We start from the raw sequence: 72089 nt of genomic DNA on the forward strand, positions 1-72089 counted from the left end.
CTGAGTGGGAGCGTAAAGAGATGGCAAAAATCCCCTATGCTTCGGTTGTGGGGAGCTTGATATATGCACAGATTTGCATGAGGCCAGACATCAGTTTTGCAGTTGGCATGCTTGGGCGTTACCAGAGTAACCCAGGGATGTCTCATTGGAAAGCAGCAAAGAGGGTATTGCGATATTTGCAAGGAACTAAGGATTACCAGCTTACCTTTAGGAGAACTGACAACTTAGAGGTAACTGGATACTCAGACTCTGATTTTGCCGGTTGTTCTGATAGTAGGAAATCTACTTCTGGATATGTTTTCCTACTAGCCGGTGGAGCGATCTCATGGAAAAGTATGAAGCAAACTATCACTGCTTCATCAACAATGGAGGCTGAGTTTGTGGCATGCTTTGAGGCCACAGTACATGGTTTATGGCTGAGGAACTTTATCTCAGGGCTTGGAGTTGTTGACTCTATAGAAAGGCCGCTGAGAATTTATTGTGATAATTCCTCTGCAGTATTTTTCTCAAAAAATGATAGGTATTCTAAAGGTGCTAAACACATGGAGCTCAAATACTTAAGTGTCAAGAAGGAAGTACAGAAACAGACAGTGTCCATAGAACATATTAGTACTACACTTATGATAGCAGACCCATTAACAAAGGGTCTAGTAGCAAAACAGTTTAAAGAACATGTTGACAGAATGGGTCTTATGATGTAAACATGTTATTGAGCTCGTAGATCTTTTATTTTATTTTGGACACTTAATGATATCTATTATGGTTGTTTTGTTTCTGTTTTCTTGTCTTTCCAATTCTTTGTACATTGAATGGTTTGGAAGAATAGTGACAAGATAATGTCTGCAACAGACATGAATTGGAACCCAAGGCATTACGGTATTAGCCTTAATTATCCCAATTAAAGATCATGTAAAATTGGTTGCTGGTGTTGTGGTACATGGAAGGGAATTTGTTGATTATATAACAAAGGACCGCCATGACTCGCATCAGTAGTTGATTTAACATTGATATTACAGAACTCATGTAACGTACTTTGAGCTATGAAAGTTTCAGGAAATGAATTTGCGCAGTATGGTTAATTTCCTGTAATAAACCCATGAACGGAAAATATTATTTTATGGGCGTATGGGCCAAGTGGGAGAATGTAAGAGTTTTATTTAAACTCTATGTCCCACACACCCATCTTAATAGAATTTGAAATAGCTCAAGTCTATCAGATTAAAGATGAGTGATAACGGGATAAGAGAAATGCTAAGAGATAAGATTAAAACTCTATCTCTAATTATAGTCAGATACAAACTCTTAGATTTCTTGATGGTCAGAAATCTATAAATAGCACTGAGGGATTAAAGGGTTCTCACCTATAACATTAGAGTGCCTTTTGCCATCATGAGACACTTGTGAGGCGAAGTTGCTAGGGTGATCCTTCTCTCATAGCCAGATTTAATTCTATATCAAACTGATGGAGACTCCATGTTATTTGACGAGGGGGGCTGAGAAGTTAGTTTTTGAAGTTCTTGAGTCGGGATCTTGGACTAACTTCGCATGCATGAGATATTTTTGGGTTGTAAATGCACGAAATTAAGATTTACAAAATATATTTAAAGAGAAATTTACAAAACTGAAAGTTAAAGTTTACATAAGTTGATCAAACTAACAATATATATCATAATAAAAAAAATTACCTGTAAAGACAGAATCAGCCTCACTATACACTATAAGCAAGCAAAAAGAAGATTGTGCTGAAATGAAACTCCAAGTCTCGATCCTTTTATAACCGCAAAAAGGAATGAAAAGAAGTCTCTTTCATTTCTTGACGTTGTAAAGATTTGAGTCACAGAGAGAATAGGACGAAAAGCTTTCAAACTTTTGTTTCCTTTAGAAATTAGGCACGTTTTGCAGTGAGAGAATTCAAAAGCTGTGGACAAAATTTCAAATTTCTTTTATAGCGTTCAACCGATGAAGAGATTTTTTTATTTATTTTTTTCCATTTTTAGGGGGTGTTTTTGTACGAATCAGTAAAAAATAGGCTGTAAATAAGCAATTAATGCTAAAGAAAATTTTTTAGAGTTTGGTTCGATTTTGACTCGATTTGTTTATTAAATAAGCTATTGGTAAATACAAAATTGTAATCGACTTTTAATTGACACAATTGGCAAAAGACACGGATCGATACACAATTTAGTGATATTTTATTTATATTTTATATTTATTATTATTTTAGTATTATCTATACACAATTTCTCTATTTATTTGTTTTATCTTTTTATGAATTTTTTATCAAATTTCTTTCCTATCTATTATGCTAATAGTTAAGAAAATAATTATTAATAAAATTATATATTTTTTTAATTTTTTTTTAATAAAATACACTACAACAAATATGGCTTTTAGTGACAGATTATAAATAGTGACGGTTTCCAAACTGTGACTTAAACGTATTTACTGTGACGGTTTGTGAGAACTGTCACTAAATGTTGGGCAAGAATTTCAAAACGTTCGGACGTTTAACATAATACGTTCGCACGTCAAAGTAACGTTCGAATGTTATGTATATTTACGTGCGAACGTAAAAAAATTAGCGCGAACGTTCGAACGTTTTACATAATTACGTGCGAACGTGAATATATTAGCGCCAATGTTCGAACGTTAATGTGATAAAGTTCGAACGTTATATGTTAAATTACATAAATTAACCATAATATATATTTTTTTAATAGTAAGGTTGAGTAACGTTATATTAAAAAAAAATTAAGAGTAGAAATTAAGCTACACAATACATACATTAAATATTTGTGTCCATTACATATGTCGAAAATAAAAAACGTTCGAATGATAAATTTTTACAAATCACTTTCAGAACTACTGGTTTACAAAAGATCGAAACTCCTCAGTCAATGTCTCAACCTTATTGTTTAGCACATCTACATGATGTGCAAGATGTGCGACAGCCTGATCTATATGTGCAATCTGTCTATCGATCTGTCGGTCTATATGCGCCTTCATATCTGTTATCATTGTATCAACCCAAGCAGGTCGCACATCCCCATCAGATGTAACTCCCGGCTGCTGACTAGTACTCGCCGACGGGCGAGCAACATCGGCCCCAGACTCAGTCGGGGGAACAAGATCTGGCGTAGGACCAGACTGACGCCGAGCTGAGCCTCTCCCCTGTCCAATGCTCCGACGGTGTGTGGTTATGTCGATAGGGCTCATCTGGTTTATCACCATCTCCTCCGCCTGGAGTGGCACTCCCCGGGCTAGTAATAAGCGGCTGATGATGACTCCGTACGGGAGATTATCCGTGGTAACGATGCTGGCCTCGTAACGGATCCGCTCAAATATAACAAGGGGCAAGTCAATGGGCTCACCACGTGCCAAGCCAATCAGGAACTATGCACGAGCCCGACTGAATGTGCTCTTATGTGCCATCGGGTCTACATTTGTTGCAACAAAAATGTGCAACATGCGAAAGAAAGGCAGCAGCTGATTCTGGCTGAAGGAGTTCGGCCTATCGAGCTTTGTGCGGTCCGTGCCAGTGAGGATGTAGAAATCCTGGTCCCGCTCATCGTCACCAACCTCAGCAGCAATAGGATCGCCCTCGGGTCGATCTTCTTCATGACTGGGCATAAACTCAACAGGGCCCGAAGATGAAGCAAAAGCGGCTGGATCTGCCTTGAATGTGCCTGGGGAAAATGCAGCTGCTATGTCATCAGCCTGAGTAGCTGTCGACTCAGGTAGTATACGCAGAATCTGGAGCAAGTCGGCGAGAACATCCGCCGAGAACTGAAACTGTACACCGCGTACACTGAGAGTATGGGATGATGCATCGTTAGGCATGGTGGCCATCCCAATGTAAAACTCTCGAACCATTGTGGGGTAAATCTTTCCCCTCAATGTGCATATGGGGCCCCAGCCTCTGGTGACGAAGACGTCTCTCAGCGTCTTTTGCTCCCAGCTGAGCTCATCAAACTCATTAATGAGGATTTCTCGTTCCCCCATAACAGTTCGTGCCCCAGTCGAGCGATGTCCGGATTGCCTCCATCCCTCCCTCGCTTCCTTGTCGTCATATACTGAGCCATATCCTGAAAATTAAAAAAAATATATAAGTTATAACATTTAAAAAAAATGATTATAATCACAGATACATACATATTATGACATATATGGATTATACTAAAAATTAAAATATCATCCTTATAAATTTATATAATTTTGCCAGTAAAACTTTTAAATAATTTCACTTTTTCAATATATAAAATAATAATACCTAAAAGAAACAATATAAAAAAATTGTAATAGGAAATGTTCGAACGTTAATACAATGTACGTTCGCACGTTAAAATAGGTGCGAATTTACAACGATGATACGTTCGGACGAAACGTTCGATAAAAACGTGCGAATGAGTTCATTACGTCCGAACGTATTATCTAAACGTTCGGACGTAATGAATTTGAACCGTCATACGTTCGGACGTTCTTACTAGCCGAAGAAGACCAACGGTTTACGTTCGAACATTTTATCCAACGTTACGTTAAAGCATTGGATAAAAACGTTCGCACGTAAAACTAATACGATCGCACGTTACAATATAACGTGCGAACATAAAGAATACAAAAGGTCACACGTTCGGACATTGTGTCATGACGTCCGAACGTTACGACACGGAATCGCTGAGTCGACTCAGCCATTACCGAAAGCTTCAAAACGCATGTTTCGAAGCCACAAACAACCAAAATATGCATTGCAAAAGATGGGAAATGTTTCTACGGTCCTATTCTATCATTTTACTGCGAATGGTGGCCGGAAATGCAAGTTTTATAACCGGGCTACGGTGGGTTTCGAATTTTTGAAACCCACCGATTAAAAGCAAGGAAATAGAAGAGGGAGAGGGCACATTACCTTTTAGTGACGGTTGTAGTGGCGGATGGCGACGGTTGCGGCGGCGTGCGTAGCGGAGAGGATGAGAGAGTTTGAGTTTCCGGACCGGTTTCGTACAAGTTATGGCCTGGAAACCGTCGTGCCAGGCCTTATATACAGTTAACGTTCGAACGTTAATTAATTAACGTTCGGACATTAACTGCACATGCGAACGTTATGTAGATTACGTTCGGACTTAAAGGCATACGTGCGAACGTATAACTTGTACGTTCGGACGTTGTGTTAACATGCGAACGTATAACGTATATGTTCGGACGTCAATCAAAACGTCCGAACGTTTTAGTTATAACATTCGAACGTTTTTACACTATATATTATATTATATATATTATATAATATATTATTATAATATATATCATATTACCTATATATTACTATATAATATGATATATAATATATAATATTATATATTATATAATGTATAATATTATATATTATATAATGTATAATATTATATATTATATAATGTATAATATTATATACGTATAATATACGTATATTATATAGTATATAGTGTTAATAGTGTATATAGCGTATACTATATACTGTTATATGTGTATATAGTGTATACTATATACTATATAGTGTTATACTATATAGTATATAGTATATTACACTATATACTATATAGTGTATACTATATAGTGTTATACAGTATGTAGTTTTAATACGTATATAGTGTTATATACGTATTATTGAAACCTATATTATATAGTATATAGTAATATAGTATACTATATTATATACGTATATTATATACGTATTATATACTATATATAGATATAATATATATTCGTATGTTATTATATATTATATTATATATACTAATATATTATATTATATCTAGAGTATACTTATATAATATTATTGTATATATTATTGTAATAATTTAATATATATATTTAATACTATTTAATATGTTAATATATATAGTATATATTATATAGTAGTATTATATAGTTATTTATATATCCAATACTATAGTTAATATACTATAGTATCTATATAATAACTATAGTATATTATATAGTAATTATATAGTATATAATATATATAGTATATACATATAAAGTATATGTATAGTATGATATATATATATATATATAAAGTATATGTATAGTATACTATATATTACACTATATTTGTAGTATATATACTATATTATATACAAGTAGTATATATAACATAGTACTAGTACTATATTATATCTATAATATATTTACTATATAATATATTATACGATATTATATAGTTATTATATATAGATAACATACTATATAATACTTATACTATATTATAGACTATAATATAGATAATATAGTATATAATACTTATACTATATTATAGACTATAATATAGATAATATATAATATAATATTTATACTACATTATCTAATAACTATATTACTTTAATATAGTTATTAGATATACTATATTAAAGTATACTATACTAGGATAATACACAATTTTTCCTATATAATATATTATAATATACTTGTTATAACTATAATATATAATATACTTATTATATATTATAGTTATAATATAATATATATTTTATATTATTAGTTAATATAAAGTTATAATATATATATAGTACGTTCTTATATAATACTTATGTTATATATATTATAATTGGTACAAATTATATATTAATTAATATTGTATAATTTATAATTTAATATATAAGTATATTATGAGGAATATACTAAATATATATTATGTAAATAATAATATTAACGTTCGAACCTTAATGAGAAACGTTCGGACGTTATAATTTTCACAGTACGTTCTAACGTACTATATAAACGTTCGAACGTTACTGACGAATACGTAGAATGGACAATAATACGTGCGAACGTACTGCATAATTATTGGGCGGGATAATTTTACGTTCGAACTTTAATGCTTAAACGTTCGAATGTAAAATGAAACGTTCGAACGTTCATTAATGAACGTCCGAACGTTAATCGCATAACAAGCAGAAAATAAAACTTTCACGCACGGGAAAGCAGATTCATTTCTGCTTTCCTCCGTGCGTGTTAGAGTGAGAGACAGAGAGAGTTTTAGAGAGACGGAGCTGGGAAGTGGAAAGCAGTGGGGAGAGACAGAGAGTTTTAGAGAGAGGAAGAGAAGAAGTGGAGGGTTATAGTGAGAGGGAGTTTGCAAAGGTATTTTTTTAAGCATTAAGGTAAATAATATTTCTCATTTTGTTTTTGTAATATACATGATAATTATCAATGTTTTATTTCATATATATTTAACTAACTAGTATTGTGTATTTTTTGAAGGATCATTTGTTGTGAATTGTTGAGAAGTTGTGATTTTTGAAGAAGAATTTATTTAAAGCACAAGGTATATATACTAAACTCTATTGTTACATTTTATTGTGGATATAATTTGTGATTAAGTTTGTGTTGTTTGGATGAATTAAAAAGAAAAATTATTGTTATTGAATATGTTTATTCTTAATGTGATAATGTTTTAGTATAGTGTATGTTTTTGAATAATAATTATTTGTTAGTTTATGTGTCTATTTTAGTAATTTGTTGTTATAAAAGAATATATATAACAATTTATTTAATAAATAAATAGTGTGATTATTTGTGTAAGAATAAAAATTTTGGTATATAATTTATTGGATGATCATAATTATAAATTATAATATTACAATTAAAACTATTATATATATAATTAGTTAAATAACTAATATAATAAATTATCATATATTACTAAGTGTCAATTATAAGACATAACTATATAGTATATATAAAAAATCGTATTACTACAATGATAATATAAATAAGTATTATAAGATAATAATACTTATTTATCTAATAGCTCAATAATCCTAAATATTTTATCTAATAATATATAGTATAGAGTATATTAGTATTAATCCATAATAATAATTATCATGTAATGTATAGTATTAAAAAAATGATTAATAAGAAATAGATAAGTAATTATAATAATAATTACTTATTTAATAATAAAAATTATTATAATAATTATAATAATTTTGGCAATAATAGTAATAATTATATAATAACTGATAACAATGAAGTGTTATCAATATATAGTATAACTAGTAATTATAATCTAATTTACTATATATTATATTAAATACGAAATAAATAAGTAAAAATTGTTATTTTATGCTATATAATAACAAATAAAATATAAGTATTATCAGTAACTTATAATAGTAATTATAAGATATTTTATAGTAGTGTTATATATTATATAGCTGATAAATGACATATAATATAATAAATTAGGAATTATATAAGTCTACAAATAATTTCTAAGTGTTATCAATCATTAATAATATAAATATTATTAGTACATCGGGATAATTCAAACAATGTGCGCTAATTTATTTGTAGACTTTTTTGTTAGATATTGTATAACATTGCATAAATAACCTTAGACCCGTTTGGAAATTCGTGTACATTTAGGTGTACATTAATTCCTGAATTGTCCAGTGTGGACAGTTTGAGATTATATTATCTGTATTGCACATAAACGTTATTCCTACTTTGAACGTTTAATATGAAGTTTCGGTGTTTTCCTCATTTGTTCTTCGGGTATACTGTTCTTAGGGTCATAATCCCTATATGTGAACATGTATACTTGGAGAACTATGGGGAAGTGCTGCCGAAATTTTTACTAACGTTCAAAGTAGTAGAGTGACGGGACTTGTGCAATATGGAGAATATAATCTCGAATGGGATAGGACCAACTACCTTGAGAAAGAGTACTTTGAACATGATGTATCATGACATGCATGTGTATTTAACTTTACCTTAATTACTAAAAAATTAGATGTTTTTAGAAATGGATAAAAGTTGGATGCGTCTACGCGATAGACTTGGAAAAGATTACATACCCTATGCGCGTGGAGTAAGGGCCTTCATTGATTTTGCAAAGGCCTATGCTGATAGTCGTGGTTACATTAAGTGTCCATGTCGAGGTTGTAAAAATTTGTGTGCGATAGGATTGGATGAAGCTGAAAGTCATATATTTGTGAATGGTATGGATTTGGGCTATACTCGATGGGTACTGCATGGTGAGCCGTATGCTGAATCAGCGAATGACTTATTCAGTCAGCGAGAAAATTTGCACAACGTGGATGATGATTATGAGCGAGATGAGATGGAGGAGATGTTGAGTGACATTGGAGCTGGGATGTTTATGGATGAGGTTGACGACAATGGCTCAAGTGGGCGACGGAATGATTCAGATAATTTTCCAGAAATGTGGGAAGATGCAAAGCGTGAGCTTTATCCAGGTTGTACAAAACATTCTAAAATGTCGTTTATTGTGCGGTTGCTTCACATAAAATCATTGTGTGGAATGTCAACCAAAGCAATTAACATGGTATTAGACTTATTTAACGAAGTGCTTCCCGAAGGATCTGCATTGCCGAAGAACTTTTATGAAGCGAAACAGTTGAGAAAGGGATTAGGATTTGAGTATAAGTCCATACATGCGTGCAAGAATGATTGTGTTTTATTTTGGAATGAGAATGAGGAGAAACAAGCATGTCCTGTATGCGGAGAGTCGAGGTAGAAGGATAAGAAAAGCGTTCCGGTTAAAGTATTGCGATATTTCCCATTGAAACCCCGGTTGCAAAGATTATACATGTGTAAGAAAATAGCTCACGATATGAAGTGGCACAGTCGACACCTACCGGTAAGGAATGTTTACGTTAATACTATATATCCTTGAAGATGTCTGTTTCAATAAATAATATATATAACCTTCAAAATTATACTATCATCTATTAGTTGATGAACAATTGGCTCGTCGCGGTCGTGGCTATACACGCGGCATCTCACTTGAGAAAAATCGAAGGCATGGTAAATTGAAAATCACAATTCCTAATAATTCCACTGGAGGAGTGAATGATAGTGCAGCAGCACTTTCCTCCTATATTGGCATAGTAATTCGAGCTTACGCTCCATTTTATGTGCGCTCCTGGAGAGATGTGCCGAATGAGATTAAGGAACACATTCGGAGTCGTGTGCTGGTGAGTTTACTTATTATATCATTTTTTTCACCTACATTAGTTTATTATATTTTTAACTTAATTAATTTATAATTAGGATGAATTTGACCTCGACTTTGGTCGTAGCGAGGATTTGAGAACTGTGAATGAGTTAATGGCTACACTATTCCGACGTCACAAGGGACGATGTCACGACCATTTCAAGAAATTTGAGACGTTTGAAGAGGCTGCACAGTCCCCTTTCCAGCAGATGAAATTAGACGATTGGATAAAGTGTTGTGATCTTTTTGCCTCTCCAGAATATCAGGTATTCTAGATTTATTTTCTATAATTATTTACATTTATATTTGTTGTTTATATTATATGTATGTACATATATTACAATTAACGATGAGAATTATTTTTGTAGCACTTAAGTTCTACAAATGCAAATAATAGATCTGCTCTGACTATTCACCATCGTGCTGGTTCAAGATCATTCCATCGTCTTGCTGAAAAAATGGTAATTAAAAAACGCAATAATTCATATTTTTTCTTATTATTCTTTTATATAAGTACTAATACTATCTTTTTCAAATTGCTAATGTCGTTTTCTTAGAAACGTGATGATCCTGAAAACTTTTCCCTCATTCATGTCTATGCTGCTGCTCACACTAATGAGCATAGTGAGTGGATGGATCCTGCAGCTGCAATTAATTATGTAAGCGGTGTTCCTTTTGTTGAATAAATTATGTAACATGTGATTAAATTATTTTTTATTTGTATTTCTTGTAATATGTTACTTATTGTGTGTTTTGATCTTTCAAACTGCAGGGAAAAATGATAGAGATGCAGTCAGCTTCTGGGGATTCCTCTCCTAGTGACTTGGACATTTTTTCACAGGTGCTTGGGCCCAACTCTAGTATGGCAAGAGGTTTGGGACGATCTTTCAAGCATTCCGGTTCATCTTCCTTAACCTCATCGACATCACAAATTAATAATCTTACCAAAGATTTAGAAGCTGCACGACGCGAGAATGAGTATATGAGGTCTAGACAGCAAGAGTTGGAGTCCCTCTTAGAGCGACAGTCTCATTTAGAGACGCGTTTGCAGGACCAACAAAGAGAACATGAGGAAAGAATCCGTAGTGAGGTCCAAGAGCAAGTGCAGCGGGAGATGATGCTGCAAATGGAGCGTGTTATGTCAATGCAACAGAATCGTGCTGGGCGAGGAAAGAAAAAGAAATGAATTTTATTTCTGTATTACGTTTTTAACATCTAATTTGAAAATAGTTTCAAACAATATTGGTTGTGAAATATGTACTGTAATGTGAAACAATTGGTTTGTTTATTAAGTGGATGAGTTTAGCATTTCTGATATGTACGTTCGAATGTAAAAAAAATACGTTTCAACAGTATTAAATGTTCGAAAATACGTTCGAACGTAACCATACAAAATAGTAACAAAACGTTCGAACGTTTAAACCCAATTTAAAAAAACGTTCGAATGTCAAAAAAGTTTAACGTTCCAAACATCCAAACGTACACTTTACGTTCGAACTCTACTCTCTTAACATTCGAATTAACGTCCGAACGTCATGATACAAACGTTCGGACATTATTTCATTTTCGTTGGATTCGAGATTCGAACGTAACGTTCGCACGTATAAACGTTCGAACGTTTACATTATACGTCCGAACTATAATCAACAAACGTTACCTTTTCTCGTTCGGATGTCAGCTCGTCTTTTTTACGTTCAAACGTATAATTTTACGTTCGAACGTTATATTCTGTGACAAATTCTAACCGTCACAGAAAATAATACGTTCGAACGTTATTTCAAACGGCACATCTCCAACCGTCACTAAAAATATTTTTAGTGACGCTTGTACAGTAAACTGTCACCAAATGTAATCTGTGACGCACATTACATGACAGTTGTGGTGACGGTCAGAAACCGTCACCAAATATATTTCGTGATGTTTTTTGCATTTCTTGTGACAGTTTCATCTGTCACTAAAACCTATTTTTGTTGTAGTGATAGCAGATCGAGATATAGGAACAGGATACTAAATTAATCATTATTCTTTGTTTTAACACGAATGCTTGAGTATTTGTGGTCTTTTCAAGTTAGTGTCCCAAGACAATGGCCATAGTTATTATGACTACCCACGTGATCAGTTGCAACTATTAATGTCTAATTATAGTACTATCGTCCTTGAAATGCCACTTATTGATATCTACCGGCCATAAATTGCTTGGGTCCATGAAAACGAATTCTTGTGAATTTTCTGGTTAGGGTGGTTGGGGTTGCGGAAGACATTTAATATAAAATTTATAAGGGTGGGCAGTGGGCACAAGTACAACATGTGATTAAAGGCCATGCAAGTTAAGGGTGGCAATATGTGACACGACCCGTTAACCCAACACGAACACGACACGATAAAAGCGGGTTAGGGTTTAGCCTTAACGGGTTCGGGTCAAAACGGGTTGACCCGTTAAGACACGATTGCTTAACGGGTCACTAACGGGTCAACCCGTTATGACCCGTTAAGGAAATGAAATTTACTTTTATACCCTCAAGACCTAAAAGGCTAAAATTGAAAATAAAAAAGTAAAAAGTTAACCCTAAATCTAATAACCCATCCGCCGCCCCCCCCTCTTTCTCTCTCTCTTCCAGACTGAATATTGATTTCAATTTTTCCTTCCACGTCATCGACGCCCCCCCTCCAGGCCCCCCCTCCTTATACCCTCAAATTTTCCTTCCCCAAGTCATCGATGTCATATGGTTATCTAGTGGCTGAAATGGTGAACAGAGGGTCTTCCCACAACAGGACTTTAGCTATCAGATTTCTCCCATGAAAACCATCGCCTTATGTTCTCACACTTCACATTATATCTCTTTTTGCTTTCTCCATCTTCGTCTTTCTGTTCTATACGAGGAGTATCTTGGAGGAAGACGAGCGAAAACCGCTTTTATTTGGAGAATTGCAATCAGAGCAGGTATGACGTTGTTTCAACCTTTCTGTTTTGGTGGTTTTGAGCTTTGTGTTTTGCTTCTGGTGATGTAACTTTTTATGGGTAGTTGGGGTTTTTGCAGTTTTGACGATTTTTTGATTTGATCTTTGCATTTCCATTCTGGGTTTCCTTTTTTCGTTGCTATAATCGTATGGATATTTTCTTTTTTGTTTTTGTTTTGTTTTGCTTCTTCTTCTTCTTCTAATTCTTTTTTTAATTATGTTTACATGTGTTTGATTATTGGTTACGGCGAAGTCTATGGATACTTGGATTTGCTTCTGAGATAGATCCGAAATTGGAGATTTTGAGCATGGATATCGATACTCACTCGGTTGAAATGGCAGCTATTCTTAAAAGAGATTATAAAAGTAATGAACTAATTGAAATATTTACGAGAAGAGAACTGGAGCTTGGCTTTTGCTGTTTGATAGGGTAAATTGAAGAATAAATAAAACGTGTGATAAGCATATTAGACTATTAGTGTGATTCCTACAGTTACAGTTTTCAAGGTTCTTCAACTTGTACCTTGACATGTATACTAAAAGCTCGGAAAGTGATTTACAAGTATTCAGGTAATATTCAGCTCGGAAAACAAATAATATTTTTTGTTTAATAATTTATATTATATTGTTGTTTTATATCACATATCATTGAGAAGTATTTTTATTTATTTTTTGTGTACAGGAATTTGATTCATTTAGAACTTACAAGAAGTTAAATTGGACGAGTTAACTGAAGATGTAATGGAGTTGGAGATCAACAAGGGCAAAGAGGATGCTTCAAATTGTTGATTTGTTTAGATCCGTGTTTTCATCATGTTTGAGAAATGATACCTTTAATATGTTTATAATGTGTGTTTTGTTTATTATATTTGGGATGTAATTTTAATATTATTACAATGTGTGTGGAATGTGGAATGTGGTAATTGATAATTTGGTACTGGATAATTATTAGCAATATATTGTTGGTATTTTTATTATTTAGATTGTAATTTTAAACTTATTGTTAGTTTATTAATCACCTCATTAATTTAAACGGGTTGAAAAGGATCGTGTCGTGTCGTGTCGTGTCGTGTTAATTTAATTTAATTTTTGTTAACGAGTCGGGTCGTATCGTGTCAATTTAATTTATATTCGCTAACGGGTCATATCGTGTCGTGTCGTGTTGACCCGTTATCTTAACTTGTCGTGTTCGTGTTGACCCATTAACTGTAATGTGCATGCCTCGACACGACACGAATACGACCCGTTGACACGATTTGCCACCCCTGATGCAAGTCACCCTCCGCAAAAATTGACAAAATTAGGAGTTTGTTTTCACAAATTACTAAGATCCTTAAAACCTTGTTTTGATTTCTACTCACCAAAACCCATCAGCCACAGTACTATTTTTCAAAATTGAAACGAAGAAATGAATTTTTTTTTCAGAAGATTGTGAAAGTTTCATAACGTTGCATTGCCCAATAAATCCCGGTCCTTCCATTACTTATCCTATTATAATATTCTTCTTAAAAAATGTGCTGGGACTCTTCTATTAAGATTTGTTAAGTGTTTTGCTACAGTTCAGTCACTTTACCATCCCACACCCCACATATGATGTTGCGTTTTTTATTTCCGTTTGCTAAGACGCTCGTTTTGGAGGAGAAGCAAGAGGCCATTTCGCAGAGCTATCAAATACATGTTTTCTTGTGGTTAAAAGCCCCACCATTTCGCAGAGCTATCAAACCATCGTCATCTCCACCTAGATCACGATTTGTGCCAAACAAAGCAGTTCAGCACCATATGAATTACATTGAATTACAAAAGTAGAAGCTGATGGAGAAAACGAAATCTACCCGCAGTAGTGACAGAGATCGGTGAATCCTCCGGATCACAGAGGCCAGACTGTCTTCCATTTATGCGTGGAGGTTGCTCTGCATGAAGCATTCATGCAAATCTTTGGCCCCATTAACCCAAAATCGAAATCTTCGAGCAGAGCAAGAAGCAAATCCAAATCAAACCCTAACAGCACTTCACAAAAAAAATTAAAACTTTGATGAAATAAATGATCATTAGCGACAGCACGTACACGTACACAACTCTCTCCCTCACATACATCTACTCGTAGCCGTTCTGAAATCACTACAAGGATTTAGGCCTTTTGCAGCGATTGTTATAGTGTTGCAAAAAAATTCGCTGCAATATGTTATTTTTTGCAACGAATTTTTTGTCCTTGCAAAAGTTTGTTGTAATAGGTGAGTCACACAATTAAAATTTTTTTTGCAGTGTTTTTTTGATTTAAAGAGGCGAAAGTATGCGTTGCAATAGGTATAATGTTTATTACAACGGGCTACCATCGTTGCTAATAGATCGAGGCGCCAAACACATAAAGTTTTAGATTTTCCCCCCGAAATCAGACCCACTCTGTAACTCCTCCTCCACTTCGACTTGCTCGCTCATTTCATACAACCTTCAATGCCCCGGTAACCACCGTGATACACACGCCGTGAAATCTACCTCCATCGTCGACTACATCCCGAACCCTAGTTTCTCCTCCACTTCCTTTTCCGTCCGCACCAGCAACGGCCATCGTTTCCTCCCCATACGAGCTCTGGTCCTCCTTCGTTACCATCAGAGTATTTAAATTACCGATATGCTTTTTGTATCGGAAGCCAAACGGGAGGACGAGACTCTTGGGTATTTACATACCCAACTTCACCACAGGTATCTCTACAACCATTTTGTCTCTCTCTCCCCCTTCATCCGCCCTGGTTGCTTTTAAAAAATGGCAGCTTTTTGTAGGTTTACGGTTGATAGTTATTTGAATCTGAAAGCATCTCATTTCTTGCACAAATTTTTTGTATTATAACTGCTTTTTGTCTACGGGTTGATGTGGGTATTTGAGGTGCAGTATTTTTGGAGTCTAGTTTTATCCTGTTTGTCCTCTGATGTGTTTAATTTTTGCTTGAAATCGAAATCCCGTATTTAAGTTACTAATTATCCAATATCAAGTTAGGTTTTGAGAAGCCCAGAAAAACAGTTTCAAGAAAGTGGAAATTTTTGTGTTTCTTGGCTTCATGCTCATCATGTGGTGGTGGCTATTCCTTGGAAGTTTGGCTTTATCTTTTTTCTTGTTTTGCCTCATGTGCTTTGAGTCATGAGTTCATTTCAAGGGCTACAATTTGCAAATAAATGTGGAATATTAATCACAGAGACATAGTTATCTTGTGATTGATCTGTTATGCATAATAATGCATAGTGTTGTTCTACTTCTCTTCTCTTGGTGTGATTTTGGAGGATTTGCCTTCTGGTTTAATTGTGTTATTGGCATCAGTGCTACATGCATGAATATTGATGACCATGAAGTTGGGTATTGAGATCAATCCTCATCAAATATATATCTATATATATATATATATATGATCTGTGATGCAAAACGAGTACGAAAGCTTGTTATCTTTTGGTAGATTGGATATACTCTTCTTCATAAATAGCTTGTAAGGTCTAAGCTAACTACTACATTGATTGATTAACTAATGATGATGAATATATGGGAATTAATGAAAATAAATAAAAGATAATTGGCTGCACCAAAACCATTTTCATTATTGATCATAAAGGGTAGTAGTGAAACTAATTAATGGGATCGATCTATTAAAACAGGTCATTCTCCAATTTACTTTAATTATATACTCTTCTTATTGCATGCACTCAATACGAGATTTTATAAACATAATCTCATATATTGTTTCTTGCATAATCAATGTATTTTTTGATTCTAGAGAGAAGAAAGACAATATGGTTTTGTTGCGAATAGCTGCTTGCATGGGTTGAAAATTGCAGAAACTTTGTATGAACTGAAACTTCATCAGCCAATTACATGAAGATTAATCTACTTACAACAAATTGCCATAGGGGTTATGGTGTTTTTTCTAACAATATTTATATATCTAAATGCCCTTTATTTAGCATTGTTTTGACTATCCAATGCTAAATAAGGACATGAATTACAAAACCTGCATATCAGATTCATGCAATGTCATTGGACTTGTCATCGTTCTTCCAAACTACATGTTGGAAATAAATGTGTTTCAGCTCCTTTATAGCTACTTTTCGAGTAGAATCTGGATCTCCCACAGTCAAGGATGAGATCATGACTAGAACATTTTTCATGATCCAACTTCCACTAACGGCAGTGACCTTTAATTATATATTTAACCTGGTTGAGCTTCCTCTAGCCTTAATATTGTCACGTGACATGCAGAAGGAAATGTCAAGTCAACTTGGGCATTAACCATAGCATAAGTACTACTGAAGTACTTATACTATGTTGGTCTTATATTATTAATGATCACGGGTTTGCATAGTTGTACTTAATGTTTTTTTTCTTTCATGTGGCCTCTATCATGGATTGGTGATAATAAGTTGTTGGGGCTTGACTATATTAAATGAAACCCTATGCACTGAAGCCTCTCTCTTTCCCTCTCTCTGGTGTTATCTTCTTTTCCTTCTGCTACATTTTCCCTGCTAACCACAATTTGTGGGTGGCATGGAAGGAAGCATGGAAACTCAGAATAGGTCACTGTATAGAATGTCCACTTTCTGCCGTAATGTTGGCCAAACAGAAGGCAAAGTGTGAGAGGTTTGGCCTTGTTAGGTGGCTGTGATCTCTCAGTTAAAGGCAATATATAGTGATGAGCTTGAAGTGGGTATTATTTGATTTGCAATAATGCTAGAGCTCTATATATAGGATCTCAATCTGCAATAATGTACACTGCAATAATGTATTCTGAGAGATTTTGCTGCAGTCAGAATTTTCGTATGATGATCTTCCACTTCCATTTTTTTTTTTCATATATTACTTGTTTAGTTGAGTGTATAACCAAGTGGAGGGAGTGTATAAACAAGGGAAATTTGCACAACCTATTGTGAGAAGAGGTTGTGCAATTTTTCTACTCCATTTTGCCCCAAACATTTAAATTTTTGCTGTGATTTTAGTCCTCTCTTTTTAGTCCATGTCAGAACTTCATTTTTGTGTGTCGAACTCTTAAAAATCAGTTTGTAATTGTGAGCTATGTCCAGGAGCAAATAAGAAAAGTGAACAGCCAAGGATTTCTCCCAAACTTGTAAGTCTCTCTTTCATAATTTTCTGATTTTGCCACTAGTCCATCTCATTCTCTCTTTCATAATTTTCTGATTTTGCCACTAGTCCATCTCATTCTCTCTTTCATAATTTTCTAGTTTTGCCACTAGTCAATCTCATTCTTTCTAACCATATTTGTACAACTTAGAACTATCTTTTCCTTAATTATTGATCATAGGTAGTAGCATAAATTAGCATAATTGGTGCTGCATTTCATTCATTTCCACCATTGAGACTATGTTAGGCACATAGAACACAACCACCCTGAGATACAATATAGGTAGTTGCAGCTAAAAACAAGTGAACTTCAAGGAGTATGGTTACCAACAAACAAAGAGCAGCACGAATCACGTCAAATTAAGGCAGTGATACAATTGACAGCAATAGTAAAAATACCTTGTGTGTTCTTACCCCAGTTTTGAGCAACTATCTTTGACTTTGCCACAAGCAAATAACCTAAGCCATTTCTGTGTAATTCTTTGGCAACACTATCAAGTCTAAGATATGCCCTTGCAAAATCAGCTCCAATCCCCTGTTCAAGTGAATTAGGAAGCCTCAATTATCTTAAAATGCTTTTCAAGAATGAGAACTGCTAGCAAACCGAAACAGTCATTGAATATTCTCTCTCATGTATATAAAGCATATGATACTACTATATCTTTTTCCCTTGCTATATCTTTTTCCCTTGTGGCTATCCTGGATTTAAGCAGGGTAACATAAATTATACTAATGGTAGTTTTTCCTTGTTAAGTTCAAATAGGATCATAGAAGGTACTTGGCCGAGTGTGAGTTTGAAGCACTAAAAGAACGTGTAGCTTGGAAGAGAGAGGGTTTCAGAAGAGTTTCTTGCATAAATGCTACTCTTCCAATATCACGAATATCAACCCACTCAGATGACCTATGTGCTGCATGTAAGGTTTGTTTGCCTTGTCCTTTGTTTGTTCTGGCAAGAACTTTCTTTCTTTCGACTGTTCTTTTAGTTTTTTGGTGGTTTTGTAAGCTCTTTGTATGCCTTATATTGAGTGAAGTAGTATGCCCTGAGTTGAATCTCTCTACAAAGGATGCTTATATCTTTTTGAGTCTAATACAATGCTTATCAGTTTAGTGGATTGAGTTGGACTAGATTTTGGTTTGGCTGGCCGTTTTATGTCTTTGTCTATGCTCCAAGGTAGATAATATGTCATTTTTTTCTAGAGACAACCAAAGAATTCAAATACTTGTATTTCTTTATGTATATATGATTTAAAATAATTTGGTAATTCTAAATGAAAATGGCCGGAAAATGTGCAAACTGCAAATACTAAAGATTTAAGTAACAATGCTGCCTTGGTTGTAGCTTCCAAGTTCTCCATATGTGTTGTGTGTGTGTGGTCTTTGAATCTCTGAAGGCTCAAGCAAGTCTTTAGATCTAAATGCAGTTGTTTTTCCACTCGAAATTAGATTTGGACATTTTGCTGTCCTTGTTCCATGGTGATTTAATAAATCACTTATTTTCTAACTAGTTTTAGACTAATTACTCATGATTGCTGATTAGTGGTTGAAGCTTCTTTCATCACTGCCTTCTTTGACTGACTTAGGTTGGATTTTAGGTTAAACAATCAATCTGTTTGATTGTAGCATAGTGTCTTTGCCTTTCAAGAAACACAAGTTTGCACATTGCTTGCTGTGAGCATGAAGCTTTTTTATTTACCCTAGCTATTCAGAGTGCATTAAGTATGCTTGTAGTTAGATTCTTTACTTCTTAAGGCCATTATGCTATTTATTCAAGTCATTGTTTTCTAAGATCAGTACTGCTTTCTGATTTTTTGTTTCCAATCTTGTTCTCTAAGAAGGTACTTTCTTGTTCTCTCCCATTTCTAAGTAAATTCCTTGATTTTCTACATTCTTAACCCATGATCTTTATATATCTTTCATGTAGAAAACTGAATGGCCTTTATTGGACAGCAAGCATGTTATAGTTGGAGGTGGCTTTGCTGGAACATCTTATTCATTTTTGCAAAGAATAGGTGCAATAAGGGTTGTCCAATTAGAGAAATTTTAGCAGTACTTTAAAATGTATCAAGCTACCCCTCCGTCTATATAAATTATAATGTAAATGAATTTATAATTTGACTTGGGTAAGGATCCTTGAGTACTTTGTTGTTATTTTCTATGTAGTTATTGTATTATTAAGTAAAGGGAATTAAATCCTAGCTGATCTACTAACTTTGCTTCTAATATAGTGAAAAAAATTACTGAAACTGTATGTTTATTAATGATAATTTTTTTATTTATTTTGTAATTAAGTATTTGCAGCGATTTTTTGTCGATGCAAATAGGCCAAAATTCGTTGCAAATTATCAGTTTCAGCGATTTTAGTCCTTGAAAATGTAGCAAAATGCAACAAAGGAAGCAAGCATTGCTTTTGGGCTTTTGCAGCGATTTTAGTCCTTGCAAAAAATGTTAAATGCACTGATATGGCACATTTGCAGCGTTTTTATGGAAATTTGCAGCGATAAATAGACGCTGCAAAAAATATCAAAAGCAGCGCTAGAATGGTATGTTGCTTTTGACGTACACAAATTGCAACGCTTATAAATCAATTGCATCGATTTTAAGTGTTGCAAAAAATGGCAAAAGCAACGACCCAAATGTAGCGCTGCTGTTGTTGGGAGGCTATTGCAGCGAAATTTAATGATATAGCAAGGATAAATTTCACTACAATTGATCAAATGCAGCGCCATGGCAGTCACATGGGGTGGCCTTTTGCAGCGTGAAATTAGTGAGTTTGCAGCAGTTCAAAAACGCTGCAAATGAAGTCTTTTGCAGCGTTTTTTCAATAACGTTGCTATTGATCAAAAATATCACTTTTATACCGTCGAACATGCAAGGTGGGTAATAACGCTGCAATTGATCAATTACAGCGTTTTTTGAATGTATTTGCAACGATTTTAAGCTCTGCAAAATGGCTAATTTCTTGTAGTGAATCGACAGTGCTTAAAGAAATCGGCTGGTTTGGATAGTCTATTTCATCTCATCTCATATAATTATTATAATTTTTACAAATTTTCATATAAAATATAATAAATAATTAAACTTTTTCAAATTTTAAAATAAAATTAATATTAAAAAGTTATATTATAATAATATTTTATTAACTTTTAATAAAATATATCATCTCATCTCATTTCATCTGAAGTATACAACCAAACGAGTACTAAAAATCACCCAAAAAAAAAACACCAACACCAATCTCGTCCCATAATAGGAAATGCTTTAAATATATGAAGATATTAAAAGAATTATATTTATAATATTAAATATGTTATTTGAATCCTTATAAATATAATTATATTTTATATATGTATGTAAAAACTATATAAAGATATTATCAAAATGTCTAGTTTTGTTTATTAAAATTTGTAGATAAAATTATGAAAGAAATATAAATTATCTATTTTATTTAAACTAAGCAGCTTGAGAATAGCACACCTGATTTTTTTTTTTTTTTTTTTCATCGAAGAGCCAGTAGCCACCCACCTAGTAGCCATGTCCCAAGTTTATTAAAAAAACCCTCACTTACGGTGGAGGAATACCAAAAAAACAAACTCAAAGAACCAAAAGAACCAAAAAATTACATCTCTCTAATAGAAACCATCCCCAACCGATCCATGCGGATCAAGCCTCTAAGACGACTATTCTCGAAATCCAAACCCAAAAAATCACACACCACACCCTGTACACCCTCTTTTGCCAAAACATCCGCTATCATATTCGCTTCCCGGAAAATATGTCGAAACCTCGCACTTATCTCCCTAGAAATCCCCTGAATCTCACCCCAATACTCCCATAAAAACCATAGTCTACAAACTCCAGATGTAACCCAATCCATAACAACCAAAGAATCAGATTCTACTAACACATTCTGAAGCTTTAATTGTTTGCAAAGTTGAAAACCATCAAGTAATGCTCGACATTCAACAACCGTATTCGAAGCAATACCATAATTATGAGCAAAACCAGCAATGCATCTACCCTTAGAATCCCGAATAATACCTCCTCCACCAACCTCTCCCGGATTATTTCGAGCACCCCCATCTACATTCAGCTTCACAGTTTCGACCTCTGGCATCTCCCATTTGATATACTTTAGTTGCTTGTTACGTGTTGGAATGATTGGTAAAACCTTTGCATAATTTCATAATCAGGGGTTTTTATTTTATGAAAGCTTTGTACCGAGCAACAGGCTTCTTGTAGGAACCATTTCACTTGCCGAATGATAACGTCAATGCTGAACGGAACTCCTTCTATACGCAATAAACATCTAGACTTCCATAAAGCCCATGAGATCATAATAGGAATGACTCCCCGCAGCCAGCCCACTTGTGTGTTTTTCTTTGCTTTCTGCCACCAATACAACATCATACCCTTCCAGTTTCTGATATGAGGCAGCCGAACATTGCAGATTTCTGCAAAGTATCTCCATACCTTTTGAACTTCCGGCCCTGCACATAAAACATGATTCAAAGATTCTACATTTGGAATAACACAACACTGACATTTAGACACTAAAGGAATATTCAGCCGTTGCACTCTTTCATCCGTCGGCACAGCCCCTCTTTTAGCCCTCCAGCAGAAAAAAGACATTTTTTTCTGAACATTAGGCTGCCAAAACCACTTCTTCCATTCATAGATTTGTCCCTTTTCTTTAGATAACTCCCAGGCTGATTTCGTTGTAAATTTCCCCTCCACCGTATGCTTCCATATCAACACATCCGAATTATTTGTCTTCAACTTTATTCCAGCTTCTTTAATTAATTGCATCACTTCATCCGGAACCAGATCACCAATAACCTCAAGTTTTGGACCCCGGTTATCAAAGACCTCTGCAACCTTAAGGCCAATATTCCCTATTACTGGACAAAAATCATGAAGAGGCCCACAACCAACCCAATTATCCATCCAAAAATTCACATTCCCATTACCCACCAACCATTTCGAATTTTTAATAACTCTCGGCATTAATTCTGCTACTCCTTTCCAAAACCTTGTCCCCTTTTGCACTTGAATAGCCTTATATACATGATCTTGGCCAATATATTTCTTCTTAAAAAATTCGGCCCAAAGAGAATCTCCCTTCAACAATTTCCAACCAAATTTCATAAATAAATATTCCTGCACCTCCATCAAGTCTCTAACACCAAGCCCCCCTTCTTCCACAGGCTTACAAATCACATTCCACGACACCCATTTTCTTTTTCTAATCTCCGAAGAGGAACCCCAAAGAAAATCAGAGAAAATGCTTCTTATCCCGTCATAAATTCCTTTTGGAATTTTTAAAACCGAAAGCATATGAATTGGAATGCTATTCAGTACATGTTTTAGTAGAATAATCTTTCCCCCAAATGATAAAAAGCTTTCTTTTCCACCCTGCCAATTTTTTCTGAATCTTCGACAAGAAACCATCAAATAAATTAATTTTGAGCCGACCCACATACAAAGGAATACCAAGATAACCACAAGGCCAACTCCCCTCTACAAAACCCAATAACCTCTTTATATCCCTTTTACGATCCAAACCAATAGAATTAGAAAAATAAATCGTTGATTTAGTAGGACTCATCAATTGCCCCGACATCTCTTCATACCAATGTAAAATTTCCATAATCCTTCTAATAGCAACCTTACCTCCATTGGCAAAAACCAAAACATCATCCGCATACAAAAGATGCGAAATAAGTGTTCCGCCACCTGAATGATAACACTTGATTCGACCCATCCTGAATTGTTGATTCACCATGCGCGAAAGAATTTCCTGAGACAAAATAAACAAATATGGTGATAGTGGATCACCTTGCCTTATTCCCCGTGATGCCTGAAAGAAACCTTTAGAGCCACCATTCAACATAATCGAGTAACAAGGAGAAGAAATAGCATTATGTACTAAATTCCTCCAATTCTCAGAAAAACCCAAACGATGTAAAACTTCCATAAGGAATTTCCAGTTAACACGATCATACGCCTTTGCCATATCAATCTTCAACATCACGTTCCCACCTCGAACCTTTCGATTTATTCCTTGTACCAACTCCTGTGCCAAAGCCATATTGTCAAGAGTACTTCTTCCTGGAATAAACGCCGCTTGCTCCTTCGAAATAATTTTACCAAGTACCGGAGCCAAACGATATACCATAATCTTTGTCATGATCTTATACACCACAGAACAAAGACTAATTGGCCTAAATTGCCCAAAACCAACAGGCTCCTCCACCTTAGGTAGTAAAACCAATTGTGTTGCTCTGAAAAATTTTGAAAAAAGTTGCCCTGCAAAAAATTCCTTTGCCATCTCCACAAGGTCCTCTTTCACAATATCCCAAGCCAGTGAAAAGAAAGAAGCCGAGTAACCATCCGGACCCGGACTGCTGTCTACAAGAATAAACTTTAGAGCCTTCTGCACTTCTTCAACAGATGGTTGTTTACACAGTTATGTATTTTCTGCTGCTGTTACAACCGGATGCAATAATTCCATTTCCGGACCCTCTGTATTAACACTGGAACATGTAAACATCTGCTGAAAATAGTTTACTGCTTCCATATGAATCTGATCACTATCGTCCAGCACTCTACCATCTTCCAACAACATTTTTCCAACTTTATTCTTTGAATTTTTAACTCGTAAAGCAGCATGAAAAAACTTTGAGTTGGAATCCCCTTCTAAAAGCCATTTTATCCGTGACTTTTGACATGCCAACATTTCTTCCCGGTTTATCCACTGCAAATGTGACTGTTTAGCTTCCAAAAGCTCCATTTCTGTCTGCTCCAAACCAGTCCATACCAGCTCTTCTTCCAGCAAGTGAACCCGGTCACCTAGTTTCTGAATCTCCACATCAACACGACCAAACACTTCTTTATTCCATTTCATTAACTCGCCTTTTAAATATTTCAATTTTTTCCTAATCCGCTACATAGCATTCCCCTCAAAAACCTTATCCCAACAACTTTTCACCAAAGGAAGAAATCCCTCATGTGTACCCCAAATACGGAGAAATCGAAAAGGCTTCATATATTGTTCTCGTTGACTGAAAAAATTAAGCACCATAGGCGAATGATCAGAAGATGTCCGAGGCAGATAACACAAACCAGCTCCCTCAAACTTATTTAGAAATTGCACGTTCACCAGAATACGGTCTAATCTCGCCCAAATCCTCCTACCACCAAGCCTTCCATTACACCATGACAATCGGTTTCCTTTCGAATGAACATCCAATAATGCACAATCATTAATGCAACTATTAAAATCCATCTTTGCCCGAGGTGCCTGAAACACCCCTCCTACTTTTTCACTATCGCTACAAATAATATTAAAATCTCCCCCAACCAACCATGGTAACCCTTGAGGATTTTGAAGCCTGAGATATTCCCATAATTCAACCCTTTTATCCCGGAAGTAACTAGCATATACAAAAGACGCAAACAAACGTCTCGACCCAAATGAAAACCATCTTAAAATAGCTTGATCCGAACATGAAGACAGCTCAAAATCCACCTCCTCTGCCCAAAAAAGCCAAACTTTCCCACCCACTTCTGAATTATTAACAAAAAATGGCAATCTCAACCATCTCGCCCATCTACGACATTTATTCGCACTAATAAAAGGTTCTAAAATAGCCACCACCAACGGACGACTTTTATTCAAAATACGCCGAAGTCTAAATTTCGACGAACTAATGCCCCTAATATTCCAAATAAGATTAGACATAAAAAATTAATTTTTTTTTAGCGAGTACGACGCTCCAGAGCAATTATAGACTTCTCTTTCCTCACCCCCTTCACTTTCTTTAAAGGTATATGCAATTCTGGATCAGAATCAAAATTCTTTTCCGCCAACTCATTTAATTCTCCCTCTTGTTCTCCATCAGAAACTGTTCGAAAAGGGCCAGTCGCATTCCCCAGGTCAGCTTCTATAAATTCATCTTCTCTAGCCAGACTTCCCATCTCAAATTCCAAGGCCTCATCCACCAAACGCAAACCACTTCTAGGACCCGATTTACTCATACTCTGTTCCATCTCTGATTCAGAGCTATCTTCACCATCCACATCACTCCATTTAGTCGGGCTCACAGCTTGATTATATACCGGCAGTATTACCTCTAGCAACCCTGCATGATCTTTATCTTGTCTACATCCCTCCTGGTTTCGTTGTACATCATTCAGCATAGGTATTTCTAACTCTTTCTCTATTTCCCCATCCTCACACTTCTCATAAGCCACACCCAAATTTGAAATAAATAAAACTGCTCCCTCTTTTCCAACCTCTTCCTTTTTACGTGAATGAATTCTATTCAAAATCTCCATCCGCCGAGATTTTGATGATTCTCCTCTTTCCACCTGCGTTGTCTTCAACCCATCCTTCTTTGCTACATTTTTTACTTCTTTCCATATCACTTTCCCTATTTTTTTTATTTCCCCCATCTAAATCAATAGATTTTTTCTGCTTCAAACCAGTTCCCCTTGTGCAGTTAGCATCATTATGCCCCTGTTTTCAACATGAACAACAATACTTTGGCAAAGCTTCATAAAAAACCTCTTGATAATGACTTAGCCGACCATGAGGAGGTCCCAACCAAAACGACTTCCTCAGCGGAACAGAAATATCTATCTCCACACAAATTCGTGCCATTTTAGGCCATGTAACACATGCCGTCGCATTATCCCTTTTCAAGAATTTTCCGAATCCATCTCCAATACTCCTTAATATTGATTCTTGAAAATAATTTGGAGGAAGGCCTGGTAAATTCAGCCAAACTGGAACTAGAGGAGAGTCTTCCTCTTCTATAAAATCTGGAGACCAATGGAATACCCTGAAAGGTACCCCAAGCACCTCTAAATTTCCTCTTGCCATAACCGAAATAAAGTCTTCTTCTTGACTCATCCTCACCAGAATATTTCTTGGATTTTGCAGTTGCCCAATAACTGATATTTTTCTCAAACCCCAACGAGCTTGAATAAAACCCCTGATGTGGTCAAGAGATGGCCTTCTCCGTAAAAATTTCAAAACCACCGAAAATCTGAATGGTTCAGCCGATAGTTGCACCTTTGTTTTTGAAAACACAAAAAAGATCTCCCCCTCGTGGAACTTTGGATCCCTATGCGGAATCACAACTGAAGGAAGCATCTGTGGATTCGAACCCACAACATCTGCAAACCGACGAATATGCGCCTCCCCTTGATCTATGGAACTATCCACTCTGCCTTCTCCAATCTCCGGTTGAAAAATCCCTCCTTTCCCACAACCCCCCACTGGCGGCTGAGGGCCAGGGCCCAAAGCCATGAAAGAGCACCCAAAATTGCCTCAACGTTTGAGAGAAAAAAAGACCTAGTGCCACCGAATAGCACACCTGATTATTAAATAAGTTGTTTGTGAAAATAAATGCAATAAAATGTATGAATTCAACTCACGCTCGAATGAAAATTAAACGAATATGGCTTGACTTGTTCACGCCCCTAATAAGAAGACTTATAGATTTTATAATTTTGAGTCAACTGTACATTTCATATAATATGTAAGATTTAATTCATAGAAAAAGTAAATACTTTATAAGATCATGGTGCATATGCCCTTCATGCATGTATATTTTGGATCCGTGGATACTACTCCGCATACTCCTTGAGTTATCTGTCCCCGGCCTCCCAAGTTTTCACTTACGATTTCATGCTAGCCCGCCTAAACTTTGTTAAAAAAGTTGGCGCGTGAAGTGTACATTAACATATGATCTTGATACTTATATAATTCGTAGTAAGATAAGTGCAAGTCTGTCATATTAAATATGAAAAGCAATCCCTGTCCACGACTAAGCAAGGTTGGTTAAGACGCACTACAACAAAAATAGGTTTTAGTGACAGATGAAACTGTCACAAGAAATGGAAAAAATGTCACGAAATATATTTGGTGACGGTTTCTGACCGTCACCACCACTGTCACGTAATGTGCGTCACGGATTACATTTGGTGACAGTTTACTGTACAAGCGTCACAAAAAATATTTTTAGTGACGGTTGGAAGTCTTCCGTTTGATGTCACGTTCGAACGTGGGATTTTTTGTGACAGTTGAAATCTGTCACAAAATGTAACGTTCGAACGTCCAACAGAACGTTCGAACGTTAACCCGACTGATTGACATTCGAATGAGAAAATTTGATGTTCGTTGGTTATAGTTCGAACGTATCATATTTACGTTGGAACGTCAAACAAAACGTTCGAACGTAAATCATTTAAACATTCGAACGTTGTATTCATTTTGAAGGTGAACATGTTCGAACGTTGGGTCGTACATTCGAACGTTATTTCGTAATTTTGTGTAATTACATTCGAACATTAGTTCTAATGTAAACCAACATTCGAACGTTTGTTATATACATTCGAACGTATAGATCAAAAATACTATTTTCATAAAATTAAAAAATATACAAATTGTATCATCATATTATACCATCAAATTAGCAACTAACAATGTTTTATATAGTTGCAAAATTAGATATTAAAAGTTCTATACAATGAGAAAACTGAATTGATTTAATTTCTTCTTCTTTCCTCGCCCACCATGATTCTACTACAGTGACATAACACGCCCTATCTGGACTCTCATCTCCCTCTGCACTTGTTCTTAAACTTTACTGCACATTCTTTCCTCCTGGTCTCTATGTTGCTCCTGCAAACGCATTTCTAAATCAGACTGTTCCAAGAGAGACTCCAACTCTTATTGTCTTGATCTCATATACTCATTTGATAAAAAACAATGCTGCAAAATAAGTAACATTTTAAAAGAAATACAAATAAAAATTAAATTAATGACATGTTGCATAATTTAATAAATTATTCCCAACATATTCAATAAAAGTTCACAAATTTTTTCAAAATGATATCATATATTTCCAAAATATATAAACATATTCACAACTAAATTTACAATATTTTATATATTCCCAACAATTTTAATAGATACTGTAATATACAAATTCACAATATATAAACATATTCCCTATAGAATAAACTAATTCACAAATCACATATACATATGCACAATAATAACTAATTCACAAATACCAAAACATAGTCACAAAAAAATAACCATAACATATGCTTCAAATTCCCATACACAATTGTAAAACATATTCATTTTAATCTATAAATATACACAAATATTTATATTTTCATTTTAAGAATAAGCATACACACAACACAAATTTTCATTTTAATTCATCATATTACATAATCCATATCACAAAGATTTTCTTCTAATTCATTAACATAAACAATTCAATTCCTTCTAATTCATCAATAATATTCAATTCAAAACATATTCACAATATATACAATCAAAATTCACTACTCAATTCACAATATTATACCCATATCTAATCCTTCAAAATCCACAATCAACTCACATTATACACATCAAAATATTCATCATTATCCACAACAAAAGCACAACAAAATATATAAACATATTAATAAAGTTTAGAAATATACCTATCACTCACAATATCCTCTTACAAATCACAAGTTTTGAACAAGTCACAACAACCAATCCTTCAAAAAGATCACAACTCTAGTTAGTTAAAGACATATATATAAAAAGACACAAAATAAATATCATAAAATTGCAAAACATTTAAAGGAAAAAAGAGTTTTTCCTTACCAAAATCAATGGAGAGAGCAAAAATATTAATCATCTCTCACTCTACTCTCTCTCTCTCTAACCCTCTCTCACTCTAACACACACTCTCTCTCTAACTCACAACCCTCTCTCACCCTCACTCTCTCTTTCATGCACGGGAGAAGCAGAAGAAATGATTCTGCTTCCTCCCGTGCGTTTATTCATTAAAACTACTCTGATTTGATATGACGTTCGAACGTTTAAAAAGTAACGTTCGAACGTTATTTAACTAACGTTCGAATGTTAAATTTTAACGTTCGAACGTTATTTTAAAAATGTGTGGGAAATTTCCCGCATTTTTTCACGTTCGAACGTATATGCATATACGTTCGAACGTTTAAAAAGTAACGTTCGAATGTTAAATGTTAACGTTTGAACGTTAGTTAAAACTGTGTGGGAAAATTCCTGCATTTTTTCACGTTCGAACGTATATGCATATACGTTCGAACGTTTAAAAAGTAACGTTCGAATGTTAAATTTTAACGTTCGAACGTTATTTAAAAATGAGTGGGAAATTTGACGCATTTTTTCACGTTCGAACGTATATGCATATACGTTCGAACGTTTAAAAAGTAACATTCGAATGTTAAATTTTAACGTTCGAACGTATATGCATATACGTTCGAACGTTTAGAAAGTAACGTATATAGCACTAGACTATATATATAATATATATTATATACTTAACTAGTATATAATATAGTGTATTATATATTATATATATATAGTATATAATATACTGCAGTTAGCTTATCCAATTTTAATATTAAATCATTGCGCTTCAAATTTCAATTTCTTTAAATTTGTAATAATTGTTCACAAAGGATGCATTATTTTATTTAAAAATTACATAAAATTTAAATTATAGTCATATTTACCAAATACTCTATCTAACGTTAGAACTACACCCACTAACGTTCGAACGTATGTGAAAGAAATATACTCTATTATTATAAATAATATATAATAATATATATATATAGTATATTAACTATATATAAAATTAACTATATACTATAATATATACTATATATATTAAGTATATAATATATTATATATTATAGATTATATGTAATGACTATATATATAATATATCATGAGTATATATATGCTATATATATTATATAATATATACTAGACTATAATGAGTATAGTATATAGCACTAGACTATATATATAATATATATTATATACTTAACTAGTATTTAATATAGTGTATTATATATTATATATATATAGTATATAATATACTGCAGTTAGCTTATCCAATTTTAATATTAAATCATTGCGCTTCAAATTTCAATCTCTTTAAATTTGTAATAATTGTTCACAAATGATGCATTATTTTATTTAAAAATTACATAAAATTTAAATTATAGTCATATTTACCAAATACTCTATCTAACGTTAGAACTACACCCACTAACGTTCGAACGTATGTGAAAGAAATATACTCTATTATTATAAATAATATATAATAATATATATATAGTATATTAACTATATATAATATTAACTATATACTATAATATATACTATATATATTAAGTATATAATATATTATATATTATAGATTATATGTAATGACTATATATATAATATATAATGAGTATATATATACTATATATATTATATAATATATACTAGACTATATATAGTATATTATATAGCACTAAACTATATATATAATATATATTATATACTTAACTAGTATTTAATATAGTGTATTATATATTATATATATAGTATATAATATACTACAGTTAGCTTATCTAATTTTAATATTAAATCATTGCGCTTCAAATTTCAATCTCTTTAAATTTGTAATAATTGTTCACAAAGGATGCATTATTTTATTTAAAAATTACATAAAATTTAAATTATAGTCATATTTACCAAATACTCTATCTAACATTAGAACTACACCCACTAACGTTCGAACGTATGTGAAATAAATATACTCTATTATTATAAATAATATATAATAATATATATATAGTATATTAACTATATATAATATTAACTATATACTATAATATATACTATATATATTAACTATATAATATATTATATATTATAGATTATATGTAATGACTATATATATAATATATAATGAGTATATATATACTATATATATTATATAATATATACTAGACTAATATAGTATAGTATATAGCACTAGACTATATATATAATATATATTATATACTTAACTAGTATTTAATATAGTGTATTATATATTATATATATAGTATATAATATACTACAGTTAGCTTATCTAATTTTAATATTAAATCATTGCGCTTCAAATTTCAATCTTTAAATTTGTAATTTCACAAATGATGCATTATTTTATTTAAAAATTACATAAAATTTAAATTATAGTCATATTTATCAAATACTCTATCTAACATTCGAACTTCACCCACTAACATTCGAACGTCACGGATTAACGTTCGAACGTTGGCGCCAAAAAATATTACGTTTGCACATAAAAATCTTTAACGTTCGAACGTTCATGTAACGTTCGAACGTAAATTTGCTTACGTTCGAACGTCATACAAATTCTCATCTAGATTTAGTGACGGTTTGTATAAACCGTCACAAAAACTGATTTTTTGTGACAGTTTGGGGACTGTCATCAATTCTAAAGCGTCACTAAATCTCAATTTTGTTGTAGTGACGTGATCATGACTTTCCTCGCATCACTACAGCTTTTTCATGGGAAAAAATCTGTGAAATTCTTATATTTGAATATTATTTTTTAGCACAATGAAGGATTTCTTGGGTAGCTTAACAAATTTTGTGGCCTTATAAGGTAATAACTATATAAGGCGAGGCCTTAAATCTAAAAATAATAAATTATATTATTCGAACGTAAAATGATACGGAGATTTGATGCCAAGAAATTTTGAATTTGGAGCTAGCTAGCCACCATCAACTAAAATTAATTAATTACTTGGTTAATAACAAATTATTGTAAAACTACTTCAAAGAAAAGGAGAAAAATATCTTATTTTTTGGGTTACTATTTATGCCATGATCTTTCCCTATGTAAACCATGAATTATTTTGGGCTGCTTGTATAGTTTCAAGTTAATTTCATATTACGCAGGATGTACTTATCATATCAATTTTTGCCGGAAAACTTCTAGTAAAAACTCTCCCTCTTGCAAAAAGCCTCTAAATCTTATTTTCGCTAGAGAATGAGAAGACCTCAACTTCCTCCTCCTTCTCCCTCTCCTTCTCTCCCTTTTCCATCTACTTACTTTGTCTATCAAGGTTAATATATATTCCATTTTCTTAGTTTATTTTATTTCCTTCAAAATCGAAAAAAATAGATCTACAGTTTCCCGTCAACTCTCAAGAGATGCGCGCATCACAAGAAAACTCATAGGCCACAAATCATTCAAAGAATAGTGGTAGTTTTGCAAAAATCACCGCACATGCTCCTTACACGCTGCTCACAACTACGCGTGATCCTCACACGATACAAGCTACTCACACTCCTAAAATATATAACAGTGGGCACAACATGTGATATGAGGCCATGCAAGTCACACTCCTAAAATATTGTCGGAATTAGGAGCTAGCAGCTTTATATGTGGAGATAAATTGAAACACTCATATATTTTCAACCACAAATTATTAAGATCCATAAAATCTTGTTGGAATTTCTACTCACTAAAATTCATCAGCCCCAGTACTATTTTTCAAAATTTAATCCCTGAAATGAAGAAATAAATTCTTTTAGAAGATTGTAAAAGTTTCATAATGTTGCATTGCTCAATAAATTCCGGTCCTAGTTTCAACGTCTAGTTCTCCATTTATAAGAGTCCTCTTAAAAAAATGTGCTAGCTCTTCTATCAAAGGTTGTGTTAATTGATGGGGTCGCCCACATGGGCAGACCCATCTTTTTCCTTCACCTAACGCATGGCTTTAAGCCATGCGTTAAAGGCAATGCATGTGTTACATGCATAGGCGGCCAGCCATGTAGGGGGCTATAAAAAGCCCCCCCCTCTGGTGATAAGTGCATACGGTGAACGCAGAAAACTTCACAAAAACTCTCTCTCTCTTTTATTCTCTCTTAAGTAGTATTTAGGCTGTGGAGTGTTAAAACGTTACTCTGGTTTTATACTATGTAGTACGCTTTACCACCAAGTCAAAACTCTTGTCAATCTGAAGAAACTTGTGGAGCAACTTTACAAGCTGGGCTTGAGGTACTTTCCGCTGTGCTTTCTAACAATTGGTATCAGAACCATTTAATTATTGCTTCCAGTTTCTTTCATGTAAACTGTGACTGTGTTTTTTTTTATTTGCGCATATATGGTGCTGCAGTATTTTTTTTAATAAAAAAAAAAAAAAAAAAAAAAATTTTTTGGCCGAAGCCGCTGCTGTGGTGCAGCGCTCACCACCCACACACGGTGGTGCAGCGCGCACCAACCCCACTCACGGTGGTGCAGCGCGCACCACCTGAGCATGGTGGTGCAGCGCGCACCGTAGGGTGCTGCGCGGCACCCCTGCAATGGTGCTGCGCGCACCACGGTGCCGCAAGCACCCAAGGAGCCCACGGTGCATGGTGCACCGTGGAGGCACCCAGTGGTGCTGCAGCACCGCCTCGGTGTTGCGCGCACCAGAGGAGTGCTGCGAGCACCATGCGCGCACCACGGTGCCACGCGCACCAGCAGGTGCCCACGGTGCTCCGTGCACCGTGGGGGCACCATGCAGCACCACCTCGGTGCTGGGCGCACCAGCGGGGTGCTGCCAGCACCGGCTCGATGCTGCGCGCACCGTGAGGTGCTGCGCCAGAGCAGCACCAGCTCGGTGCTGCGCGCACCGTGAGGTGCTGCCAGCACCACCTGGGTGCTGCGGCAGCACCCAGCTTCCTCTGGAAGCGATTTCCGGCGATCGGGGGCGCCGGTGATGTCCAGAAGCAGCAGCTGGAATTTTTTTTTTTGGAGTTACTGTTCATGTGAACAGTAACTCGCGGGAGGAAGAAGATGACTTGAGTCATCTATCCTCTGATGGGCCGGGCTGGGCTTGGGCCCTTTGGGCCATTTTGTTTTGGGTTTAAGCAGAACAAAAAAAAAAAAAAAAAAAAAAAAAGGGGCTTTTTTCTTTTTTTAAGCCCAATTTTGTTTTTTTTTAAACCCGAAAATAAATAAAAATAAATAAATAAATAAATAAAAATAATAAAAATAATAAAAAATAATAAAAAATAAAAAAATTTTGGCATGATTCAATATATGCTTAGATATATTGATATATTACATGTAATCTTTTATTTAATGTTTTAGATTAAATATGATAACATGTGAATATTTGGTTATATTCATGCTATTTTTTTTTTCATAATGTTATATTACATGTGATCTTTTATTTAATTTTGAGATTAAATGTGATAACATGTATGTGTGTATTGAACATGTGGAAATATGATTATTTTATCATCTATGAAAGTTAGACTTGAATGTTTAGACATTAGTCTTTGTTTCTTTCAGTGATAAAATAGAAAATCCCATTAAGTAGTCTTAGTTAGAATTGTCAGTGTGAATGATAGACTGAAAGAATTGCAGTGACCCCAGTAAGAACTGTAAATGCACTGAATAGCCAAAAGACCATGGTGACCCCAGTAAGAACTGTAAATGCACTGATGGAACAAGAAAAATGGATTGTAATGGTCTCATATGAACCATCTTTGTAGACTGGCCCAACAGGTTGCCAAGGTCTGGGTAGCTGTCCTTGTAGACTGGCCCAAAAGGTTACTGCGGATTTTAGTAGGTTATGTCTTTACATGTGACTAGGTCTAGATGACTACTTAAGATAGTGGGAGTATGGTTGAGATTTATGATGATAAATTCTCCCATATTCGGTTTTTTAAAATTTGCGCGGGAATTGAGCTAGAAATCTAATAATTGGATATTGTGGCGCAAGAGATGATTCTGAAGCCTAGCGATTTTTCGATCTTGCGACATGTCTAAATTATTCTTTTTCTAACTTGAAAGGACGCGGCAGATTTCTTAGGTGTGTGAATAATATCCCGTCTTTGCGTATTGTAGTGAAATGGCATCCAAGAGTATTGTTGCCGACTTAAACAAAGGGGAGAAATTAGATGGGGAAAACTATGACATATGGCATCGCAAGATCCAGTATGTCTTAGATGAGCAAGAGGTCTTGGAGGCCTTATCTCACACTCTTACTAAGCCCGGGGAAGGGAACTCGGAACAACACAAGATAGATCAACAAGCCTATACCCAATGGGCTAAGAAAAATCGGTGCGCGCGCATAATTATGTTAAGCAGCATGCACAATGATCTAATGTGTGAGTTCGAGGTCTATGACACTGCCCAAAGCATGTGGGATGCTTTGAAATTGAAGTTTGGTGGAACTTCAGCCACTAGGTTGCGTGGATTAACCATGAGATTTGACTCCTATAAGATGCGCTCTAACCACACGATGAAGCAGCATCTTAGGGCTATGTCAACTATGATCCGCGAACTTAGGTCGGCGGGAAACAACCTGACAGATGAACAGCTAGTACAAGCAGTGATAAGATCACTACCGAATTCTTGGGAGAATATGAGCCAGAACTTGACGCATAACGAGAATATCAAAGACTTTGATGATGTCTCGCGTCACTTGGAATTGGAGGCTGAGCGCCTAGAGGCTGCTAAGCCCAATCATACGGCCTATGTGGCTAATGCTGGTTCGCGCAAGGCATCAAGGCCTAAGCGCAAGAAGTCCAAGAATGGAGTAGCTGCTGGACATATTAAAAAAGTGTCAGGAACTTCTCAGCGCATCAAGAGGGGCAAGCGCGGGAAAAACAAGTCAAAATTAGAGTGTTTCAACTGCGGAAAGATTGGCCACTTCGCTCGTGACTGCACTGAGCCGAAGAAGGTACACTCTGACTTTTCTCGCATTGTTTTTGTAACTAGCCATGTGATGGTTGCTGAATCCTATCATTTGTGGACTGTTGATTCAGGAGCGACCGAGCACATAGCGCGAGATAGAGTCGGATTTGTGGAGTATCGCCGGATTCCAACTGGGAGCCGTGATATCAAAGTGGGGAATGGAGCTAGCGTGGAGGTACTGGGACTTGGTACCTACAAGCTGGACTTGCGGGGTGGCCGCACTCTTTTCCTCCACAATGTGCTATATGCTCCCAAGATCCGACGAAACTTACTTTCAGTTGTTACTCTATTGAAACTTGGTTTTCGGATTGTTTTTGAAAACAATAATGTTTCCTTACATTTGGGCCATGTGTTTTATGGCAAAGCTTTTCTTCAAGACGGTTTTATGATATTGGATTTGGTTTATTCTAATATAAATGAATCCATTGCTTTTCTTTCTTCATCAATTGATAATTTGGATTCATACACATGGCATGCTAGGCTTGGCCATATAGGGCAAGAAAGAATGACTCGATTAGCTAGAGAAGGCCTGATAGGCAATCTCGCTAAAGTCATCTTGCCCACGTGTGAACATTGTCTAATGGGAAAAGCTAAGAGAAAACCATTTGGAAAAGCGACTAGGGCATCTTTTCTACTGCAATTAGTCCACTCAGACATCTGTGGTCCAATGAGTGTGAGGGCAAGACACGGAGGTGTCTACTTCATCACCTTTATAGATGATTTCTCACGTTACGGTCATGTCTACTTAATCTCCCATAAGTCTGAAGCATTGGAATGTTTTAGGCGATATTTAAGAATGGTTGAGAATCAGTTAGATAAGAGTTTAAAAACTCTAAGAACTGACCGAGGACGAGAATATCTCTCTGAGCAATTTAAAAGGCTCTGTGATGAAAAAGGAATCAAAAGACAGTTAACGATGCCAAGTACGCCACAACAAAATGGCGTGGCGGAAAGGAGAAATCGAACACTGCTTGAGATGGTTAGGTCAATGATGGCGCAAGCAAACCTACCAATTTCTTTTTGGGGGGATGCACTTTTGACTGCTGCCTACATTCTTAACCGAGTGCCCTCCAAATTAGTAACTTCCACCCCATATGAACTATGGACCGGCGAGAAACCCAATTTGAGTAACTTGCGGCCATGGGGTTCAACGGGTTTTGTTCATGATCTTTCTCATAAGTATGGGAAATTAGGCCCTAGAGGGAAGAAGTGTATCTTTATAAGGTACTCAGAACACTCTAAAGGGTATGTGTTAATAGGTGAACAAACTGATGGAAGTGTAACTGAGATTGAATCACGAGATGTGGACTTCATTGAAAATGAATTTCCAAGTAGAGGTGAGGTTGATAGGAGTTTAGAACTTCATGAGATTGTGGAACAAGAGGAAAGTGCTCCAAGGAATTTAGTTGAGAATGAGGAAGAAATTCTTCAAGCTCCTACAAATGATAAAAGAAACTTAAATCCGAGTGGGAGCACACCGCTTGTCAATCAATCACAACAACCTCAGCCGCGTAGAAGCACACGTGAAAGTATTCCTCGTCGTCGTTTTGAGATTGAAGGGGAAGCTTTTATGGTAGCTCCGCATGATGATGATGAGCCTAGGACAATTCATGAGGCTCTCTCATCTTCTACTAAAGATGAGTGGATGAAAGCTCTTAATGATGAAATTGAGTCTATGAAGACAAACCAGGTCTGGGATCTGGTTGATCTACCGACAGGGCGTAAGACTATTGGGAACAAATGGGTTCTAAAAGTCAAACGCAAGTCAGATGGATCAATAGATAAGTACAAAGCTCGCTTAGTGGCGAAAGGATATACCCAGCAAAAGGGTATAGACTATGAGGAAACTTTTTCACCAGTGGTGAGGTTTGCTTCAATTCGCCTGATTCTAGCTATAGTAGCAAACATGGATTTGGAACTCTACCAAATGGATGTTAAGACAACATTTCTCAATGGAGAACTAGATGAGGAGATCTATATGGATCAACCAATGGGTTTTGTGGTCAAAGATCAAGAGCGCAAAGTGTGCAAGCTCAAACGATCAATATATGGCCTAAAACAATCATCTAGGCAATGGTACCTCAGATTCCATCGAGCCGTTCTTTCGAATGGGTTTACGATGATCACAGAAGACCATTGTGTCTATGTCAAAAGGTCCAAGAAGAGTTTCATTATGTTGTCATTATATGTTGACGACATACTACTAGCTGGAAATGATAAAGGGTTGATAGTCGCCACAAAAGAGTGGTTATCCTTCAATTTTGAGATGAAGGATATGGGTAAAGCAGAATACATTCTGGGAGTTAAGATCTACAGAGATCGCTCAAAGAGACTTTTGTGTTTGTCCCAACAGACTTACATAAAGAAAGTCCTCGAGCGTTTCCTAATGAATGAATGTAAACCCATTGACACCCCTGTTGCAAAAAGCGAGAACTTATCTAAAGAGTTATGTCCTAAGACTCAAATAGAAAAGGAAAAGATGGCCCGTGTCCCTTATGCTAATGCTGTGGGTAGTCTGATGTACGCAATGATGTGTACTCGACCTGACATATGCTATGCAGTTGGCTTAGTGAGTAGATTCCAATCTAACCCCGGACTGGCTCACTGGAAAGCAGTCAAAAGGATTATGCGATATCTCAAGGGAACTGCAAACTATGTGCTGTGCTATCAAGGTTTAGATTTGCAGCTAAAAGGTTACAGCGATGCCGACTGGGGCAGTGACCTAGATGAGCGTAAATCAACCACTGGGTATGTCTTTCTGCTCAATAATGGCGCCATTACATGGAGCAGCAAGAAACAACCTTGTATAGCTTTATCCACTATGGAGGAAGAATACATAGCTTGTTCTGCAGCAGTTCAAGAAGCTGTTTGGTTACGAAGATTCCTCAAGCATTTAGACATTGGCACGGATTATTCGGATCCGGTGACAATATTCTGTGATAGCACGGCTGCTCTCGCATATGCTAAGGACTCTAAGTACCATGGAAGAACCAAACACATAGATATCAGATATCACTACATCAGAGACATGGTAGCGCAAAAGGAAGTGGTTCTGAAACATCTCTCTACGAGTCGCATGGTTGCTGATCCCTTAACGAAGCCCATAGCAAGAGATGTCTTTGAGGCTCATGTTAGGGATCTAGGACTGCGTAGATTGTAAATGTTTTTTGTATGACATTGAGATGTAACCTTTCCTTTGGGATATTAATACAATATGATTCAGTAATTGTCTTTATCGTATTGTCCTTCTAATTCACACACAAGATATGTCAACAGGCTTAGATCGGCTCACTCACACGAGCGATCGCCTCTAGCGCTTGAGAAGCGAGTAGAGATGAGACATTGTGTTCTAAGATACTTGTCCAAATGGATAAGTTAGTTGACACAAAGATATGTCGTTTTAGTGGGAGCTAAAATAAGGTCCAATGAGTGGACTATGCATGGGTTACCCCACAACCTATGTAGCCTGTGGTTAGCCAGATGTGAGATCCTCTTTGACGCCTTGGAGGCGGGCAAATGGAGGAACTCAGGTTAGACGCTTGAGAAGCGACTAGACTAAGATCTGTACGGTGTTGATATAGACATATGCTCTTTGAGAAAGAGAAATCCACCGTAGCATGTGCTTCATACTACATGTGCTTATGCGACCAAATGAGTAAGTGAGTAAATGGTTCCCCTCTTTCTCACTGTGTGAGTCTCATTTTTTTTGTGTGTCCTTTACTTTTGACTATATCACAAGATGGAGGTTATGATGTCTGCTACTTTGGCATGTTGTCTATGGCCATGATCAATACGGTCTAAAGAGGCATTGCTGGGAAAGCGGTTTGACCAAAGTTGAATGATATGAGTGCAAAGGGAAGATTCTTTGATATCGCATCTTCAATAGTGTTTGCTGACGTCAACTATGACGCTACATATTGGTAGCGACTAAGGTTGTGAACATATTGAAATGATTTAGAAATAGTCGAGCATTGTTCTGAGTTTTTTCTAAAACTCAAGAGGGTTTCGAAAATGCTTGAACTGATGCGATCAAATGAGTCTAGGACATAACCAAACATTTTGGGGATGTTACTATGCTAGTCTTCTCTGGGAGAGATTTAGTGTATGTACTCTTACATTTCTATAGATATGCTTGGTGGTCGCACGGCCTATTTACTTGTATGAATAAGATTGAAAACATTAGAGAGATGCTGACCTGGGGTCACGCCCACTGTGTGCGAGTGGGAGATGTTAATTGATGGGGCCGCCCACATGGGCAGACCCATCTTTTTCCTTCACCTAACGCATGGCTTTAAGCCATGCGTTAAAGGCAATGCATGTGTTACATGCATAGGTGGCCAGCCATGTAGGGGGCTATAAAAAGCCCCCCCCCCCCCCCTCTGGTGATAAGTGCATACGGTGAACGCAGAAAACTTCACAAAAACTCTCTCTCTCTTTTATTCTCTCTTAAGTAGTATTTAGGCTGTGGAGTGTTAAAACGTTACTCTGGTTTTATACTACGTAGTACGCTTTACCACCAAGTCAAAACTCTTGTCAATCTGAAGAAACTTATGGAACAACTTTACAAGCTGGGCTTGAGGTACTTTCCGCTGTGCTTTCTAACAGGTTGGTTAAGTCAATGTGCTCGCATCAATTCAATTTCATGGAAAACAATCTGTTAAATTAATGTGACCTGTGAAATATTATCATGAATTGAATTTTGTGTATTATGGAATCAGATGCAGCGACTCTCATTGTGGCCAAATCAATGCCGAGTACGTCAAAATTGCACAACGAACTACGAGTTCTTGATTTCTGACATTATGGTCCTTGATATGTCACTGATTCATGACATAACTCATAATTAAATTGCATAGGTCCCATGAAAACGAAACTGATCTCTTGAATTTTGTAGGGTCATCCTATTATTTATCTAGCATTGCGTAAAGTCCATGGGAATTAAAACATGTTTTTTAACGAACGTTGCAGTACTTTAATTAGAGTAGCTAGGGCATCCATCTTTTGATACAGTATATTGTATTGTCAAAGAAATGAACTCCCTAGCTGTTTCTAGCTTTGATTATAATAAAAGTGTAGCTTGTGATTCGTGCCAGCTGGGATCAAATAAAAAGGCTTCAGTTTTCAGCTTCATCTCGCATTTCCGGCACTACGTACTGATCTTCAATTAGTTCATACTAATATTAGCTAGGACTTCATCTATAATCTGATCTATAAGTGGCTTTAACTACTTAATTTGTTGTATTCATTGATGATTAATATCGGTTTGTGTGGTTCTTTTCATCCTATCTAATTACTCAACCATTTCTTTAAAATTATAAATTTCTTAGAAGTTATATACTAAACGATTCAAACCAGCAGCTAGCAGAAAATCAAAAATTATCGGAGAAACCATAAATATACGAGAGCGGATTTTAATACGAAAAGATTTTCACCATCCTGTGGTCGCTGAACTGCCACCTGTAAAGTATATTATAAATTAATTGGATAGGCCAAGTCGACGGCGATTGATGAAGACAGTGATTAAATAAAAATACTATAAAATCAAAATGTTGTCAGAATATGATTAATATAATTTTTATTTAAAAATTTAAAAATATTGAATTATTTTTTATATTTTATTTGAAAGTTTGAAAATTTTATAATAATTAAATAATGATTAGATGAAAAAATTAAAAATTAAAAAATAATTATATTAGTAATATTAAAATGTTAAAACAAGATTAAATAAGATGAAATCACATCTTACAATCCAAATGGAGAGATATTTTCAATTTAACTTGGAGAAATGCTTGAGATCTCGATAATCGGTCATGAGTATTTTTCCTGCTTCTTTTTTATTTTTTTATTTAGTGATTAAGTAAATATTTTTTATTAATGTTATGAATTTTTTTGTTTTTTAAAAAATATTTAAGAGTATTTAAAAAATGCATGAAAAAAAGTTTTTAAAAAAAAAATTACACTTGTCGGACACAAATTTGAGCCCCGATTCAGAGGCTATAGAGCCGCTCTTTAACTTATCAGATTTCTATGCTATTTGATTGAACAATTCGATAACGTTATGGTAGAGGAGTTGGTTAAAAATCATTACTGCAAACAGTACGAGCCGTATGAACAAGCTCTAAAGAGCATTGATGCGCTTTGCCCAGTGCCCAAGCCGTATTCAACAAGCTCTACCACCAAGGCACCAACAGATCGCCGTCCCACAATATATTTTTAATATATTTATAAAAAAGTTTATATTTTTAATTATAATTTTAGTATAATATATAAAAAAAAAATTATATTTTTTACTATTATATTTGTATTATTAATGCCAAACGTAAGGAGTGGATGCTAATTGAAAAATATATATACAAAAGTTAATTTTAGGAAACAAATTAATAATAATAATAAATATATACAGATCGCCGTTTACCACAATGACGCCTGATGATCACGACTTGCACATAAATATCTCACCTGCCTACATAAATGTCTCACCTGCCTCCGTCCATCCAGTTTCAAGGATAAGGTCTTCAATACCTCAAAAAAAAATAAAAAAAGGTCTTCAATACCTCAAAATAAAGATTGATGAGTCCTTCTTTCACTGAGTGAATGGTAAGGTTTTCTCTCTAAGTTTCTCTGTAAACTTAGAGTTTTCTTCTCCTAGACTTGGTCTGTGGAGGTTCGAGAGATGGAGGGTGAGTTGTCGTCCTTGTGTGAAGATTTGAATCTAATGGAGGAGGAACAAAAGGAGGTGGTGGTCAGTGAGGAGGAGGTACTGTCCTCTGTTGACAAGAGTAGACATTGTATTATGGTTAGTGTGATCTCGGACAGGGAAGCCAATAGAGGTGCTCTCAGGAGTACCATGGTTAGAGTATGGCAAGTGGAAGGCAAGGCTGTTCTCAATGAGGTGGGATGGAACAAGTATTTACTTGAGGTTAAGAATGTTGAAGACAAGAGGAGGATATTGAAGGGTCGTCCATGGTCTTTTGACAAGAGTTTACTCTGCATGGTAGACTGTGAAGGCTATAAGTCAATAAAGCAGATGAAGTTTCAATACGAGCCACTCTGGATTCAGTGTCATGATCTTCCGTTTGCTGGTATGAATCATAGCACTGGTTTTAACATTGGTTCATCGTTGGGGAGGTTCGTTATGTGGATACTGGGAGTAGTGGGGTCTGTTGGGGTCAGTTTTTACGTATAAAAGTAATGTTGGACATTACTAAACCTCTTGCGAGGGGAAGGTTTCTCACTATTGGTGAATCAAAGTTCTGGATACCCCTCAAGTATGAAAGACTTCCTAATTTCTTTTATCATTGTGGGAAGTTTAAACATTCCTCTGGTGGCTGTGATAAGATGAGGAGTGGTAAAGCATCAAGTGTTGGCTTCGAACAACAGTACGGGGCCTAGCTGAGGGCAAGCAGTAAGAGTTTGTCTCCTTCCACCATGCAAATGAATAAGAAACAGTTTGCTGGTAGTTCATCGGAGAAGGGTAATCGTGATGATTCCGGTGACTCTCAGGACCAATCTTCCCAGTTTGGAAAGGCTCCTCAAGAAGCTGACATCACGGAAGTTGGTAAAGGAAAGCTAGATAAGGGGGAAGGGAAGACAATTAAGGCTGATAATTTTGGAGAGGAAGATATGGGAACCTCGTTAAGGAAGGTTGACTCCCAGAAGTTGGCGGCTAAAGGGGGTACTAAAATAGAAGTTTGTGATGTGGTAAACATAACACCTAGGCAAGGAATATTCCCTGAGATTTCTGCTACTGATGATATCTCGATAGCAAATAGACTTCAGTGCACAGTGCAGCACCAGGGTGGCCCACTCAAGGATAACGTGCCTGCTAGTTCTAGAAAACAAGGGGTGGCACACCAGAAAACATGGAAAAAAAGGGCACGTGCTGGCCCAACTAATTCAGGGGTCCAATCCCTTGTGGAAGCCTTGAAAGGGGACTCAAGTCAGACCCATAAAAGAAAGCCAACCTTTTATCACGAGGAAGTGAAGGTTAAGAGGAGAAAGCAGGCTAATGAGATTGATATGGAGGAAGAAAATGATTTGGCAGAGGCTGCAAATTTACCATGAAACTATTAAGTTGGAACTGCCGAGGGCTTGGGAACCCTCGGACAGTTCGAGAACTTCACCAATTGGTGAAGGAGAAGAGCCCACAAGTTGTATTTCTCTCTGAGACTAAATGCAACCGTGAAAGAGTTGAGATGGTGAGGAATAGACTGGGTTTTGTTAACAGTTTTGTAGTGAATAGTTTGGGAAGGAGTGGGGGTCTTGCTATGATATGGAATGAGAATCTTAATGCCTCTTTGTTTTCATATTCGAGGCATCACATTTCATTAATGATTAAAAGTGAGGAGGAAGGAAGAGAGTGGCATTTAACAGGTTTCTATGGAGACCCAGCTCTGGAGAGAAGAAAGAATTGTTGGGACATTTTGTGTCTTCTGAGGCCTGATAGAACATGCCCATGGCTGTGTATGGGTGATTTTAATGAACTTGTATCAAATGAGGAGAAGATGGGTGGGGCAGAAAGACCTTTTTTCCAAATGGAAAGCTTTAGAGAGGCTTTGGATGAGTGTGAATTGGGAGATTTGGGTTATGTTGGCTCAAGTTTTACTTGGTGCAATAAAAGAGAGTGGAGGGATTTTATTAAGGAAAGACTAGACAGGGTCTTGGGAAATTCTGCGTGGCAAAGCTTGTTTGACTCTACCATTGTTAATGTGCTCCCAGTGGAAAACTTAGATCATACCCCTTTGTTGGTTTCCTGCTTTAACCAACAAGATGAACTTTATGCTCACAAGAGACTCTTTAGATATGAGGCTTTCTGGTCAAAAAAACAGGAGAGTAAGGATATAATTCAGAGGGCCTGGGCAGTTGTTAGTGGAGGACAAAATAGGCTACAAAATGTTCAAAAGGCACTGAAGAATTGTATGCAGCAGTTACAAGCATGGGCAAAAAGCTCTAGAGGTAATCACCAACATTTGGTTTGACAAAAGAGAGATATGATTCAGAACTTGCAAGATCATAATGTGGGTGATCTAAATGGGCCAATTAAGGAACTTCAAAAGGAAGTGGATGAACTTTTACAAGAGGAGGAGCTGAAATGGAAACAAAGGGCTAAGCAACAGTGGTTAAAAGGGGGAGATAGGAACTCTAGCTTCTTTCATAAGTGTGCCTCTCATAGAAGAAAGGTTAATCGAATAAACAGAATCAGAGATGATGTGACGCCCCCAAATCCCCACGCCCGAACACGGGGAAATCGAGACGTCCGGATGGTGACAACCCGGACCACCATCCTAACGACGGGTGCCAAGTGTGTGCAAGAGCGACAAAGTGCACAAGACAAACGCAGCGAGAAGTAAGTCAATAAATAAGTACCAGAATTTTTCTTAACGTAATACAAGCTGTTTAAAACATACTTAAATAAAATATTACAAAACCTCAAATACAGATATAAAACAAATATAAACATCGCATCAGCAACCCGGCGGAGCCGCATCCTCGGGCTCAGCCTCCTCTTCCTCGTCCTCGAACTCTGCACCAAAAGCTACGGAACCAAAAAGGTTCCGCAGGTAAGTATGACCCAAACACTACCAGATGAAAACACATATGACTCAACCAACATGCATGCAAGAACAACCAAAACACATGCCCCGCAAAACCACATTTTCCACGCACGCCAAAAAAACCCATATGGTCCACAACACATCCAAGAAGTCAAACCTCGCCATTATCCCCGATAATGGCCCAAACCACCATTTTCCCAGAAAATGGATCATAACCGAAAACCATACCACACCCACACTGTATGCACCATGATCTCCCCTAGGGATCATCCGCACACCCTGGCTCAGTGTCACACCGTAGAGAACGGCTACGCGTGCGACACCTAAACAAGTGATGCCCAGACTCACGTCACACGCGCGAACCATCTGGGCCATCCTCTAGCCCTCGCCAGCGAAAGGCCACGGAGACGGTGAGTAGGGCGGTGCCCGGTTCCGCGCCCGGCGCGTTCGTAGCCAAGCATCCCCTAGCCCCGCTCCCGTCATCGCTCTCGACAACTCAGGGGACGTCACTCAGTATTAACCACTCCCGAGTGACCAGAGGAGTTCCGATTTACGCATACACTATGATCTCCCCTAGGGATCATCCGTATACATGGCTCTGTACCACACCGCAGGTAACGACTGCGCATGTGGCACCTAAACGAGTGATGCCCAGACTCACGACACAAGCGCGAACCATCTGGGCCATCCTCTAGTCCCCGCCACTAGAAGGACCACGGAGTCGACACGACATCGTCACCCTATCGTGCGATCCGGTCGTCGCCCTGCGACAACCCAGGGGATGTCACTCAGTATTATCCGCTCCCGAGTGACCAGAGGAGCTTCACCGTGATAATAACCCATCCCGGCTTGGGCTCGTGAGACACATGCAACCAAAGACCAAAAACGCCGATAAACATGATTAACTCAAATAAAATAAAAAGCCTATGTATGCAATGTGCAACGCACGCAAATAAAAAGCAACGCACGCCACACGGCACAACTCAAATCAACCAAACACATCTAACCAAACAAACACTCCGTCCTCAATCCATCCGACCCCCGAAACTCCTCGGACTCAGTCCGGAATCAACAACCAACAACAGATAAAATAAATAAATGCTTAATTAAATAAAACAATTGAATGAGCAATATACATTAAAATCTGAAAATAGGGTTTGGAAAATACTTACAGCGCTATACGGTATTTTTAGAAAGCTCGCGGCGTTGCAAACGGCGGAGGAAAAGCAACGTAACAGTGTAATTTACACTGTGTCCGTGGGTAATAAATTACCCATTTTTGAACGGGGACAACCCAGGGCTTAGGATTGATAGGGAATGGTTTAGGGATGATTGTGAAGCTATTGGAAGTGGTGGTTGGCCGTGGGTGGCGGCAAAAACGCCGGAAATAGGCCGGAAAACTCAAATCGGAAAGCAAGCTTGCAGGAGCTGTTCCGGTGGTCGTTGGAGGCCGGAAATAGGTGGGTTAGGACGGCAAGGAGTCGGTGATGAAGTGGTGAAGAAATGGTGGCCGGAGGTGGAGCGACGGCGGCGGATCGAGCCAAAAACCGTGGGGAAAGAAATGGCTCTAGGTGGCTAACGGCTGGCCGGATGGGGGAGATATTTGGTGGGAAGGTGCGCCGGAGGGAGGGGGTTCGAACAAGACCGGCGGCGAGCCAAACGGTGGCCGGACGGCGGCGGTCTGGGCAGAAAACAGTTCCGGCGACAGGGGCAAAAACAGAGCAGGTGCAGCGACTTCCGGCGGCTCTCGAAAGCAAACGGCTGGTCCGATGGCTCTGAAAATTGGTGGGGATGATCTATGGTGGAAGGGGAAGAGAATGGTGGTGACGGTGCATCAAACGGTGGCCGGACGGCGGAGAACCGGCCGGTCAAAGGGGCAGCGACGGGATGGAGAGAAAAAGGGGCTGCTGCGTACGCGGGAGAGGAGGAAGAAGAAAGAAGAAGAAAAAAAAAGAAAAAGAAAGAAAAAGAAGGAAAAGGAAAAAGAAAAAGGAAAAAGAGAAAAGAAAAAGAAAAGATGAGGGAAAAGAAATGAGGTCCAGTCCTCACTCCGGAAACCAAAACTGATCCGCCGAAAACGATTTTAAAAACCGTAAAACGACTAAATAAAATAAACACAACATCAAATAAATTAAAAACCAATTTAAAACACATTAATTTAAAATAAATAAACTAATATATTAATTAAATTAAAAACAACCCTTCAGTGAAAATACACGTAAAAGCGGGTCATCACAGATGAGAGGGGGATATGTGCTACTACTCAAGTGACAGTAAGTCAGGCTTTCCAAGCTTATTACCAGGGTCTATTCACTTCTTCATCTCATACTGGCAGTGAGGATATAGTGCAGGTTGTGGATAGAGTTATTACTACAGAAATGAATAGGTAGCTGATGAGGAGATGTTCATTGGAGGAAGTAAGATTAGCAGTCTTTGATATGAATCCATATGGCTCTCCTGGGCTCGATGGTTTCTCTGCAGGTTTCTATCAGGATAATTGGCTTGAAGTTGGTATGGAGGTAACAGCTGCAGTTCAGGAAGTCCTAGACAAAAGAAGTGGCTTGGCTGAGATTAATGATACTTATATTGCCTTGATTCCCAAGAAGAAGAATCCATCCCTAGTCACTGAGTACAGACCTATAAGCTTATGTAATGTCCTCTATAAGGTAGTATCAAAGGTTCTGGCCAACAGACTAAAACAGTTCCTGCCCTCTATTGTTTCCCCTTCTCAAAGTGCTTTTGTACCCGGAAGATTAATTTATGATAACATCATTGTGGCCTATGAAGCTATGCATTCTCTGAAAAATAGGATGAGGGGCAAGAAGGAGGGGTATATGGCCTTAAAGCTTGATATGAGTAAGGCCTATGATAGAATTGAGTGGGCTTTTTTGGAAGCTGTTTTACTAAAAATGGGCTTCAGTGAGGATTGGACAGCCTTGGTCATGCAGTGTGTTAGCACTGTTAATTATTCCATCTTGCTTAATGGAAGACCTCAGCCGAGTTTTAATCCTATGAGGGGGCTAAGACAAGGGGACCCTTTATCCCCGTATCTTTTCATTCTTTGCTCTGAGGTACTTGGGAAGTTACTGGACCAAGCTGAGATGAAGGGTTTTATCACAGGATTTCCTTTTGCTAGAGGTAGTTTATTAGTTAATCACCGCTTTTTTGCAGATGATAGCTTGCTATTTTGCAAAGCTAATGCACTGGAATGGAGTAGGCTCTGTGGTATTCTCAAAGCTTATGAAGATGCTTCTGGAAAGAGGCTTAATATGGACAAAACAACTATTTTCTTTAGTTGCAACACGAGGAGTGAAGCTAAGGAGGCTATATTGGCAGCTGCAGGTCTGGTGGAGGCAAAGTCCTTTGAGAAATATCTAGGCCTCCCAGCTTTTGTGGGAAAACAGAAAATGAATGCCTTTAAACCTATCTTGGATAGTATAAGGGCAAAAATGCAAGGCTGGATAGTGAGGTTCTTATCTCAGGCTGGCAAGGAGGTTTTGTTGAAATCTGTTGTGCAAGCTATTCCAACTTACTGTATGAGTATATTTAAACTTCCCAAAACAATCTTGACTACTATTAATTCCTTAATGCAGAAATTCTGGTGGGGGATGAAAGGGGACATATCAAAAGTAAAATGGATTCCTTGGAAAACTCTAGGAATATCTAAAGATGATGGAGGACTAGGCTACAGGGACTTTGAGAAGTTCAATGTTGCTCTCCTAGCAAAACAAGGGTGGAGGCTCATGACACATCTAGACTCTTTACCTTCTAGAGTTTTGAAGGCAAAATACTTCCATAGAGCTGAGTTTATGAAGGCAAAGGTGGGCAGTAATCCTTCTTATTTATGGAGGAGCTTCATTGCAGGTAGAGAGGTTTTAAGGGAAGGACTTTTCTGGTGTATTGCTAATGGGGACTCTGTTAGATTATGGCATGACAGATGGATTCCAAGACCTACTTCATATAAAGTCCAATCTTTAAGGAAGGTCCTGGATGACAACTCTAAAGTTAGTTGTCTAATTGACCAGCAAGGAGGAGGTTGGAAATTGTCTCTATTGCAGGAAGTGTTTGATCCAAAGGAGGCTGCAATCATAAGTCGAATTCCCCTGAGCATTACTAATGCAAGTGATGTATTGACTTGGCGATGCACTAATGATGGGAAATTTTCTGTTAGAAGTGCCTATCATTTATTAGGCACGATGGAAACAATTGATCAGGGTCAGTCCTCATATGCAGTTCAAAAGAACAAAACCTGGTCTTATATTTGGAAGTTGGGAGTCTCTAATGCCAATAAAATGCTTATTTGGAGGGCCTGTCATGAGTCATTGGCTACAAAACTCAATCTTTTCAAGAGGTGGACTCTCCTCTATGTCCTGTTTGTCAACAAGAGCCAGAGTCTGTGATGCATGCTTTGTGGTTGTGTAATTCAGTTCAAGATGTATGGGGAGTGAGTCTTAGGAAATTGCAGAAAGGAGTAGTAATGGAAAACAGTTTTAAGGAGCTGTGGACTCTCTTAACTGCTGATCTAGAAAGTGAGGAGTTTGAAGAGTTTGCTGCAACAGTTTATCAGATTTGGAAGAGGCGAAATAGCTTAGTTTTTGAAAATAGGTTTTGTGATCCAGGGAAGGTAGTTGAGGCAGCCAGGTCTGCTGTGTCAGAATTCAAGGAAGCTAATGCAACCACTGAAGGTGTTCAGGCAAAAATTAGACACAGTATACCTATATGGAGTCCTCCACCAATAAATACATTCAAAGCCAACTGGGATGCGGCTGTTGATAGAAGAAGAAACAAGATAGGTGCAGGTGTTGTGATAAGGGATTGGGAGGGCAGAATAGTGGCTTCACTGAGTTCACCAAAAAAAATTTTTCCTGATGCTCATCTAGCAGAATCTTATGGAGTACTGAAGGCAGTTATTCTGTGTCAACAACTGGGCTTTAAACAGGTTATATTCGAGGGTGATGCACAACAGGTGGTAAAGGATCTCAACAACCAAAACCATAAAGGGAACTCAGCAGGAATGATCTTATCAGATGTCAAAGCCTTATTGCTTCATTTTGATAGGTGGTCAGTTGTTCATGTGCCGCGTGCTTGTAATAATTTGGCTCATGTCTTAGCCAAGGATGCAATTAAACTCTCTTAGGAGAGCATTATTTTGGGGGACATTCCCTCATGTATTCATCCATTGGATTATTTGAGTTGAATAAAGTTTGATACGTTCTATTTAAAAAAAAAAAAAACCTCAAAAAAAAAAAATTAAAAAATTAAAAAAAAAAAATGGTTAAGGTCTTCAATCCTTGTATATAAATATCTCACCTCCATCTCTCCAGTTTCCAAGCTTGTAGCTCCACCACCCAACGTTTAACACCTCCCCTTTTCTTTTCCCCAGTACTATTTCGAAGACGACAAACCCAAGACCCTCCTTTTCTTTCTTTCTTCCTTGGGTGCGGCTACTATGCCGCCCCAAATGTACCGCTGGGCGTACCGTCCAGCGTTATTTTTTTTTTTCATTTTCTATTTCACATTTTTTTAATCACTTTCTTAATCATTAAGTAAAAAAAAAAATACATCAATACATTTAAAATCACTTTCTTAATCATTAAGTAAAAAAAAAAATTTTTTGGCCCAGCGGTCAACCCGGGCGGTCAACCCCAGGCGGTGTACAAGCCTTATCCTTCTTCCTTTACGTCATTATTGTAGACTTTGCTGATTAAATTGTGCTTCATTGGGATTCAGGTCAGGTCGCGAAGTTACGGTTGAGGCCGAAGGCTTATTTCAGCGATATTAAACGAGCTGGTTCCATTAAACTTGGAAGTAGGGTTCTTTTTCACTTTTTGCGTGTTTTGTCCCTTAGTTATTTTTTAGTTTTGTATCTGAAATGCTTTCTGACTGATTGACCATATTTGGCATGGTATGCTTTATTAATATTTGTGTAATTAGAGATTTTGATCATTCCGGAATAGTCTTTAATTTGAAAAAATTTATCATCTCATCTTATCTTATCTCATATTATTATTATAATTTTTTTTAATTTTTATACAAAATAATATAAATAATTTAATTCTTTTAAATTTTAAAATAAAAAATAATATCAAATAAATATATTCTAATAATATTTTATTTAATTTTTAAATTTTATTTTAAATATTCTCAACTCATCTTATTTACTAAAACAAACTGTGGTGGCTTTATCTTAATATCTATCTATAATCTATGTAGAAAGCAGTTACCCTTAAGATGAACAATATTATTTTATAAAGTAAAACCTTGGATGCAATCGGCCATAGAAAATCGGCGTGCAATCACTAATGTGGTGCGCCATGTCATTATGATTTTTCTGAAGAACAAAATGGGGTGTTTAAATGCTATCCCTCTCCCTCTCCATTCTCCCTATTCACCCCTGTTTCTATGAACCCGCCGACCTCCCTCCTTGAAAAACACTCGCACTCTTCCTCTCCATCTGTCCATTATATAACCCTAAGCTGCTTGTTGCCTTTCTCTTTTTTATTTTTGTTTTATTTTTTCCTTACTCTTGATTTTTGTTTTCTTTTGTTTTTATCTTATACTTTATATATATATATATATATATATAGGATTTGCGTGTCAAAAGAGAAATGTTGAATGTGACATCAACTACATGAATGCTTGTGGCTAACATAGGATTTTCTGGAGTACTCTGTTACTTTGCATTGAGGCCTTCGCAATTAGTGATGACGACCGAGCAGTATACAGAGGCCATCACTGGAATGGATCCTAAAATCTATAAAGCGGCGGCACAAGGCAACCTGGAGGCCTTAGAACAATATGATATCTCTGATTCACTTGATGAGTTTTTAACCGTTAATAGGAATACAATCCTACATATTTGCATTTCAAGTATCCTTGTCGAAGAACAGTTTCCGGCCACCGGAGGAACCAACCCAGCCTTAGCAGCAAGATTTGTTAAAGATGTACTGCACAAGTGTCCGTCACTTTTATTAAAAGCCAACGAGGAAGACGATACTCCGTTACATGTGGCGGCAAGGTATGGGCATGCTTCCATCGTCAAAGTCCTGATTGAACATAAAAAATCTCAACATCAAGATCTTGAAAGTGGAGTTGTTGAAGCTACTAAGGAGATGATTGGGAAGCTGAACAAAGAGAGAGACACGGCCTTACATGAGGCTGTACGTCACAATTCATGTTGTGCCTCCGGCCTGTCCAAAAATCACACAAGACAATTTTAAAGTGGTTCAGCAAATTGCTTACGTCCACTGGAGCCTCTTTTATAGAATTTGTACGAGATTTATACAACACTCTACAAAATTCTATTTCTCTCTCTCACGTCCCTCTTTCTCTCTTCACCCACTGCATCAATTACACTAGCAGAGCTCTCCTTTTATAGGAGAGCAATGGGGGGACACACACCCACTCCTCTTGACCAGAAGCGCCTCTGGAGGTGAGTGGGTTGGTGGACGGTTGGTGAGCATGGGGTGGGTGGCTGCAAACCCAAACCCATTTCACACTTGGGGGGTTTATTCAACAATCACCCCCTCCACCCAAGTGTGCCATACCAGGATACTTACAAACTGATTCATTCTTCAAATGAATGCACCCCATTCTTTGACATGAGAGACTTCCGTTGTTGAATGCGCTCCAATGCACCCGAGGGTGCTCAGCAGTGTTCAATACTGATCAAGTCCAAACAGTGTTGGAACTTGATCCCTGTGACGACCTTCGTCAACATATCTGCTGGATTATCTTCAGTGCCAATCTTCTGAAGTTTGATGTCATCTTCTTCTAATATTTCACGTACAAAGTGAAATCGGACATCTATATGTTTTGTTCGAGAGTGATATACTTGACTCCTGGCCAAATGAATTGCACTCTGACTGTCACAGTAAACGGTAACCTCTTGCTGCTCAAAGCCCAAATCTGTTACCAATCCCTGTAACCAAATGGCTTCTTTCACGGCTTCTGTTACAGCCATGTATTCAGCCTCAGTTGATGATAGTGCAATTGTTGACTGCAAAGTTGATCGCCAACTAACTAGTCCTCCAGCCATAGTGAACACATAACCAGTTGTCGATCGGCGTTTGTCAAGATCACCTGCATAGTCTAAGTCAACATATCCAGTTACTAGACTATCTTCACTCTTCTCGAACTTCAAACCAATATCTACGGTCTTTGAAATATACCGTAGAATCTACTTAGCCGCATGCCAATGATCATTTCTAGGATTATGCATATAGCGACTAACCAAGCTAACGGCCTGGGAGATATCAGGTCCTGTACACACCATGACATACATTAAGCTTCCAACAACACTTGCATATGGGACATTCCTCATGTAGTCCCGCTCTTCATCGGTTTTAGGAGACTGCAATGCACTGAGCTTGAAATATGGGGCCATAGGAGTACTCACCGGCTTCGTCTTTGAGTCGATGTTGAATCGTTGCAGTATTCTCTTCAGATACTGCTTCTGAGTAAGGTGAACTGTACCTTTCACCCTATCTCTGCTGATCTCCATCCCAGTATTCTTCGTGCTTCTCCCAGATCTTTCATTTCAAACTCATTACTTAACTGAGTTTTTAAGCGATTTATCTCCCCCTTGCTTTTACATGCAATTAACATATCATCTACATATAAAAGCAAATAAATGAAAGATCCATTTGCAAGTTTTCTGAAATATACACAATGATCGTATTGGCAACGAGTGTATTTCAGATCCAACATAAAGCGGTCGAAACGCTTGTACCATTGCCGAGGTGACTGCTTCAAGCCATAGAGAGACTTCTTCAGACTGCATACCCAATTTTCTTTGCCAGCTTCTTTGAATCCTTCTGGTTGAGACAGATAAATCTCCTCTTCCAGATCACCATGTAAGAAAGCTGTCTTTACATCAAGCTGTGCTAACTCAAGATCATATTGTGCAACCAAAGCTAACAATATCCGAATGGATGAATGCTTCACAACAGGAGAGAATACTTCACTGTAGTCAATTCCCTCTATCTGAGCGTAGCCCTTGGCTACCAACCTAGCTTTGTATCGCACTCCATTTTTAGCAGCTTGATCATCTTTCTAATTGAAGATCCACTTACAGCCAATTGTCTTCTTTCCTTTTGGAAGCGACACAAGCTCCCAAGTCTGGTTCTGGTGAAGAGACTGCATCTCTTCATTCATCGCCTTTGTCCATTCAACTTGTTCACTGGACTGTATGGCTTCTCTATAAGTGGTTGGGATCTCACCCCCTTCAGCTGGTAATGCATATGTCACATAGTCTGTAAAACGTATCGGTACACGTTTCTCTCGTCTCGGTTTGTTGGTTGTTATTGATTCAGGTTGTATTGGAGGTATTGTGACTGGACTATCAAGCTCATCTTGTCCGTGCTCTCCATTTGTTTCTCCTGAGTCCTTTCGAGTAGAAAACTCAACCTTTTGCGAATCACCAGGTGTTTCGCTGTCATGGCTGCCTTCACTAGAATCTTTATGCTTATGTGACTTAAGCATCTCAGATTCATTGAATGTTACATCTATACTGATGATCACCTTTTTGGACTCTATGCACCAGAGTCTATACCCTTTTACACCGGTACTAAAGCCCAAGAATTTTGCTTTCTTGGCTCTAGGATCAAGCTTACTTTCTTTAGCATGATAGTAAGCAGGATATCCGAAAACGTGTAAAGAGTCATAATCAGTAGCATGTGTACCTCTCCACATTTCAGTGGGTGTCTTCCCGTCATTGGCAGCTGCGGGTAGTCGGTTGATGAGGTGGCAGGCATAGGTCATAGCTTCAGCCCAAAATTGTTTACTGAATCCAGCATTCAGCAACATACATCGCACTTTTTCTAATAAAGTACGATTCATTCGTTCTGCCACACCGTTCTGCTGCGGTGTACCTCGTACCGTGAAGTGTCTGACAATTCCCTCTCTCCGGCATACTTCCATGAAGGGGTCTGAAGTGTACTCACCTCCATTATCAGATCTGAGCTGCTTGATCTTCCTGCCGGTCTGAGTCTCAACCATTTTCTTCCAATCAAGGAAGATTTTCAGCACTTCATCTTTATTCTTCATCGTATACACCCACACACGACGAGAATAATCATCAACAAAAGTTACAAACCAATGTTTACCTCCCAAAGATGCATTTTGGGTAGGTCCCCAAACATTGGAATGCACATAGTCAAGTATTCCCTGTGTATTGTGTACTGCGGTTCCAAACTTGATCAGCCTCTGCTTCCCCAATACACAGTGCTCACAGAAAGACAGTTTACCTGTCTTGGCACCTTTGAGTAAGCCTTGCTTCACCAGTGTTTGCAAAGCTTTTTCTCCTGCGTGTCCCATACGCATATGCCAAAGACTGGTGGTGTCGACATCAGTCTCATATAGCTTCTCATAGCCTGTGGAAGCTCTTCCATCAACAGTACTTCCTTGCAAGAAGTACAAGTTTCCTTGCCTCAAACCCTTCATTGCCACCTGAACTCCCATTAGTACTTTGAGAGTTCCTTCTTCAATGGCGATTCTGAATCCCTTTGAATCCAGAGATCCCAGTGAGATGAGATTCTTCCGCAAGTCCGGAACGTACCGAACTTCTGTCAGAGTCTTGACGCTGCCATCGTGCAGCTTCAACCGAATGCTACCTATTCCCCAAGTCTTACAGGCACTGTCATTGCCCATAAGTACTGCTCCACCCTCAATCTTTGTGAAGTCAGTAAACCAGTCCCGATTGGGACACATGTGATAGGTACATCCGGAATCCATAATCCATTCATCAGAATGACAAATGGATGATGAACTTATCAAGGAAAAATATGAATCATCATCTCTGTCCACGACATTGGCTGTGGAGGGTTGATTCTGCTGTTGTCCCTTCCGGTTGGGACAATCCTTCCTCCAGTGTCCTTTGTTGTGACAAAAGGAACACTCGTCTTTGGCGATTCTTCTGCCGACTGATGAACTACGTGATGTGGCTCGAGTTTTCGAATGAAAACCTTTCCTCCTTCCGGGATACCTTGACTGTGGTCTCCCCCTTGCTGTTAGCGCTTCACTTGATGTATCTTGGTGTACCTGTTTATCTTTTCTCTGGTACTCATTGCTAATTAAAGAGCTAGATACATCTTCAAAACTAATCTTTTCCTTCCCATACAATAGAGTAGTAATTAAATGCTCATATGTATCAGGTAAGGAATTCAATAGTAGTAAAGCCTTATCTTCATCTTCGATTTTAACATCCAAGTTTAACAAATCAGCAAGAATTTGATTATAATTATTCAGATGTTCAGACATTGAAATACCTTCACGAAATTGGAATCTGAAGAGCTTCTTTTTCAAGTGCAAATGGCTCTCAATGCTCTTCTTCATAAACTTATCCTCCAATTTCTGCCAAAGTACCCTAGCATCTGTCTCTCTCATGACAAAATACTTTTGTTCTTTGGTAAGGCATAATCGGATTGTACTACAAGCTTGAGTATTAAGCTTCTTCCAACCCTGATCAGTCATATCATCTGGCTTTCCTCCCAACGCAATATCCAACTCTTGTTGGATCAACACGTCCATGACTTCACACTGCCACATGCCAAAGTTGCTTGTTCCATCGAACTTTTCAACTTCAAACTTGGCATTTGACACAGTGGACCGACGTTCTGAGCTACTGGCATGTTCAGAGCTCCTGTCTCTTCTAGATCCTTCCATTTGAATTTAGAAAATTTAGACTCAAAATTTTAAAATTCTAACCGTACGGATGAGTCCGGAACAATCCAAATAGTAGGAAAGCACTATTTGATTGCTGAAATCGGACTCCGAATGACTTAGATCAAGCTGAAAATGGATCTGAAAAACAGACGGTTCTGATCTGTCTGGCACGTGGGACGCACGCGCTGCACAGTGTGAGTGGGCGGCGAGTTGGCACGTGGATTTCACGCGCTACAGCACTGTGTACGCGTGGGGGAGAGTGAGGCGCGTGTAGTACACGCGCTAAACCTCTGTAGGGCGCATGGGAGCGCGTGAGACGCGTGTCCGTCACGCATCTTCAACCTCTAGAACTCAGTCGTCTTCAACCTCCGATGCGTGTGGGGGCGCGTGAATGACAGCAGATGCACGCGCTGACCTTCTAGGGGCGCGTGTGGGCTCCTCCGACCTCCGTTTTCGATTCTGTTTGCGGCAACGGATTCGTCTCGACGCGAGGAACACCTTGGAGTTGTCAAAAATTGATTTTGAGCAACTTGAATTTTCGAACAGCTCGAACCAGAGCTCTGATACCAATTGTTGTGCCTCCAGCCTGTCCAAAAATCACACTCTACCAATTTTCGGACAGCTCGAACCAGAGCTCTGATACCAAAGTGGTTCAGCAAATTGCTTACGTCCACTGGAGCCTCTTTTATAGAATTTGTACGAGATTTACACAACACTCTACAAAATTCTATTTCTCTCTCTCACGTCCCTCTTTCTCTCTTCACCCACTGCATCAATTACACTAGCAGAGCTCTCCTTTTATAGAAGAGCAATGGGGGGACACACAGCCTCTCCTCTTGACCAGAAGCGCCTCTGGAGGTGAGTGGGTTGGTGGACGGTTGGTGAGCATGGGGTGGGTGGCTGCAAACCCAAACCCATTTCACACTTGGGGGGTTTATTCAACAACAATCACATTGAAGTAGTAGAACAATTACTAATGGAGGTAGATCCAGAATTCTCGTTTGGTGCTAATGTTGCTGGTGAGACCCCGCTTTACTTGGCTGTCGAGAGATGCTTTCCAGATTTGGTGTCAGAAATTTTAAAAGGATTGAATTCACCAGCTTATGATGGCCCCTTCCGTAGAACGGCTTTGCATGCTGCAGCATCTTATTGGAATGATAAAGGTACGTATTACCGTATTGCCTATTTATCTTTTCCGTAGTCTAGAATAGGATTTGGTTAAAAAAATATTTGTGTGGTGGTATCAAATATGACAGGACATCGAATTCATGAAATATAAAGATGTCTGATACGGACAGGGCCGGTTTTAGATTAATTTCTTGCATTTGCCTTTTTGTCATTCAGAAAATTATTACATTAATTTAGCACGTTTAAATTCTTTTAGGAATGAGCAAAAAAATTTTGGAAAGATACGGACGCGATCTATGTAAACAAGTAGACCAAAATGGTTGGACTCCGCTTCACATGGCTGCATACATGGGTCACATTGAGCTGACAAAACTATTGCTAAAATATCAGAGAGGTAGCATATATGAAAGACGCAGAGGGTAGGACACCTCTTCACATTGCAGCCCATCGCAACAACTTCGAAGTGACAAAAGAGATTATATCAATGTGTCCGGATTGTTGCGAAGTGGTTGCCAATAAAGGCCGCAATGCACTCCATCTCGCGGTGCACAGCCCCACTAGCTTGCCATATTCAGCGCTAATCATCCAAAATAATTCGTCTCTCCGGAATCTTTTGAATCAGAAGGACAATGAAGGAATACACCTCTCCATCACTTTTGCAAATATGTTGGTTCCAACGAGCGTGTCCTGAATTCTCCAAGAGTTGACAAAATGGTCTTCAACAAAAAGAACCAGACTGCTCATCAAATCTTTACGAGTAAAAACTTTCCAACTGATCCTGACTTTCTTAAGGTAACGTAATCTTTTATCTTCTTCAAAAAAGAAAATTATATACTTAATATTTAAATATTTAGTTCTTTTCTACAGGACATGCCAAGGAACGCATAAACTGGCTAGAGTAGTCATAGAATCATGATGTGGTTTGATATCATGATAAATCAAATCGGAAGGCCCTTTTTATTTTAAATGTCACTACAACAAAAATAGGTTTTAGTGACAGATGAAACTATCACAAGAAATGCAAAAAACGTCACGAAATATATTTGGTGACGGTTTCTGACCGTCACCACAACTGTCACGTAATGTGCGTCACAGATTACATTTGGTGACAGTTTACTGTACAAGCGTCACTAAAAATATTTTTAGTGACGGTTGGAGATGTGCCGTTTGAAATAACGTTCGAACGTATTATTTTCTGTGACGGTTAGAATCTGTCACAGAATATAACGTTCGAACGTAAAATTATACGTTCGAACGTAAAAAAGACGAGCTGACATCTGAACGAGAAAAGGTAACGTTTGTTGATTATAGTTCGAACGTATAATGTAAACGTTCGAACGTTTATACGTGCGAACGTTACGTTCGAATCTCGAATCCAACGAAAATGAAATAATGTCCGAACGTTTGTATCATGACGTTCGGACGTTAATTCGAATGTTAAGAGAGTAGAGTTCGAACGTAAAGTGTACGTTCGGATGTTTGGAATGTTAAACTTTTTTGACATTCGAACGTTTTTTTAAATTGGGTTTAAACGTTCGAACGTTTTGTTACTATTTTGTATGGTTACGTTCGAATGTATTTTCGAACGTTTAATACTGTTGAAACGTATTTTTTTTACATTCGAACGTACATATCAGAAATGCTAAACTCATCCACTTAATAAACAAACCAATTGTTTCACATTACAGTACATATTTCACAACCAATATTGTTTGAAACTGTTTTCAAATTAGATGTTAAAAATGTAATACAGAAATAAAATTCATTTCTTTTTCTTTCCTCGCCCAGCACGATTCTGTTGCAATGACATAACACGCTCCATTTGCAGCATCATCTCCCGCTGCACTTGCTCTTGGACCTCACTACGGATTCTTTCCTCATGTTCTCTTTGTTGGTCCTGCAAACGCGTCTCTAAATGAGACTGTCGCTCTAAGAGGGACTCCAACTCTTGCTGTCTAGACCTCATATACTCATTCTCGCGTCGTGCAGCTTCTAAATCTTTGGTAAGATTATTAATTTGTGATGTCGATGAGGTTGAGGAAGATGAACCGGAATGCTTGAAAGATCGTCCCAAACCTCTTGCCATACTAGAGTTGGGCCCAAGCACCTGTGAAAAAATGTCCAAGTCACTAGGAGAGGAATCCCCAGAAGCTGACTGCATCTCCATCATTTTTCCCTGCAGTTTGAAAGATCAAAACACACAATAAGTAACATATTAAAAGAAATACAAATAAAAAATAATTTAATCACATGTTACATAATTTATTCAACAAAAGGAACACCGCTTACATAATTAATTGCAGCTGCAGGATCCATCCACTCACTATGCTCATTAGTGTGAGCAGCAGCATAGACATGAATGAGGGAAAAGTTTTCAGGATCATCACGTTTCTAAGAAAACGACATTAGCAATTTGAAAAAGACAATATTAGTACTTATATAAAAGAATAATAAGAAAAAATATGAATTATTGCGTTTATTAATTACCATTTTTTCAGCAAGACGATGGAATGATCTTGAACCAGCACGATGGTGAATAGTCAAAGCAGATCTATTATTTGCATTTGTAGAACTTAAGTGCTACAAAAATAATTCTCACCGTTAATTGTAATATATGTACATACATATAATATAAACAACAAATATAAATGTAAATAATTATAGAAAATAAATCTAGAATACCTGATATTCTGGAGAGGCAAAAAGATCACAACACTTTATCCAGTCGTCTAATTTCATCTGCTGGAAAGGGGACTGTGCAGCCTCTTCAAATGTCTCAAATTTCTTGAAATGGTCGTGACATCGTCCCTTGTGACGTCGGAATAGTGTAGCCATTAACTCATTCACAGTTCTCAAATCCTCGCTACGACCAAAGTCGAGGTCAAATTCATCCTAATTATAAATTAATTACGTTAAAAATATAATAAACTAATGTAGGTGAAAAAAATGATATAATAAGTAAACTCACCAGCACACGACTCCGAATGTGTTCCTTAATCTCATTCGGCACATCTCTCTAGGAGCGCACATAAAATGGAGCGTAAGCTCGAATTACTGTGCCAATATAGGAGGAAAGCGCTGCTGCACTATCATTCACTCCTCCAGTGGAATTATCAGGAATTGTGATTTTCAATTTACCATGCCTTCGATTTTTCTCAAGTGAGATGCCGCGTGTATAGCCACGACCGCGACGAGCCAATTGTTCATCAACTAATAGATGATAGTATAATTTTGAAGGTTATATATATTATTTATTGAAACAAACATCTTCAAGTATATATAGTATTAACGTAAACATTCCTTACCGGTAGGTGTCGACTGTGCATCGTTCTCTATAATGTTAACTTCATCTTCGGGAACAGACTCCTCAGGTGGGGAGTCCTCAATGGGTTCAGGACTTGGACTCGGTGGAGGAGGCACATTTTTCCTTTGTCTTTTTGGCGGCATACTTGGAAATGATTATATATAACAAAAAAATATTATTAGAATAAATTTATATTTATTATAAAATTCTATAATGGCTGTATATGAATAAACTTTTTAGTACTTTTAGTCTTCATCTTCGGATGTATTTTCCATGTTTGTTTCAGAATCTCTCTGTATAACATCTTCGTCATCATCATCAAGCTCTTGTTCGTCATCCTTATCCACTTCCCCCCCGGATTCTTGTTCGTCTTCTTCTTCTGACTCTTTTTCTGTACTTTTCTCACTTTCTTCAATTGAGTGATAATTTAATGAAGACGGGTCGAGATGGATGAGTAGGACGTCATCTCTACATAAGGGGAGCAACTCGAGTGCACCGAGGTCAACTCGAGTGTCATCTTCATCTCCACTATTATCGTAATCTGCACTCGTTCCTACTTCATATATATTTCGAGGGACAAATTTTTGTACAACTCGCCAAGTTATCTCTCCACTATCTTCATCAGCACTTTTCATTGGATCAATCAAGTAATAGATTTGAGTAGCTTGACAAGCCAGTACGAATGGATCATCTTCGTACCATTTATATGCAGTATTGACACTCGTAAAATGATTATCCCTATATATCGAATCCCGACCACCGCCTAGATCCCACCAATCACATTTGAAGACATATGTTATAGACCCACCCAGATATTTCAATCCGATAATATCACGAATGACACCATAATAATCAATATCATCTGTTCCATGACTCCCCTCGACCAAGACACCACAGTTTTGAGTTTTTCTATTACATTCACGGTCCAGAGTATGGAATCTATAACCTCGAACTGTGCATGCAGTGTATCGAAGTGCTCTGTTTGATGGACCACGGGCCAATGCATACAATTCAAAAGAGACTGATTCGGGATCACGAGCACGTTGTTCCAATATCTAACAATTTAAATAATGTCATTTATTAAATATTAGTTAGAGTTAAAACTTTCATCATGTAACATATAGTATAGAGTTTAGTTCATACACGTTGTTCAAACCATCCAGAAAATTCTGACTCGTGTCTTGCCACTATATCCTCGACGCCTTCCATCTTAAGTTTGTCCATGTGCTCACTGTATAGTATATATTATCATATTATTTTACATAACAATAGTTAAAGTTGTATATAATCTTTAGAATTATTTAAACCTTGTACAACGACATACCTGAGATAGTGATCAATCTCCTGACAATTATTGAGTACGTACCACCGAACTTTACCCAACTCTGTATCAAGTAAATTGTAACCCGTTTGTGCACCCAAAGGTCGTACATTCTGAGAAAACACTGATAGCTCACGAGAAGGCGGAGCAGCAAGATCAGCATTTCGTTCTTGATGAATAAATCGTGTCTCAACACCACGAAGATATAAAGAGCAAAATGTTAACCATTCATCGTGTATATAGGCCTCTGCTATTGAACCCTCAGCTCTGGCTTTATTCCCAACAGTGCGCTTCAGTCGACCTAAATATCTTTCAACTGGATACATCCAACGGAACTGTACTGGTCCACCCAACATGATCTCCCGGGGTAAATGTATTGCTAAATGGACCATGACATCAAAAAATGACGGTGGAAAGATTTGCTCAAATTTACATAGTATAGTAGCAATGTCTTCTTCCAGTTTCTGCAGCATATCTCGCTTCACTACCCGAGCACACAAATCCTTAAAAAGCATACACAGTTCAGTTATGGCAACACGTACAACAGATGTTAGCTTCCCACGAATTCCCACCGGTAATAACTTCTGTAAAAATACGTGACAGTCATGACTTTTCAATCCACCAATTTTCCAGTCATCATGACTTACGCATCTACTGATATTTGAAGCATAACCATCTGGCAACTTCACACCTTGCAACCATTTGCAGAAGTCCATCCTCTCCTCCCTTGTCATTGTAAAACATGCATGCGGCATGACCACCCTCTCACCATCCACTCGTAAATGCAAATTATGTTTAATTCCCATTCTCTCAAGATCTTTCCTTGTCTTAATCGTATCTTTCATCTTTTTATTGATGCTCATCAATGTACCCAGTATATTATCACAAATATTCTTCTCAATATGCATTACATCCAAACTATGTCGCAACATGCAGGACGACCAATACGGCAACTCAAAAAAAAAATACTACGCTTTGTCCAATTCAATTCTGCTACGCCTCGTTTTCTCTTGTTCTTTCCCCGACCTTTGCCAAAATTGTTCGCTGCCACATGTACCAATTGTTCCAGGATCTCTTCCCCAGACAACTCATTTGGCGCAATTCTATCTTCTACGCGTCCATCAAACTTAGCGGATTCTGTTCTCCATGCATGATTAGTTGGTAGATAACGTCGATGACCCATGAAACACAACTTTTGAGAATATTTTAACCACTCACTAGTAGTTTCTTTATTACACGTCGGACACGCTAACTTTCCTTTAGTACTCCAGCCAGAAAGATTCTCATATGCCGGAAAGTCATTTATCGTCCACATTACCGCAGCATGCATCTGAAAAGTTGTTGATGTGGATGCATCATAAGTTCTGACGCCTGCTTCCCATAGCTCTTTCAACTCTTCAATCAACGGCTGCAAATATACGTCAATGTCATTCCCAGGTGATCTCGGGCCGGGGATAAGCAAAGTTAACAAAAAGTTGGGCGCCTTTATGCACCTCCATGGTGGAAGATTGTACGGAATCAACACTACAGGCCAAGTGCTATAACTTGTACTCATATTTCCAAAAGGGTTGAATCCATCAGTTGTGAGTCCGAGACACACGTTCCTTGCTTCTATCCCAAACTCTGGATACTGATTATCGAAAGATTGCTACGCAAGTGAGTCAGCAGGGTGCCTCATAAATCCATCATTTTGAACTCTTTTCTCTTTGTGCCACTTCATGTCGTGAGCTATTTTCTTACACATGTATAATCTTTGCAACCGGGGTTTCAATGGGAAATATCGCAATACTTTAACCGGAACGCTTTTCTTATCCTTCCACCTCGACTCTCCGCATACAGGACATGCTTGTTTCTCCTCGTTCTCATTCCAAAATAAAACACAATCATTCTTGCACGCATGTATGGACTTATACTCAAATCCTAATCCCTTTCTCAACTGTTTCGCTTCATAAAAGTTCTTCGGCAATGCAGATCCTTCGGGAAGCACTTCGTTAAATAAGTCTAATACCATGTTAATTGCTTTGGTTGACATTCCACACAATGATTTTATGTGAAGCAACCGCACAATAAACGACATTTTAGAATGTTTTGTACAACCTGGATAAAGCTCACGCTTTGCATCTTCCCACATTTCTGGAAAATTATCTGAATCATTCCGTCGCCCACTTGAGCCATTGTCGTCAACCTCATCCATAAACATCCCAGCTCCAATGTCACTCAACATCTCCTCCATCTCATCTCGCTCATAATCATCATCCACGTTGTGCAAATTTTCCCGCTGACTGAATAAGTCATCCGCTGATTCAGCATACGGCTCACCATGCAGTACCCATCGAGTATAGCCCAAATCCATACCATTCACAAATATATGACTTTCAGCTTCATCCAATCCTATCGCACACAAATTTTTACAACCTCGACATGGACACTTAATGTAACCACGACTATCAGCAGACGCATTTGCAAAATCAATGAAGGCCCTTACTCCACGCGCATAGGGTATGTAATCTTTTCCAAGTCTATCGCGTAGACGCATCCAACTTTTATCCATTTCTAAAAACATCTAATTTTTTAGTAATAAGGTAAAGTTAAATACACATGCATGTCATGATACATCATGTTCAAAGTACTCTTTCTCAAGGTAGTTGGTCCTATCCCATTCGAGATTATATTCTCCATATTGCACAAGTCCCGTCACTCTACTACTTTGAACGTCAGTAAAAATTTCGGCAGCACTTCCCCATAGTTCTCCAAGTATACATGTTCACATATAGGAATTATGACCCTTAGAACAGTATACCCGAAGAACAAATGAGGAAGACACCGAAACTTCATACTAAACGTTCAAAGTAGGAATAACGTTTATGTGCAATACAGATAATATAATCTCAAACTGTCCACACTGGACAATTCAGGAATTAATGTACACTTAAATGTACACTAATTCCCAAACGGGTCTAAGGTTATTTATGCAATGTTATACAATATCTAACAAAAAAGTCTACAAATAAATTAGCGCACATTGTTTGAATTATCCCGATGTACTAATAATATTTATATTATTAATGATTGATAACACTTAGAAATTATTTGTAGACTTATATAATTCCTAATTTATTATATTATATGTCATTTATCAGCTATATAATATATAACACTACTATAAAATATCTTATAATTACTATTATAAGTTACTTATAACACTTATATTTTATTTGTTATTATATAGCATAAAATAACAATTTTTACTTATTTATCTCGTATTTAATATAATATATAGTAAATTAGATTATAATTACTAGTTATACTATATATTGATAACACTTAATTGTTATCATTTATTATATAATTATTACTATTATTGCCAAAATTATTATAATTATTATAATAATTTTTATTATTAAATAAGTAATTATTATTATAATTACTTATCTATTTCTTATTAATCATTTTTTAATACTATACATTACATGATAATTATTATTATGGATTAATACTAATATACTCTATACTATATATTATTAGATAAAATATTTAGGATTATTGAGCTATTAGATAAATAAGTATTATTATTTTATAATACTTATTTATATTATCATTTTAGTAATACGATTTTTTATATATACTATATAGTTATGCCTTATAATTGACACTTAGTAATATATGATAATTTATTATATTAGTTATTTAACTAATTATATATATAATAGTTATAATTGTAATATTATAATTTATAATTATGATCATCCAATAAATTATATACCAAAATTTTTATTCTTACACAAATAATCACACTATTTATTTATTAAATAAATTGTTATATATATTCTTTTATAACAACAAATTACTAAAATAGACACATACACTAACAAATAATTATTATTCAAAAACATACACTATACTAAAACATTATCACATTAAGAATAAACATATTCAATAACAATAATTTTTCTTTTTAATTCATCCAAACAACACAAACTTAATCACAAATTATATCCACAATAAAATATAACAATAGAGTTTAGTATATATACCTTGTGCTTTAAATAAATTCTTCTTCAAAAATCACAACTTCTCAACAATTCACAACAAATGATCCTTCAAAAAATACACAATACTAGTTAGTTAAATATATATGAAATAAAACATTGATAATTATCATGTATATTACAAATAAAAAATGAGAAAAACCATTTACCTTAATGCTTAAAAAAATACCTTTGCAAACATATACTCACTATAACCCTCCACTTCTTCTCTTCCTCTCTCTAAAACTCTCTGTCTCTCCCCACTGCTTTCCACTTCCCAGCTCCGTCTCTCTAAAACTCTCTCTGTCAATCACTCTAACACGCACGGAGGAAAGCAGAAATGAATCTGCTTTCCCGTGCGTGAAAGTTTTATTTTCTGCTTGTTATGCGATTAACGTTCGGACATTCATTAATGAACGTTCGGAAGTTTGATTTTACGTGCGAACTGTGATGACCCGCCTTTAAGTGTATTTTCGCTGAAGTAATTGTTTTTATTTAATTAATATACCAGTTATTTTATTTTAATTTATTTGCGTTTTTAAAATTGGGTTTTGATTTAATTTAATTTATTTGAGGTTGTGTTTTATTTCTTTAAGTTGTTTAGTGGTTTTAATCTTTTTGGCGGTTTGTTTCGTTTTCCCGGAGTGAGGATTGGACCTCATCTCTTTTCACATCTTTTTCCCTTTTTCTCTTTTTCCTTTTTTTTCTTTTTCCCTTCTTTTCCTTTTTCCCTCTTTTTCTTTTTTTTCTTTTTTCTTTCTCTCTTCTCTCTCCCGCGTTCGGACCCCCCCCCCCCCCGTGCTCTCTCTCTCTCCTCCCTCTCCCTCACGCCGGCGTCACCTTCCCCAGCTCCTACCGCCGCCGTCCGGCCACCGTTCGGCCTCCCACCGGTCCCAAAAGTTCCCCCTCCCTCCGGTGCACCTCCCCACCAAAACCCACCCCCAACCGGCCGGCCATTTGGCCGGAAAAAGCTTCCAAAGGGCGCACGGATTTCACTCCGATCCGCCGCCGTCGCTCCACCTCCGGCCACCATTTCTTCACCACTTCTTCACCGGTCCCTTGCCGTCCTAACCCACCCATTTCCGGCCTCCATCGACCACCGGAGCAGCTCCCACGAGCTTGTTTTCCGATTTGCCTTTTTGGCCATTTCCGGCCATTCCACCGCCACCCACGGCCGTTCGTCGCTTCCAATAGCTTCACAACCACCTCTAGACCATTCCCTATCAATCCCGTGTCCTAGTTTGTCTCCGTTCAAAAGTGAGTTTTTCGGACCCACGGCCACAGTGAATTTTCACTGTGACGTTGCGGTTTTTCCGCCGTTTGCAACGCCGCTCGTTTTCTAAAATTGCCATATAGCGCTGTAAGTATTTTCCAAACCCTATTTTCAGATTTTAATATATATTGCTCATTCAATTATTTATTGTTGTTGGTTATTGATTCCGGACTGAGTCCGAGGAGTTTCGGGGGTCGGATGGATGGAGGACGGAGTTACTTGTTTTATTGATTTATGTTGTTGGATTATTTTATTATGCATTGATTTGGCATTTCATGGAGCATGCACGTGTATTTGTGGGATTTGTGTGAAAAGCCTGTGTATTGGCGTGAGTGGTTTTACGGGTGTGTGGGTATCACGAGCCCAAGCCGGGATGGGTTATTATCTCGGTGGAGCTCCTCTGGTCACTCGGGAGCGGAATAAACTGAGTGATGTCCCCTGAGTTATCGAGAGAGATGACGGGAGCGGGGCTAGGGGATGCTTGGCTACGAACGTGCCGGGCATGGAACCGGGCATCGCCCTACTCACCGACTCCGTGGCCCTTCGCTGGCGAGGGCTAGAGGATGCTTGGCTACGCACGCGCGGGGCGCGGAACTGGGCATCGCTTGTTAGGTGTCACATGCGTGGTGGTACTCTGCGGTGTGACACTGGAGCCAGGGTGTGCGGATGACCCCTAGGGGAGGTCATGGTGCATACGGTTAAAATTGGAAAATGGTTTATGAGGCCAAATGTGACTTTTGGCGTGGGTCAGATGGACTTCTGGCGAGATATTGGGCCGGATGGACTTCCGGCGAGATATTGGGCCAAATGGGTTTTTGGCGTGTGTGGAAAACTGGTGTTTTTGGGCTTTGTGCATTGGGCATGTTTCATGCATCTTGTTTGAGTTATATGTGTTTTTATCTGGTAGTGTTTGGGTTTTACTTACCTGCGGAACCATTTGTGGTTCCGTAGCTTTTGGTGCAGGAGTTGAGGATGAGGAGGAGGAGGCTGAGCCCGAGGATGCGGCTCCGCCGGGTTGCTGATATCATGCTTTTCTTTATGGTTTTAAATATGTATTTTGTGTTTTGTAATATTTTATCTACGTATGTTTTAAACAGCTTGTATTACGTTAAGAAAAATTCTGGTACTTAGTTATGACTTTCTTTATCCGCTGCGTGATTCTCTGTACACATCTGTTGCCTCGCACACACTCGGCACCCGTTGATGGGATGGTGACCCGGGTTGTCACCATCCGGACGTCTCAATTTCCCCGTGTTCGGGCGTGGGGATTTGGGGGCGTCACAGGTGGTATCAGAGCGGTTTGGCTCTGGGTAAAACCACATGTCCCGTAGGTAGTACCAGAATGTTTTTAAAGTTGTGTTTTAAAATTTATTTTAAGTAAAGTTGCTATTTAACATGTTTTAATTGGTTTATTGATTTGAGCTTGTTTGCTTGTTTTTATTTATTTTGTTATGTTTTGGCATGCTGGTTTCTTTTATTTCTTGCTGAGTAGTGCTGTTTTTGTTTTGTTGGTTTTATGATGGTTTTATTTGTTTTCTTAAAGGAGGGTCAAGAGTAGTGTTGTGACAGGAATATGGGGAGACCAGGGAGACCAAAGAAAAATACTCAGGAACCACAGGATAATACCTCCAGGGATGACTCCATAGCCGAGGCAATTCGGCAAATGACGGAGTTTATGCAACAGAGTGCGAGGTCTCAACAAGCAGGGCTTTGGCCACCACAAGGACCTTGGCCACCACAAGGGGGTCCTTGGCCACCATCGGGAGGGCCTTGTCCACCATCAGGAGGGCCCTATCCACCGTCAGGAGAGCCTTGTCCACAACAAGGAGGGTATTGGCCACAACCAGGAGGTCCCTGGCCATATCAGGGAGGGCCTTGGATGTATCAAGGAGGGTCCAGCAGTATGGTGCAAGCCGGATGCACCTATGAGCGCTTCTTGGCGCATAGGACCCCACACTTCTCTGGGAATGAGGATCCACTTCAGGCTGGAAAATGGATCAAAGATCTGGAGAAGACTTTTGAGGTATGTGGGTGCACTGAGGCACAACAAGTACTCTACGCCAGCTACCTCTTGCAAGGTATCGCTTCTGATTGGTGGGATACCAAGAGGGTGCTGTTGGAATCTGAATTGGGATCTTTTGCTGCGGTGACTTGGCAGCGTTTCAAGAAAGAGTTCAATGACCGCTTCTTTCCCGCATCGGTAAGGAAGCAAAAGGCAAGAGAGTTCTCTAATCTGGTCCAAGGGGGCGCATCAGTGGAACAATACGCCCGGAGGTTTATAGAACTTGAGCGATTTGCTCCTCATCTCGTTGCCACTGAGGAGATGCGAGCAGATCGTTTTCAGGAAGGGCTACGCCCTGATATACGCCGTATGGTGGTCAGCCTTCGGATATCCACTTTTCAAGAGTTAGTGGATGTGGCCACCCTTGTAGAGCGGGAAAATAATCTATGTATGGGCTCCCCTCCAGGGCAAAAGAGGCGGAGTTTTTCTGGTGAAGGAAGCAGCTCGGGTTCGCCTCAGAAGTTTGTTCAGCGGACCGGAACTCGATCTCAAGCATCCTCCTCAAGTGTTCGCATGGGAGGACGTATGCCTGTTTGTGGAGCTTGTAATAGAGCTCATGAGGGCGAGTGTCGCACGAGTAGCGGACCCCAGTGTTATCGGTGTTCTCTAAAATTGATCTGAGGTCGGGATACTACCAGCTGAGAATCAGAGAGCAGGATGTGCCGAAAACTGCCTTCAGGTCGAGGTATGGACACTATGAATTTAAGGTGATGTCGTTTGGGCTAGCTAATGCTCCTGCTGCTTTCATGGATTTAATGAATCGGGTGTTCCAACCTTATCTGGATTCCTTCGTGGTAGTATTTATTGATGATATACTGATTTACTCCCGAGATATTGAAGAGCATGTGTATCATCTTAGCCTGGTACTTGAGAAATTGAGAGAACACAAGCTATACGCCAAGCTCAGCAAGTGTGAGTTCTGGTTAGAAGAAGTTAAATTTCTTGGGCATGTAATTTCCCGGGGCGGAGTGGCAGTTGATCCCAGTAAGGTAGAAGCCATTTTGTCTTGGCCACGCCCGACTACAGTACGCGAGATCAGGAGTTTCTTGGGACTCGCCGGTTACTACCGAAGGTTT

General features: G+C 37.6%; 3 protein-coding genes across 3 annotated transcripts; 2 read left to right on the forward strand and 1 right to left on the reverse strand.

Moving 5' to 3' along the window:
• The first annotated feature begins 20 nt into the window (after nt 1-20).
• On the forward strand, nt 21-701 carry LOC122276754 (secreted RxLR effector protein 161-like). Its single transcript, XM_043086678.1, has 2 exons — nt 21-408; nt 499-701. Exons 1-2 carry the CDS (start codon nt 21-23, stop codon nt 699-701), a joined length of 591 nt encoding a protein of 196 aa, XP_042942612.1.
• A 20986-nt stretch (nt 702-21687) lies between these two features.
• On the reverse strand, nt 21688-24975 carry LOC122276816. The gene is made up of 5 exons (XM_043086736.1): nt 24591-24975; nt 23562-24479; nt 22647-23377; nt 22481-22558; nt 21688-22239 (listed from the first exon to the last, which is right to left on the reverse strand). The coding sequence occupies exons 1-5, from the start codon at nt 24973-24975 to the stop codon at nt 21688-21690; spliced, it is 2664 nt and encodes an 887-aa protein (XP_042942670.1).
• Nucleotides 24976-44739: 19764 nt separating this feature from the next.
• On the forward strand, nt 44740-45657 carry LOC122276878. Its single transcript, XM_043086793.1, has one exon. It carries the CDS (start codon nt 44740-44742, stop codon nt 45655-45657), a length of 918 nt encoding a protein of 305 aa, XP_042942727.1.
• Nucleotides 45658-72089: the final 26432 nt, after the last annotated feature.

Source organism: Carya illinoinensis, chromosome 1, assembly GCF_018687715.1.
Source record: "Carya illinoinensis cultivar Pawnee chromosome 1, C.illinoinensisPawnee_v1, whole genome shotgun sequence".
NCBI classification, from domain to species: Eukaryota; Viridiplantae; Streptophyta; class Magnoliopsida; order Fagales; family Juglandaceae; genus Carya; species Carya illinoinensis.

Coding starts and splice junctions, on each gene's coding strand:
- LOC122276754 (XM_043086678.1), top strand. CDS start 21: ATGGCAAAAATCCCCTATGCTTCGGTTGTGGGGAGCTTGATATATGCA. Junction 409..498: donor CTTTGAGGCCACAGTACATG/GTTTATGGCTGA, acceptor ATTCCTCTGCAG/TATTTTTCTCAAAAAATGAT.
- LOC122276816 (XM_043086736.1), bottom strand. CDS start 24,975: ATGAAATGGAATAAAGAAGTGTTTGGTCGTGTTGATGTGGAGATTCAG. Junction 22,559..22,646: donor CTGTGCCGACGGATGAAAGA/GTGCAACGGCTG, acceptor TTTTATGTGCAG/GGCCGGAAGTTCAAAAGGTA. Junction 22,240..22,480: donor TCATATCAGAAACTGGAAGG/GTATGATGTTGT, acceptor AATTATGCAAAG/GTTTTACCAATCATTCCAAC.
- LOC122276878 (XM_043086793.1), top strand. CDS start 44,740: ATGAAACTATTAAGTTGGAACTGCCGAGGGCTTGGGAACCCTCGGACA.